Consider the following 60,948-nt stretch of genomic DNA (forward strand, 5'->3'; position numbering starts at 1 on the left):
AAAAGGAGGGACTTAACTCCAGATGGGCCTGTCTCAGCTCCAAATGGCTTTGCGTTCTGTTAAATGCTTTGCTATTGGTCTAAAACAAATGTATGCAAAGAGACTTAATTGTAGCAGGTCCAGCTCTCTTTATGATGATTTGTGTTTGACTTGATTTAAACTCAGTGCTTATATCAAAGCTATTGAATGTGTACCTTTCAATATTGTGGCATAGGGTGGTCCCGGAGAAACTCAGAGACAATAAAATGTAACTCCATAACTCGGTTTTATTAAACTCAGCACAGATCAGCATGCAGAAAAGGGATTCTAGTCTAGCTCTCGCTGTGAGCCTTAAAAAAATCATTTTTATCCTAAAAATGACAATGACTCAACTAAACTCAGGTGTGCTTAAAACTGCAGAAATTTCTGATGTGAAAACAAGTCATGTCTGATCTTTTCCATTTGTGTGATCTTACAACCTGTAACGTAAAAAATCTGAAATCAGGGTTTACTTGTAAAGGGTTAACATGAATCGTAGTCAGTGAACAGACATAGGTCAAATCCAATAGAGCCAAAAGACAAAAAAGGACATAACAAAGGCAACCAGATCCAAAAAAGGCCAAAGTAGTCAGAAAATCCAGAAACAGGGGTCAAACACAAAAAATGGCAAACAACAGCAAACAGGAACCGCTCAGTAGCTCTACTAGGAGAAGCAATACCTCACAAAGAAACTAAGTTAAAGCCCGGGCTTTTAAACTAAACTGAACTAGTCACATGACAAACAGAGCAGGTGAAACATATCAGTGTTCAGGTGATTTAGAACGGTGATTGGTGGATTGCAGAGGTTCTACAGTCATGTGATCTCCCAGAGGGTTCTGGGAAATGGAGTCCCTGGGAGAGTCTGAATCGGAGGGATGGATGACAAGTTTAGTAAATATAATCCAGTTGTGGGTTTCTTGTAGTTTCTAGGCTTAAATTCCCTTTGAATTTCTTGGAGGGCAATTAAATTCCTGATCTCAGTAATTTTGCTATTTTGTTACAAACTTCATATTATTTATTTAATATTGTTAAAGGGCACTGCCCTGCGATGGACTGGCGACCTGTCCAGGGTGTATCCTGCCTTCCGCCCAATGACAGCTGGCATAGGCTCCAGCACCCCACCGCGACCCAGAAGGATAAGCGGTTTAGATGATGTATGTATGTATGTATGTTAAAGGGCAGTTCACTTTTTTTAAAATATTTATACATAACTTAATCAATGAGTTGTAAACAAAGTCTTTCAGATTGTTTTATTTTGTGAAATGGTTGATTGTAGAGACTCTAAATTGTTTCTTTACAGTGGTGGTGATGGGAACCAGGGTTACAACACAAATATAGCCATTTTATTTACTGTCCAAAACCACCCGAGAACCTTCACATGGCTTCTGAGTTTTATCCGTAACGTTGATGATGGTAAAATACTGACAAATTTCTATGGGGATGTTTTCCTTCACAGGTCCCTGCATGTGCTTCTCCACCATAAAGGCATTTTTAAAAAACCTTTATCTCAAAACTGTCATAAAACAGTGTCAGGTATTAAGCAGTTACTCTATAAGCATTTCACATCAGACTACAGTTAATGACCTACATATGGTTACGTATTTTGTACACTATATTGCCAAAAATATTCGCTCGTCTGCCTTCGCAGGCATATGAACTTGAGTGACATCCCATTCTTAATCCAGAGGGTTTAATATGATGTCGGCCCACCCTTTGCGGCTATAACAGCTTCAACTCTTCTGGGAAGGCTTTCCACAAGGTTTAGGAGTGTTTATGGGAATTTTTTACCATTCTTCCAGAAGCACATTTGTGAGGTCAGACACTGATGTTGGACGAGAAGGCCTGGCTCGCAGTCTCCGCTCTAATGCATCCCAAAGGTGTTCTCTCGGGTTGAGGTCAGGACACTATGCAGGCCAGTCAAGTTCTTCCACACCAAACCTGCTCATCCATATCTTTATGGACCTTGCTTTGTGCACTGGTGCACAGTCATGTTGGAACAGGAAGGGGCCATCCCCAAACTGTTCCCACAAAGTTGGGAGCATGAAATTGTCCAAAATCTCTTGGTCTGCTGAAGCATTAAGAGTTCCTTTCACTGGAACTAAGGGGCCGAGCCTAACTCCTGAAAAACAACCCCACACCATAATCCCCCTCCACCAAACTTTACACTTGACACAATGTAGTCAGGCAAGTACCATTCTCCTGGCAACCGCCAAATCCAGACTCATCCATCGGATTGCCAGACAGAGAAGCGTGATTCGTCACTCCAGAGAACACATCTCCACTGCTCTAGAGTCCAGTGGTGGCGCTTTACACCACTGCATTCGACGCTTTGCATTGCGCTTGGTGATGTAAGCCTTGGATGCAGCTGCTTGGCCATGGAAACCCATTCCATGAAGCTCTCCACGCTGTTCTTGAGCTAATCTGAAGGCCACATGAAGTTTGGAGGTCTGTAGCGTTTGACTCTGCAGAAAGTTGGCGACCTCTGCGCACTATGCGCCTCAGTATTCACTGACCCCGCTCTGTCATTTTCTGTCATTGTCGGTCTACCACTTTGTGGCTGAGTTGCTGTCATTCCCAATCGCTTCCAGTTTGTTATAATAACACTGACAGTTGACTGTGGAATATTTAGTAGCAAGGAAATTTCACAACTGGACTTGTAGCACAGGTAGCATCTTATCACGGTACCACGCTGGAATTCACTGTGCTCTTGAGAGCGACCCATTCTTTCACAAATGTTTGAAGAAGCAGTCTGCATGCCTAGGTGCTTGGTTTTATACACCTGTGGCCATGGAAGTGATTGGAACACCTGAATTCAATTATTTGGATGGGTGAGTAAATACTTTTGGCAATACAGCGTATATGTATGCATATTTTCATGTCTTTTCATAATATTAATAATTTTTATATTTTTATACTTTTAATAATATTAAAACTTAAATCATCATGGTACAAGTCAATGAGCAACAACCAATCATGTGATATACTATAGCAACCATATAGCACCCCCCAAGCCACCCCTAGGAACCACCTGGGATACCATAGCAGCCACCTGGAGGACCTTAGCAAAAACCTAGTAAGCACCAGGAAACCACTTGAGATATCATCGCAACCACATGGGATAGCATATCAACACATAGTGACACCCTAGCAACCATCTAACCACAGCCTAACAAAAACCATAGTAACTGCCTGGCAACACCCTAGCAACTGTCTGTTCATTGCCTAAGCTGCACAATTACTCTGCATTTAATTCAGGAAATGTTTCTAGTTCATTTAATATTATTATATAATATTATTATATAATATAATATAAGTCATTTACTGAGGAAAAACAACATAAATACATTTTTCTGAGGTGTAAAGAATTAGTGTCTGAATTTAACAAAATGTTCCATAACTTTCTTAGATCAAGTGAAGTTTATTAGATCAGTATTGTTGCGATCTGACGCTTTTTAAACCTAACATATAATGAACAAAGCTGTTTATAAGCTAGAGCAATAAACTAATTTAAAATACGTACTATTTAAAAACCATAACATTCAATTTGCTGGGACTTAGTAGGTTGCAAACTACTCAATCTGTTATACATATCTGTTGATACAACACTTGAGGTTGTGTGTTGTCATGAATAACATTATGCCTGTGATGATCTACTATAAAGTATCTTCAGTTCGTGCCCAGGACCAAACCACAGTCTTTATGTTATTTGTGATAACCCACCCAATATGTCCATGTGGGCCCCACATGGGTTAACAATGGGCTGGCAATCGGGACCCCTTTCCTTATAGGCAATATGTGCAGTAAACCTGGGATCCAAGTGGGTTATCACATGCATTACATACAGTTACACACACTCTCATGTTCTACAGCCTAAATATATGGGGGTTTTATTTTAGTTGATGAGGATGTAATTTCTCCTGGTACCCACTAGGGGTCAGCCTTGTTCTTTGACTTGCAGTCCTCAGTACTTCAGGTTTTTAAATATAATCCAGTTGGAGTGTTTCTTGTAGTTTATAGGCTTAAATTCTCTTTGAATTTCTTGGAGGACAATTCAATTGCTAGTCACAGTTATTTTGCTATTCTGTTACAAAGTTTATATTATTTATTTGAAAGTGTTAAATGGCAATTCTACCAATTTTAGGTAATGGTTCATTGTAGAGGAATTTCTGTACAGTGGTGGTGATAGGAACCAGGGGTCACCATGACTACAACACAAATATAGCCATTTTATTTACTATCTAAACCCACCAGTGAACCTACACATGTCTTCTGAGTTTTATATGTAAAATCGATGATGGGAAAATAGTGATAAATTTGAAAACACAAGTTTTCTTCAGGGACCATTTTGCCTCACAACTCCATACATGTACCTTTTCAACTTTAGGCCCAATCCTATTTCTTATTTTTACCTCTACCCATTGTTTTTGAGTGTCACCTTGCCCCTCGGAACTGAGTTACAAGTTGTAGTGGTTGAAATGGGATCCTCAAATAAAAAGAACATTGCTTCATTAACAGCTACTAACGTTGCTCTGTAGGCGACCCTGCCAGTCTGCAGTGACAGCAGAGGAGGGTAAAGTTCAGCTCCTCACTGCGGGGCTTTAGTTACATTTAGGGAATAATATGCCTTTAAAGGGGGGAGGGGCAATTATTTATTATCACCCACCCCTAATTCTTCAGGGATATAAAACTGAAGTCAGCTATTCACCAGCTTCTTGAGGCCTGAGGTGCCAGAATGTAACTGCTGCACCTTTTAAGGTGGAATGAGAAAATTTAGCTAGCTAGCTTCCAAGACATCAGAGTACTGTTTGTAATTTTTATTCTTGTTATGAAAAGCAGCATAATACATTGAAACAACATGAAACTAAAATAAAACAGTGATTATCATCATGTTTTAATGGATAATATACTTACATTTGTGGGTTTCTTTGGCCTCTTGCGCTGCCATCTTGCTTTTTTCCCATATTACTCTGTTTGGAGTGGGCCTCTGAAAAACCTCCGTTTGTAGGGCTGTGTAGCACTAACACTTCACCCTACCCCTCCATCTCAACAAAAATCGGGTCACCCTACCCCTAGACATGAACACGCAAAATGGAGGGCTAGGTGGTAGGGGTTAAGGGGTGAAGTGGGATTGGGCCTAAAGCCAAAAGCTGTAGTGATAATTTAAAATGCCTAACATTTCAAAGGCTTAACATTCAATTTTCTGGGCTTTAGTTTGCAAACTACTCCACCTGTTGTACACGACTGCTGATACAACTTCATCACTCTCCTCTGGTAGCTTTCTAGCTAGCATGCAAAATGCTACATGGCTAACAACAACAAAAAGAAAGGCATTACAGCAAAGTTTATGGCCAGACAAAGCAACTACTCATTCACTTATGTTCAAAAAATGCTTTGCGATACAAAGTTTGCATGGCTAGACAATTAACTCACGGAGGATAACGTAGCGGAGGGTGAAGGGGTGTGTTCTGTTTGAATAACCTGCTGCTCGTTGTTCCCGTCCTCCTCTCTGCTCATCTGAGTGGTGTGTTGTGGGGCAAAGGCATGCTAAAGAGAAGTATTGGAACTGCGTCTGTCTTCAGTTTTTTACATTAATCTGAAGTGCTCACTGCTTTAGTGTGGAATTTATTGTTAATGTTATGATGGCGAGGCAGCCAGGCCCAAAGGCAGAAAAGCAGATCTATAAAAAGACATGTTGATTAGGGAAATATGACAGGATAGTACCCATGTTACGCAGGCTTCAGGCTGAGGCTCTCAGAATTTATAGTTAGTTAAAATTATTTTATACTGTTTGTACAGTGGTAGTATTAGTAGCTCTACTGAGTTATCTTTTCATTTTTATCACAGACAATAACATGGCATTCTCCTGTGTATTGAGCGTTTATAACATGAGCTTATTTCAAGGTGGATAAAACATTGAGTACAATGTGAGAAAAGGCTAACCCAGTGGCTGATAAGCATGTTACCAGTGTAAAGTATTTAAAAACCATGGATTTGGATATAATGTGAGGTTGCGCTAGACGCACTCTGTAAAGCAGCAGCTGTCTAGCCAAGTACAGTCCTTCATGTTCTTTGTTTTAAACAACATAGCCTGTAACAAACACACAAGTATGGTGCTGTGAAAAAGTATTTGCCCCCACCTGATTTTCTGTATTTTTGTATATTTGTCATACTAAGTGGTTTCAGGTCTTCATACGAAATGTAATATAAGACAAAGGCAAATAAAACACACTAAATATAAGACAAACATGAAGAAACACAAAACATTGTTTATAGATGATCATTTCATTTGTTGAAGGCTAAAAGTTTTACCCACCAAACAAATTGATAACTGGTTGTGCTGCCTTTAGCAGCAACAGCTGCGACCAATCGCTTCCTATAACTGGAGATCGGTCTTTCACATCACTGTGGAGGAATTCTGGCCCACTATTTTTCAAAATTGCTTTAATTTAGCCACATCGGAGAGCTTTCGAGCACAAACTGCCCGTTTAAGGTCCAGCATCTCAATTGGGTTTAAGTCAGGACTTTAACTAGGCCACCTTATTTGGTTTCTTTTGAGCCATTCAGAGGTCTTCTGCTATATATCGTTGTCTTGCTGCGTAACTCAATTGCTTTTGAGCTTCAGATCACAGACTGATTGTTTTCCTGCAGGATTTTCTGGTACAGAGCAGAATTCATGGTTCTGTCATTTGTGGCAAGTTGCCCAGGCCCTAAAGCAGGAAAGTATCCTGACTCATCACATCACCACCACCAAATGTGAGAAAAGACTTTATGTTCCTCTTGGTTAGCAGTGGCTTTCGGCTTGCAGCTCTCCCACTGAGACCATATTAACCCACTCTCTTTCTGCTGGTAGAATGAACACTGACCTTGTCTGAGGTGAGCAAGGCCTGCAGTTCCATACAACCTGGGTTCTTTTGTGACTTCCTGGATGAGTCGTCATTGTGCTCTTGCAGGACATTTGGTAGGCTGGCCATTTCTAGGAAGACTCACCACTGTTCCAAGTTGTCTCCTCAGCTGAACCAATAAACAAATTAAAAGACCCCAAAATTATTTTGTCCTGTGTGCTACCTATTCCACATGCTATACATTTCACAGTCACATGGACACTTTTTCATCAACAATAAAGCCACATGTCCCCCTCCTTATCACCACGGTGGCTCCCTGTAATTGGGTTTACCTCTTTTCTGTGGCTGAGACCCAGGCTATGAAGGAATATATTTGGGAAACCTTTTTAAGCCCCTGTCAACATAGTTTAAAATGTTTTAATTTATGTTTTAACAGTAAAATGTGTGCGCATTGATGTTAGGAGAGGTAGCTACATAACACTAAGCTAACATATCCTTTTATTCTCACAGTTAAAGAGGGCTGCTAGATGCTGCATTTTCATTAATGAAGTTAATCACTTGTAGGATCCTGCAAAAGGTGGCAAGTAGGAGGCAGCATCTAGCTACACTACAAACAACAGTGTAGTAAAATAAACCTTCATAACAAGCATCGTTAACAAATCCTTTGCTGGGAGTTTTGTCTGGTATTTGTAGCAGCGGGAGAGCAGTCACTATATGTGATGGAGAGGAACGCGAGTAGCTGATGTATACATACTGCTAACTCTGATTGGTACTTCGACAAATCTATGTCAAATTTAGTCCCGGTCAGTTTAAATCGAACAGAAGAAAATGGTGGAAAAAGTTACTCTTTCTCTGCCGAATCATAGTAAAAACACCACAAAAACTATAGATGATAGAAGAAAATCATGAAAATGACTTTATCAAGTTTTCATATGCCCCTTAATCCTGATTCAGCCAGATTCAGGGACACGGAAAGTGGGGAATGCTGATAACTCTCAAAATGAAGTTTCACTTCCAGTGAAGCAAGCCATCATTAGGCTGAAAAATCAAAAGAAATTCCAATCAGGGGGTGCTGAGGGTGCTGCAGCACTCCCCTTATTTTCAGATTGCAATTGTTAAAAAATAATGATAATAAAACATTCTTTACTTTATAATAATTTAAATGTAATAAAGACCCATGAGGAGTTTTTCATCATTTTCATATTTTCAAAATCTGCAGTAGCTGCACTGCTTAAGTCAGTGTCATATTTTCATTACAGTGAACCGAGAACTGACCGCATTGGGGTCGTGTCGCTACAACACACGCAGATTGAGATGCAAAGAGAGAAAGTCTATGCAGAGTTATAGGGCAGTTATATCTCCCATGCAATGTGTGTTTCAGTGGTAAATCTCACCATGTGACTGATGTGACACGATCGGTTACCACATATCAACAATATTATTGGTCCCACTCAGTCCTAAAAGTTCTCCCAGAACGAAGGAGCAGAGGGATGATGTCCGTCAGTGGTTTGATGTGTCAGTTAAACGTATATAATGTCTCTTTCCCTCATAGCAGTACCCCTCTTGTCACTGGGGTGGTACCCTCGAGGGTATATCTCAGTACCTTTAGTTAGGGAACATAATTGTACCATAATACATTGAAATTATATTTTCTAAGTTGTATTGACTCCACACACCCCGTCTCGTCTCCAGGCTTTTTATTTTATTGTTCTATTTTAAAAATTAGAAAATGAAAAGGTAATTTTCATACTTTAATTTTCATAAAATACATACTTTTCACCTGGAAAAACGTATTTAAGGTTCACAATTGGACCTTAAAACCACTGTTGTACCTTTGAGGTACATTTACATTGTTTGTACCTTGATGAATGAAAAATGTACCACTAGAGCACATACAACATACAGAGGTTTTACCATAAGATGTAAATCACTGATCAAAAACAGGGAGACCAGATTAGAGTCTGCCAAAACACATCTAAAAACCTGGACAGTTCTAGAACAACATTTTATCGACAGATGGGACAAAGATCAACCAGAATGATGGGAAGAGAAGAGTATGGCGAAGAGAAGGAACTGCTCATGATGACCAAAGCTGCTGCCTCTGCCTTCCAAGCATTATATTTTTCCTCTATGATGTGTTATGTAAACAGTGTAGATCAGCTTGTCAGGTAGCCAAAGGCTGTTCGCCTGTTACCTTATACTTTGCTGTCTGGCTGCTTTATCAGTAGACTAATGAGCGTAGTGTGGGTAGCCTAACTTCTAATATTAACATTAATTATTATCTAAAATAATGTTAATGCAATGAAAAAAGTGATTCATTCAATTTACTTGATTCAAATGTTTTCAAAATTTCCTCATGAATGATGCAAATACAGAAATTATAATAACTTTTGTTTTTCAGTTTACTTTTTATTTTTTTCTTTTTGCCACCGCAATAAATTCACTAGGTCTAACCCCATTGTGAGAGCTCTGGCTAAGCCCTTGAATAGAGGAATGATCAACATCTTTAAACTGAATAATTCTCCTTATATTTATATCTCTTATTGCACCGGTCATTTTACACTATGTAGTCAAAAGTTTATCCATTCCACTTGTGTCAGTATGATACATACACTAGCAGCGCCCTTGTAAACAACTGGGATACCATAGCGACAACCTAGAAACAACCTGGGATACCACTACTAACTACCTAGCTCTGGAAACACCATTGTAATCACCTTAACAACACTCCAGCAACCGCATGAAACACTACAGCAATCACCTTGGATTCAACTGTTTACCAACACCCTACCAACCAGCTGGAGTACCATAGCAACTGGGTAGCAAAACCTAAGCAACCACATGGAACACCATCTCAACCACCTGGCAACAATCAATCAATGAAAATAACCACTTTAATGTAAAATAACCTAAAAGCAACTGGACACAGCATAACACAGCATAAACAACCCTCTACATTTAACCATTCAATACCAAATAAACCCTAAACAGTCTACAACTGGTTTATCTATTCAACATTATCAGCTGGCTTTGTCAAGCCAACTTCTAGATTTTGATCTCTTTTTTTGTAATGTTTGCTGGTTTTATTCATGCACTTTGAAATGCCTTTGTACATTAAATATGCTACATAAACAAACATGCCTTGCATAAATAAGATCCAGTGTCACCCACCCTTTGTCCTTGCCCTCCACTGAGATGGCTTATGACAGTAGTTGTCTTTTCAATACAAAATTAACTTGTAGAAAATGACCTTTTCCTCTCAGATGAATAAATGAGTTTTTCTTAGAAAAAAATATTTTTTTTTACTGTTGTAGCAAGTACTTAAACTGTTTTAGCAAATAAAATGTTATACAAATATTGCTGTAGTCTTACTTTTCAATGGCTCTTTCTATCCATTGGCCTATTAATCATTAATTATATGGGCTACTACAATGCAAAGTTGCTGAGTTGCTGCTGAAGTGTGTAATAAAAATGTGGACCTGACCATTTAAAGGGCTAAGCAAGGGCAGGTTTATGGGGCCCAGGGTCAAGTTAATCTACCCCTGCATGGCATGTATCTAGCTTTGTGCTTGCTTAAGCTCATTTTTCAGCAGAAACAGCTGTGTGGTTTTCAACTTGTTAAATTCTTAGAACTAAACTCAGCGCAGAGAGGAACTGCAAAGGTTCGTGAAATTTTCCGGATAGATAAAGTTTGTCCCTCATCATCTGAACTGAAGCAGCCATTGACAAGTGAGTCATTTTCATTCAAATATAAACAAGATGCTCTTTATGCTGGTTTTATTCTGTTTTAATGGTGCAAATTGCTTTTGTGTATAAAATGTGCTATATACATAGATTTGCCTTGATGTGCCTATATTATGCCCAAACATGCAAGTAGTGGTCTTTGGCATACAAACTTATCCTTGTGTACCAAAACCTTTCAGAACATACACAATGCAAATACATGTTTAAGTCCTTAATGAGCAGGGATATGTTAAGGCTCACCGCTTTGCCAAAATGCATCAGCAAAAAATCCAACAGTTTAAAAAGTAACATACCCTGAGCAAAAGATTGCAAGGATTTTAGGTATTTCACCTTCAACTGTGTATAACATAAAAAAAATTCAAGGAATCAAGAGAATTATGACCAAAAGCTAGAAATAAATGTCTGACCATTGACCCTTCAGATTGCACTATATTAACTAGCTAACAAAACTAGCTTGTTTTTGTGATGGATATCACCCAATTTGCTTAGGAACACTTTTACAAACTGTTGTCAATAAACACTGTCTGTAGCTGCGTCCATAAATACATTACACAGTGGAAGTCATATGTCAGTAGCATCCAGAAACACTGCCAACTTCTCTGGGCCTGAGCTCATCTGATGCACTGGAAACACGCATTGTGGTCTGACGAGTCAACCTTTCCGATTGTTTATGGAAATAACTGACGTTGTGTTCCCCAAAACGAAAACATAAAGGACCATCCTGATTGTTAGCAGCAGAAAGTTCAAAAGCTAGGGCCTGTCATGGTGTATACATAGCCATATACATAGATTTGCCTTGATTTGCCTATATTATGCCCAACATGCGAGTAGTGATCTTATCCATACAAACTTATCCTTGTGTACCAAAACTTTTCAGAACATACACAATACAAATACATGTTTATGTTGTGTCTCTATTGGAGAGATCAACATCAGCTTCTCAGTTTTTCTCTGCACAGTTGAGTTTGTCTTGATTTGTTTGATCCAGATGTGAGAGTTCAACAGTACAGCTGCCAGATTTCATTGTATAGTGCAGCAGTGCTATAAAACTCACAATATATACCTTATATGTATAACAAGTCGGATGCAAAAGTTTGTGCGTTCCTAGTCAGATGACAATGTTTTATTAATTTAGGTGACAATAAGCTAATACATCCTCAACAGAGAACACACTTCGGCAGATTTTAATGCACAATTACTGTTTACTTGCTGAATTTAACATGAATTAAATAAAAATTATATTTGTACAAATAAGTCATATTTAATTTATTTAAAATATTTAAATATATAAAACTTACTTTTATTTGCTCATTTCTCATCAGTACTTAACAGAACTACCCTTATCTGTGTTTAATGTACAGAAATCAAGAAGCATCATGAATTCAACCCCATGGACAGAAGAATATCCTGACTATGTAGTAATTACATACATGGACTACCCTATGAATCAGACTATGGATTCACCATCTTGCGATGCCTTGTGTATTTTCTATGCAGTAACTAATGTGATCATCATTGTCCTGGGTGTTGCTGGAAAAGGTTTGGTGATCTGGATTGCAGGGTTTAAGGTGAAGAAGTCAGTCATTAGTACCTGGTACCTGAGCCTGGCTGTGTCTGACTTCATATTCTGCTCCTTCCTGCCATTCAGAGTCGTTAACATAGTCAAAGAAGAGTGGCTCTTTGGGCGTTTCATGTGCAAGTTCAGTTACTTCATCTTGTTCCTCAACATGTACAGCAGCATCTTCCTCCTCGTCATCATCAGTGTGGACCGCTGTGTGATTGTTACGTTTCCTGTCTGGGCTCAGAACATGCGCACTGTAAGAAAGGCCTCTGTGATTGTTGTGCTAGCTTGTATCATCTCAGCCGCACTTAGCACACCAACGGCTGTTTTCCGAGACACATATGAGATCGAATCAGTTTTTATATGCATTTACATTAATTTGCAAAATTATATTGCTACCGTAGTATGCCGATTCTTTTTTTTATTTGTGGTCCCGTTCCTGATCATCATTATCTGTTATATTGTCATCATACGAAAGCTGAAGTCCAACCAGACGGCGAGATCCAAAAAGCCATTTAAGATTATGACTGTACTGATTGTTACTTTCTTGATCTGCTGGCTACCATATCACACTGTTATTTTGATGGACTTATTCATGACATATGACGATTCATTGGACACCGCATATGTATTTAGTCTCATTCTTGCCAGTGCCAACAGCTGTCTGAATCTGTTTCTTTATGTGTTCATGGGAAAAGACATTAAGGAGCAATGTTATGCTCTTTGGTTGAAGATTGAGAATGCAGTCAAGGAGGAGGATGACCAGAACACAATCCAGGGAACAGCTTACACCACCTCTGGGGAAAGCCAACATTCAAGTAGCATTTAGTTTTCACTGAGTATCACAAAAAGGATACTTATCTGCTAATGGAACAAACATAGTTAATTTTGTTAATGCTTTGATTCTTGCAAAAGTGCTGTATTTCAAACCTTTTGTCTTTACTCAAATACTGAAAAGTCTTTTTCTGAACAGTAAAGTTCCACTGTGAAGAGCTTGCCAGACCTGCACATTGCATGGCAGTTGTGGTGCAGCAAAAGCTGCCCTGTTATGTGGTGGAAAACAGATTTGAACTTTATACAAATAAGTCTGAAGATTTTCAGTTAGAGAAAGTTAACATGGTCACAGATAGAACCAAAATTTCACTCATATGGAGCTCTGAGGTTACTTGCCAATGTAGATGGCATGCTAGTAACTCACTGATTTAAAGCTGGGCCAAAGAACTTTCACTAGTCTCTTGTATTAAATCCATTCATGTTGAGAATATGTGATCATTCTGTTGAATAAAAACAGAGATACTTAACCTCTATTACCTGTATGTCTACCTTTGTTACAATACACACAGTAAAAATAAACTTTACTTGACCTCAGCAACTGTGTCATTGTTTTTTTCATTATTATTATTTTGTGCTGATATGAACCAATAAGGCAGCTCTCTGCAAAAATAAAATTCACTGTCATCTTGATAGAAACATAGAACAGAAAAAGGAGTGCAGTGAAATGTTAAACATTTTTTTGGAGCATAGCAATTTGATCAGGTGGCTATGACAACAATCACTGAGTAACTCTGAGTAATGAGCTCAAAAACAAAACATTTCCAAATTATTTTTTTTATTATAGATTCAAATGTATTCAGTGACAAACCCAATTCCAAAAAAGTTGGAACAAGAAGTAAAATGCAAATTATACTTAATGCAGTTGTAAATTTATTTTAAGCTGTATTTGTACAATTCAAACAGTACAAAGTCAAGATATTTATATTATTTAATATTTAATGTTTTATTTTATGGACATCATTGTTTAGCTCATTCTGAAATTGATAAATGCAACACATTACAAAAAAGTTGGGGCAGGGACAATGTAAGACTGAAAATATTGTGAAATGTTCAAAAAACATTTTAAACATGTATGGATATAAAAGAAGCATCCAGGAAAGATCAAGTCCTTAATGAGCTGGGATATGTTAAGGCTTGCCACTTTGCCAAAATGCATCAGCAAAAAATCCAACTGTTTAAAAAATAACATTCCTCAGCAAAAGATTGCAAGGATTTTAGGCATTTCACCTTCAACTGTGTATAACATCAAAAAATTCAAGGAATCAAGAGAATAATGGCCAAAAGCTACAAATACATGTCTGTAGCCTTTGACCCTTCAGATTGCACTACATTAAAAACTAAACCCAATTTGCTTAGGAACACTTTTACAAACTGTTGTCAATAAACACCGTCTGTAGCTGTGTCCACAAATACATTATACAGTGGAAGTCATATGTCAATAGCATCCAGAAACACCGCCGACTTCTCTGGGCCTGAGCTTATCTGAAATGGACTGATGCACTGGAAACACGCATTGTGGTCTGACGAGTCAGATTGTTTATGGAAATAACTGATGTTTGTTCCCTAAAACGAAAACGTAAAGGACCATCCTGATTGTAAGCAGCAGAAAGTTCAAAAGCTAGGGCCTGTCATGGTATGAGAGGATATTCTTTGGTATCCTCCACATCTGTGTACACATTTTGAAGCAAAAAATGCTGCCTATTATGCACTCATGTTTATTTCAATATGACAAAGATTTTGACACTAATGTTTTTACCATGTTAATGACAGAGTTATGATGCGTTACACTACATTTCTGTAACATGGCTGCAGGAATTCACTTTTATTCAGCCACAAGAGCAGCAGTGAGATTGTACAGTGATGTTGGGCAATTAAGCCTGACATCCATCAAAGAAAAGGGACAACAGAGAAGATAGTAAAGTGGTAAAATTCTTGTGTGTCTGGAATTTGTTGTACAATTGTATTCTATGTTACGTGTCCAGGCTGGATCTCTCTCTCTCTCTCTCCCTCTCGTTTTCTCGCTCATTCGCTGTCTCTCTCTTCCACTGTTTGTCTCACATGTCTCCTCCCCTGCCTGGTTCCTATCTGTTTAATAGGTTGGTCGAGGCGTCAGTCGCCGTTAGAGGCTCGACGTCTACCATTTGATGACCAATCATCACGCAGAGTTCCGGCACTGGGGGAGGGACCTCAGATTTAAAAGCAGCCCGGCAAAGCTCATCGAGAGGCCTGAGTTCCCCCTGTGCTCATAGCTGTGTAGTGTGCTATTGTTCTTTGTTGGTCATACATGCAGACACATAAGCTTTGTACTGTTTTACTCATGTAGCTTTTGTATATTGCTGATTCTAGTATCTGCGATAGTTCTGTCATGCCAGTTTGGTGATTTGTCTTAACCATGTCAGCTTTGTGCCTTTATGCCTCTTAGTTAAATCACACACACATACACATTTTCTAAACTGCTTATCCTTCTGGGTTGCGGAGTGGTGCTGGAGCCTATCCCAGCAGTCACTGGGCAGAAGGCAGGACACACCTTGGACAGGTCACCAGTCCATCACAGGTAGTTAAATCATACTAGCTTTGCCTCGCTGCTTTGCATCTCTCTGGTTATATTCCTCTTTCATACGCTGCGGTGCTTTCTTGGGGTTCTGGACAGGCTAGATACATTTTTCATACCTTTTACGCCACGTAGTAGCCCAATGTATAGACACATTAGGTAAGGGGTGGGCGCCATGCTTTGTATTTACAATTTTGGTATAGGTGCGATCAGTGTAGATAGCTCTTTTGTTTTGCTGTTAGGTGAGAACCTTAACTACAGAGGTAGGATAGATTTTTTTTGTTAGTTTTTTTTTGATGATTTCTTTCATTTCAGTTCATTTCCTTTAGTGCTGTCAATCTCTAGAATCTCTTTCACTTTAGCAGCAGGTATAACTGCCATTTTATAAATATTGTTAATAGTGTAAATAATCACATTCTTGGAAGACTCACTGTGGTCCTAGTGTGGTTGTAACATTATCCTAGCATGCATTAAATGGTAAAAAATAAACAGAAACCAGTTCATGTCTTGTTCCTTCCTGGTTCGTTCGTTGTTTGGGACTCCGACACAGCCTCAGTCTTTAAGTCTAGGCTAAAAACCTTCTTGTTTAATCAAGCCTTGGGTAATTAGTTTTTCCCATGAGCTAAAGAGCACAGATCTGTGGGTTCATGGACATAGAGTATTATGGTAAACTGGGAGTGTTGGTGCTGTCGTCCCGCTGTTCTTACGTGTTCACTCAGATTTGTTGACAGAGGAGCGGAAGGGTGCCGACATCTCAGGGAGCCTCATGTTACCTTCTGGCTCTCCATTTTAGTTAGGTTGTGATAGCTCGACCTGCCGGAGTCTCTGCTGCACTCTGTTAATACTGTAAACTGTAATCATTCTTTACAGAACTAACTCGCTGTGTTTTCTTTTACTTTGCCGAGTTGAGCAACTGCCCATGATGCTGTTGGTTTAATTGCCTTGGTTGGGTGCTCACCAAATGATTCAAACTTCCCATCACTATAATTGACTGAAAGCTGAATAGACTAACACTGGTATTCACAGTAAGTGATATATCTAGAACTTCCACCCATTGTAAATCAAATCATAATGGTTGATTCCACTACAGCTAAGCAAGCTCTCCAATCAATGGGAGAGCTTACTTGGCTGTATCTATGTAGACACCATGGGGGAAAAAGTCCTACTTTGACCATTTTGAAGGCCCAGAAGGTCCTGAGGGTTCCTCACTGGTATTGGTTTTCTGGAAGCGTTGTCTTTGTTCACATACAATAGCAGGGCATTTTCTCCATCCTCACCTGGGGGACTTTCGCCATCTTTGTATTGGCCTAAAAGGTGATGATTTATAGAACGATCCCACACCACTATATCAGGAACACTTGTATGAGCGAAACTTACCGCATGTGGACACATATGATTTTTTATACAAAAATAAACTGCCTTGCTCATCTAAAGGCAAAGGGAACTTTTTCAGCCACTGTGGGTTAAATGCTAGAGCTAACAGTTTAACGTTAGATGAGATGCTTTATTGTCTTCTACACAAGGTAACCTATTTTCTACCTATTCAAACCTATTTTACCAATCAGTGACTAAAATACCTCGTCTGTTGCTAGGTTGCTAGAATATATACACTGACATCAGATCGGAGACATGCAGTAGTACTAGAGATGTTAGTTAGAATAGGGTTAAAGTGAAAACCCACTAACGACACGGTTTATATCAGACTAGATTAACTGTAGATAAGCTCAAGGTTGGCTTGAGAACAGATCTTCTTTAAATTGGAGCTGAGCTAAGCTGCTCACCAAGAACTACAACTTGTCCATTCATCCAGAGCTCCAAAACTCCAGTGCTGATTCAAATGTAGGTCTACTGTACTCCTTAACTCTTATGATGGTGGCTTCTCATTGCAGGCTCTTGCATATTCTGGCATAACTGGCAATTCTCTACTTGTATGAAATGATTGATTTGAAATGCTGTGTAGTTTCATCTGGTGTTATTTTCTTGCTCTTCACAGACAAACATCATGGTCTTCTCTCCTCACCTGATCTACCTTACCGTCCTGGTTCTGACATCTCATGTGATGTTAAGCGATGCTGCTGTCCGTGTGCAGGGCCTCCGAGCCAACAACCTGCCAGGCGATGGTGTTCTCAACCACACCGACGTGCACGTCAAGGTGTACTGCAGCGGAGTCTACGGCGGCAGGACCGACACCGTTAGGGGCTCAGCCAACCCCAGCTGGGCCTCAGAATTCAGCTTCCTCAACTGCAAGCCTGGATCATCCCTGTTGTTGCAGGTGTGGGATGAAAACCCTGTGAATGATAACCACCTGGGCAACTGTTCAGTCGGAGTGTCAGTTGGCTCTCGTAGTTTTATGTGCACACTGAAAAAAGGCACTCTGTCCTTCAGCTATTCTGCCAACTGAACATCTCTGTGAAATGTTAGAATATTGATGCCATTGTTCAGGCACAACAGGCTGTTTTTATAGGACATCTGTGAACACTGCTGATATGTAACAGTCAGCAAATCAGACTCTTTCTGAACCTGCATGTTTATTCTGCAAACTGTGAACTACTTTTTGCACTGAGACGCAATGTTTAACAAGTTTAACAATTAAAAAAGTGATTTCATGCAAATGTGCCTCTAATTCAATGCTCTGAAAGCAAATATATATATATATAATGTATTAGGAAACCTACACATTAAACCTACAGAAGCTTTTATACAAGCTTTCTACAAGATTTTGGAGTGTCTGTGGGAATTTTTGCCCATTCAGCCAGAAGAGCATTTGTGAGGTCAGACACTGATGTTGGACGAGAGGGCCTGGCTTGCAATCTTCATTCTAGTTCATCCCAAAGGTGTTCAGTGGAGTTGAGGTCAGGGCTCTGTGAGCGTCAGTCAAGTTCTTCCACACCAACCTCACCCAGCCATGTCTTTATGGACCTTGCTTTGTGCACTAGGGCTCAGTCATGCTGGAACAGAAAAGGTTCTTCCCCAAACTGGGGATGCTGAAGCATTAAGATTTCCCTTCGCTGGAACTAAGGGCTGCGATGGACTGGCGACCTGTCCAGGGTGTATCCTGCCTTTCGCCCAATGACAGCTGGGATAGGCTCCAGCACCCCACCGCGACCCAGAAGGATAAACAGTTTAGATGATGTATGTATGTATGTATGTATGGAACTAAGGGTTCCAGGCCAACCCCTGAAAAACAACCCCATAGCATCATCCCTCCTCCACCAAACTTTACAGTCAGCACAATGCAGTCAGGCAGCTAAGGGTCTCCTGGCATTCACCAAACCCAGACTCATCCATCAGACTGCCAGTCACTTCACACAGTGTCCAGAGTCCAGTGGCAGTGTGCCTCACACCACTCCATCTGATGCTTGGCACTGTGCTTGGTGATGTAAGGCCTGCATGCAGCTACCGAAACCCATGCCATGAAGCTCCTGGTGCAGTTTTTGTGCTGATGTTAATGCCAGAGGAGGTTTGGAAGCAGTTATTGAGTCAGCAGGGCGTTGGTGACTTTTATGCTCTATGCTCCTCAGCACTCTGCGACTCGCTCTGTAACTTTACATGGTCTGACACTTCGTGGCTGAGTTGCTGTGGTTCCTAAACTCTTCTACTTTCAAATAATAACACTCACAATTGATCATGAAATATCTAGGAGAGAAGAAATTTTGCGAACTGACTTGTTTCGACAGTGGTGTCCTATTACAGCACCACACTCGAATTCAGGGAGCTCTTTAGAACGACCCATTCTTCCACAAACGTTTGTAAAGGCAGACTGCATGGCTAGGTCCTTGATTTTATACACTTTTAGTAATGGGACTGAATTAAACATCTGAATGATTAAATGATTAAGTGATGAGTTATGAAATGAAATTCTATATCAAGGAAGAATGGGAAAATATGTGCTGTATGAAACTACAGCAATTGGTCTCCTCAGTTCCCAAAGACTCACAAAGTGTTTTTAAAAGCAGTGGTGATGCAACACAGTGGTAAAAATGTCCCTGTCCCAAATTTTTTAAATGTGTTGTTAGCATCAAATTCAAAATGGACATATTTGAAAAAAAAAACAAAAAACAACATTTCAACATTTGCTATGTTGTCTTTGTACTATTTTCAATTAAATACAGGGTTTCAATGATTTGCGCATCATTGCATTCTTTTTTTATTATTTCTTTTATTTAGTTATTGCATTTTGTATTTTATTTGCATTTTGCACAGTATCCCAATTTTTCTGGAAATGGAGTTGTGCGTATATTCATATTCCACGACATATAAACATGAAATATCTCATTATTTAGTCAAACTGAAAGGAAGGGATTAGAACTCAGTCATTTTCTGTCTACTGGGTTTTACTTATTTAATCAAAATAAAAATTAACTTTTGAAATGCACCAAAATATATAAAGCACCATAAGATCAGCAGGGGGCGCTGTTGCATGTTTATCTCTCATCTCACTTAATCTCCAAACACTCACACTGGCAGGAAGCTCTGTTTACTCTGTGTGGTGCACCAGTGCTGTTACCACCCATCTGTCACTTTTATATACTTTACATATACATCTAATCAGCCATGATGTCCACCTCCGACCACACGTCCAGCTCCAAAACTCCCCCACAGAGAGTTAATCCACAAAATTGTTATGGGGACACTGCCTGAGGCTTGAGACATTGTTTTATGGGACTTTTGCTACAAGATTTAGTGCTAAAGTGTGTTTTTATGTGTGTTCTATTTATGGTGGAGGGATACATGCAGGATATTGTGAGGCAGAATATTAATGTATTTTACACTATTTTACCATCATCATTACATTTATAAACTTGTAGGTTCACTGATGGTTTTGAATAGTAAATAAAATGTCTATATTTGTGTTGTAGACATGACGACCCCTGGTCCTATCACCACCACTGTAAAGAAATCAGTAATGCAGAAATGCAGTGATGATATTTAAAGTGTCCACATTAACAATAATATGTGTTAAATATCACGGCATACTTTATTATTGAAAACAGAATATTGGCAAATGGCACGAGTCTACACTAAGGATCCTGGTAACATCAAGACCGTAGTACCTCACCAAAGTGTGGGGAGTGGCCTGCGTGCAGCAGAGCAGATCACCTGCAAAGAGAGCCCTAAAATGGGGTTCAGGACGCAACCGCACCCTTGAGGCTCAACAGAAGATATTACCCATCCGTCAGGGGTGTGGTTTCTACAAGTCAGTATAACAGGCTTTGCTTCAGTGTAGCTTTCCCCTAAAAGAAGACACAAAGAGCTGGGCGCTCTTTCTGAAAACAGAAGTGGCCCTGATCTGTTTTGAGACGTGGGTCCTATGAGCATTTTTATATGTGGACCACTTTTGGGTCACATGCAGTATGCCAGAGCTGACCATATACTAGCAGTGCCATGTCTTTGCCAGAAGTGGCCCACATCTGCATGCTATGTGGGTAATTAGTATTTCACACCTTGCTCATGTAATTTGTAAGTTCCTTGGCATTGTTTTAGTACATTAAACCATGTTGAGCTTTTATCACATTAAGAGTTTTAGAATGTCCCCTGAAAACAGGCTGAGCCGAGAGACACAGCAGTGGCTCCAGACTGAGCCAGACCTCAGCAGTTCTCGAACATGTTCACTCAGTTGAACCGGTCAGATGTGCCAGTTTCTGCTACGATCTGCTGAAAACTCCAAAGAGCTGAACCCCTACATAAACACAGATATAGTAAATATTCTGAATTTAGATTTTGTCTGTGGCCTGTTAGCATGTTAGCTTTCTAGTTTTAGCGGTTTGACAAAATGATTCAAACTTCCCATCACAACTGATTGAGACCCCGTTAGACTACCACTGGAATTCGCAGTCAGTGACAACATATCTAGAACTTCCAGAAGGCCTGAAGTGAGGTTTTTTTTTCTTACAAAATTGGTTCCACCCATTATAAATCAAAAAATTATTGGCTGATTTCACTATTACTTCCTAATTATTCCTAATTAAGCTGATGTGTAAGTTCTCCAGCCAAGCTCCAATGGAATATGGAATTTGAACCAATGGGAGATCTAAGTAGACATGATGGGGAAAAAATATTCTAATTGGCCAATTTCTATTGGGCGTTTGAAGATTTTTACCCTTTTTTCCAACCAAAACTTTACAATAAAATAAGAGAGTTACTACAATACTGGCAGAATAATTCTACAGTCATGGTGATTCTATTGCATTAAAATAATTCAATAGAATTGCAGATAGGTTGGTGATGTCTGGACACACAAATCGGACCTGACCACTTGCAAATAACAGCGTTGACAGTCATCTCAAAAAATCTGATCCGAGAAACAAATCCGATTTGCCTGCAGTCTGAACATAAACAGTCGAGTCACATTATTATTACCAGCTAATACCAGAGTAACCGCCGTGTGCAGCACAGACAGCAGCTAGAGAGCCTGGGAGTGACTCAATAAGGTCCAGGTAGATTGTCACAGGCATCTGGAACCATGCTGACTGCAGTGCATCCCACAGCTGCGGGGGGGAGGATCCAGAGAGCTAACACGAAAATCGAGGCAGTCCCAAAGATGCTCAATCGGGTTCAAGTCTGGGGAATTAGGGGTAGTATTCGGAAATCTTGGTCATGCTCTTCCAATCAATGTCGGACATTTCTAGCCATGTGACATGTTGCATTATCTTGCTGGAAGATCCCATCCGCCCCAGGGAAGACGATCAGCATGTGTGGATGTACGTGATCTGCAAGGATGGATTCATACCCAAATCGGTTTGCATTCCACATGGATGAGAGGACCCAGAGAATGCCACGAAAACATTCCCCAGACCATAAGTTGCATCAGCTACGCGCCGTCAAAAGTAGGACGTGGTCATAATAACATGACTCGACTGTGTAGTATTAAATACCCAGTCGGTTGCTAAGTTGCTAGAATATAGTAACATGCACTTTTGCACTGCATTAACTTTTTTCAGTGTCTACTTTTCATGTTTACAGGTCTACATGCGAGAAGTTGACCTTGCAAGAATCTCATCAACTTTTGACTATTTTCCTTAACAGTGGCATTGAATCATAGACATGGCGAACTAGCTATTTCTCTTAGGGCATTTCCCCCATTATCCTGAATATATCCCGCCTCCAGGACCGGTTCTGGGCCAATTTGAGGGGATGGGCTCATTATCGCTGGTTTGCTTTCGGACACAAGAATTCCATCTGAACCCTCGATCGACTGTGAAATTCCATACGTCACTTTTCCATGTGCAGGTTTGCAAAACGGTAGGCACTAGCTTCATCTACTGGCTGATTTTTATTATTTTCCTTGGATACAAATGCTTGAGCAGTGAAGAAAGGTTTTTGGCCATGCGGGCCAGCTCGAGACATAAGAGGGGAAGTGATGCAATAAGTCGAAGCAGTCACGTTACAAATTAAACCAATCACGCAACCCCACATGCAGCGCTGGGGGCAGATAGCCTCCACACGTGCAGCAGACCGCACCAGAATTCGCTGGAACCCCAGACCAACGATTTTGCATTACGACTTTGTTACTTTTTCAATAAACTACTTATTTACTCATTTAAATTCATTTTCTTTATTAAGGCTTGGATTCAAGTGAATTATAACTGCAATACCAATACTTCATGCTGCTATTTAATAGCAGATGTAAATGTGTTATCAGACTTACTGAAGTCTAGTTACATTTGGTATATAATTCTTTTAAAATACAACATTTTGGTAAGAAAAGGATTTTAAAAATATATTGGTATCTTGGCACTTTTGTGAAATGAGTCATGCTATAGAAACATCTATTTTTGTGTCCCTAGCATTTACAGATATACACTTGAAAAACATGTCAGGCTTATTTCTATTATTTCTATTTTAAAATAAAACAAGTTATTTTAACAATTACACCTTCTTAAGCCTCAATTTAGCAATATTGGTTTTTAAATCAATTATACAGAATTCCAAGCACCACAGAAGTCTCCTCACACTCATGTGTAAAGAGTGAGTGCTGTATTTTGAGGTAAAAAAAACGTTTTTCTACAATTTTAACTGCAATAATCTATACATGACTATGAAATATATTATTTAAATGACATTAAGAAAACAAATGCCAAATAAACAGTATAAAATATATAATGAAAGTTGTTGCCCCAGGAGTCGTGTCACTGGTGTTACTGCATAACAAAAATCTCTTATTTTGAAATAAAAATCACACTGATGACATTACTTGACTTCCTTTTACCTATTTTCTGAGGATCTATGAAGAAAAGCATATAGTGAGTCCACTGTGTCTTTCAGTTATCAGAAATTTTCTCATTCAGCTCATAATTTCATATGAAGCTTTTAGCTGAAGTCACTGGTGTGACCTACTTTATTCTTAGGTAATTGTGAAAAAATAGAATACAAATGGATTAAATTTCATATTTTAGTGGATATTCCATGATTGACAACATGTGGTTTAATGCTCTGTAACAGACATGCATTGTTCATTAAAAATGTCCCTGCTGTTACCTTTCTGATGTGTAACACCAGTGATGATCAGTAACACCAGTGACTCCTATGGATAGTTAAAAAAAGTGGACGTTTTTGTAGAATGACCCATATATTGCTGCCTTTGAAGCGTGTCCTTTTCCACGGAACAGGTGTTCCACTTATCATACAAGTAAAATTGGAAAATTCCCACTTTTCCTGAACAGAAGAGATATCTTGTTTCATATTTACGTTTTAGTACATATTTACTCTACTCCACCCAAAGCCGTTCTCATTGGCTGAAATATATCAGACTAGGTTAACTGTTGATAAGCTCAAGGCTGGTTTGAGAACAGATCTTGCTTAAATTAGGGCTGAACTAAGCTGCTCACCAAGAACTGCAACTCATCCATTCATTCAGAACTCCAAAACTCCAGCTTTCAGATTCAAATGTAGGCCTTAACTCCTATTTTGGTGGCTTCTCATTGCAGGCTCTTGCATATATCCAGTGTTCTTCTCTGTGTTCTTCACAGACAACACCATGGCTTTCTCTTTTCGTCTGATATCCCTCGCCGCCCTGCTCCTGGCATCTCACGCGATGTTAAGCGATGCTGCTGTCCGTGTTCGGAACCTCCGAGCCAACAACCTGCCAAGCGACGCTTCTGGAAACCTCCCCGACGCGTTGGTCAAGGTGTGGTGTGGCAGCAACTACGGCGGCAGGACCGAGACCATTAAGGGCACGCATAGCCCCATCTGGGCTAAAGAGTTCAACTTCCCGAGCTGCAGGTTTGGATCTACTCTGAGGTTTGAGGTGTGGGATGAAGACCTTAAGTATGATGAACAACTGGGCATCTGTTCACTTGCAGTGTCAATCGGGTCATATAGTCGTACGTGCACCCTGAAAAAAGGCGCTCTATCCTTCAGCTACATTGCCAACTGAACATCTTTGCAAAAAAACATCTAATGTTGGACTAGTGATGCTATTGTTTAGGTAGAATAGGCTTTTTGTTCAGTAAATCTGTGAACACTCATCACATCAAACTCTTTCTGAATTTCTTTCTGTCTAAAGTCTAACAACAATTAATAAAGTGATTTTGTGCAAACTGCAAACAATTCAGTGCTCTCAAATAAAAAAATTACACACGTATCTCTTTTCAGTGAGGTACATATTATTGAAATTTTTATTGAAATACCACTGGTGTTGGTAATATGGTAATATACACCGACTTAAAGCACAGCCCCACCTTACCTGAAAAAAATGGATAAAGTGAAAAACCATGTGTTCCAGAGTCTAAAACACCAAAACCTATATTCAGTACAGGCTGAACACATCTACACTTAGGAAGCTTGTGACAGCTTACAAAACACCAAAGATAAGAGTATACAGCTGTGTATTCATTGAGGAGTGTGTGCATGAATATATAAAACTTGACGTTTAGGCTTACTGAAAGATTCTTTATTGAAATGCTACTGGTGTTAATATGGTAAAATGTGGTTAAATGGTTTGTTGCTCTACAGAGGATTTTGTTGTACGTCCAATAGACCACACAGACTTAAAGCACTGCCCCACTTTACCTGAAAAAAACATGGTTAAAGTGAAAAACGTCTTTCATCGTCCAAAACACCAATAAAAAATGATATTCAGTACAGGTTGAACACATTTACAAGAGGCTTGTGACAGCTCACAAATATCTCATTATTTAGTCAAATTGAAAGGAATGGTGGAACAAAAGACATGACTTGAGTAGAAACACAAAAGAAGCAGGTCGAAAATCTACTTAAGTACTGAGTACTGCAGTGGAACATCTACTACATTAAGCATTTTTCAGCGTAGGAACTGAAGATTGTGACTCAGTTCTTCTGTTTTTGGGATTTTTTTGGTCTAAAATAAAAAGCTGGTTTCTTAGGGTGCTCCACTAAAACTCTCACCCTAGAATCGCCCCTGAATACATACATACATACATACATACATACATACATACGTCATCTAAACCGCTTATCCTTCTGGGTCGCGGTGGGGTGCTGGAGCCTATCCCAGCAGTCATTGGGCGGAAGGCAGGATACACCCTGGACAGGTCGCCAGTCCATCACAGGGCAGCCCCTGAATACAACTTTTTTAAAAAATATTTTACATGGTGCTCCCTGGGACTTTGAATATTTTTAAACAGACACTAAAGCATATTTGTACATTTGTTATTCTGCATTCCAAGTACTTTGAGACCCAAAAACAACTTTAAACATTAATTTGTAACATTAACATTAAATGATAAATAATATACTACAATTATTTAACAATGCATTCCTACTGTAAATCAACAAAGTAAAGTTTCTGTTTTGAGATTTGATCACCAATTTTGAAGTAGGCATTCAAATTTGGATAGTAGGATTATTAATTCTGTGTTATCCAAAAGCTGTCTATCCATCTGTAACAATTTTGGGTATAATGAGTTTTGAAAATAATAACAGCTGACCTATAATGGAAAACATTTTAATTTCTCTAACAAAGATGGTATAAATCAAAATTTAGCACTAATATTTCTTCTATGTGCAAAGCCCACTCCCAACAAAGTTTGGTCTATAATGTGATTTTTTTTTCAGAACCTTTATTATAACCTAATTCTTGATGCTAAACAGCTTTTTTAATCACTTTAGAATCATCTTCAGCTCTGTTCATCATTCTGAGTCTAACTGAGCTTCACTGCACAACCCAGGAGATGAAGGCAAAGTTTCTGGCATGTTAGATAAAGGGTTGAAGAGAAAACCTAATCACATGGTTTCAGGGTCAGCACACATGCTGTCTATGGGTAATGCATACATGCATTTGTTAGTCAGATGGCTGAGTTCCAGTTGTAATCTACACGTACGCATTTTTAAATACAGGTGCTCAATTTCTCATATAAGTAAAATTTGAAAATTCACACTTCATACACAAACTGAATACAGGAGATATCTAGTTTCATATCTAAGTTTTAGTGCATATTTACTCTAATCCACCCAGAGCCATTCTCATTGGCTGAAATATATCAGACTAGGTCAACTGTAGATAAGCTCAAGGTTGGCTTGGGAACAGATCTTCTTTAAATTGGGGCTGAGCTAAGCTGCTCACCAAGAACTACAACTCGTCCATTCATCCAGAGCTCCAAAACTCCAGCCTTCAGATTCAAATATAGGCCTTAACTCCTATCTTGGTAGTTTCTCATTGAAAGCTCTTGCATATTTCTTCTTTGCTTTTTTAATACTTAGCCACTGAGCTCTCTCAGACTTCAAATGCTGTGTAGTTCCATCCAGTTTCATCTTCTTGTTCTTCACAGACGTTGTGCACTTCGACTATACCGCCAACTGAAGATCTCTGTATAAAAATATCTAAATGTTAGTAATGTTAGACTAGTGATGCCATTGTCTGGGTAGAATAGGCTTTTTGTTTAGTAAATCTGTGTATATTGCTGATATCCAACACTCATCACATCAAACTCTTTTTCAGAATCTCAGAATCTGCCTTTTTATTCTGCAAAATTGAAATGTCTAACATGTTTAACAACAATTAAAAAAGTGATTTCAGGCAAATTGCCTCTAATTCAGTGCTCTCAAAACAAAACGTTACATGTGATATTTAGGCTTACTGAAAGATTCTTACTTGAAATACTACTAGTGTTGTTAACATGGTGAAATGTGCACACTCAGACTTACCTGACCTGAAAAAAAAATGGTTAAAATAAAAAATATCTATCTTAAGTGTTCCAGGGTCCTAAACACCAATAAAAAAACTATATTCAACACATCTAGATTTAGGAGGCTTGTGACAGCTCACAGAACACAGAGGATATGAGTATACAGTTGTGTGCAAAAGTTTGGGCACCCCTGGCCAAATGACTAATAGTCCTTTTGGTGTGTTGCACACCTTTCCAGTTTTTACACCATGAAATATCTCAATATTTAGTCAAATTGAAAAGAAAAAGTTAAGGACTCATTTTCTTTCTACTGGCTTTTCAATTAGAACTAAAATTAACTTGAACTGTTCAAATTAAAAGCCCATGAAACGCACCCAGAATATGTAACGCCACAACAGACGAGATGGGGAATGCTGCAGACCGGAGCCCTAAAGGGGAGGGAACTGGGGGCGGGAGTCTGTCAATCATTTTTTTGCATCAACCAATTAAATAACTACTCTTGGCCATCAATCACATTTTCATTGGCCAACGGCAGATTAGAACGAGCTGTCCGTCAGTTTTTGCATTAGCCAATTTAAGGGTCTGTCTGCAGACATGCGCTCTCAGCCTGACCTGCACCGCCAGCCTGTTAACGACGGGCTCTACTAGTGGGCGTTGCCTGTTTATCTCATTTCCTCTGACGCATTCGGCGGGAACCCTTTGGATTCTGTAGTGCTCCAGCGCCGCGACCACACATCTGTCATTGATATAAACATATAACCAGCCATATGATGTCTTCTGTACTGAACTGTATTGTTGCAGTTTGTCCTGATATGGGAATCGGGAGGAACGGCAATCTGCCCTGGCACCCTATTAGATTAAGGTAACAGCAGCAGCTGCTCTCAGCTCACTGAAGATCTTTGTATTCAGGACAAGTCCTGCATGAATTCGCCTTTAAGTTAATATTGCACGTAAACCCGTTACTAAACTCGGCATGTTAACTAGTTAGCTAACCTAACGTTAGCGTTTAAAACTAGCTAATGCGTTCACTGAGGTTGAGGTGAACACGGTAAACACTGCTGTTAAACATCTTAACCAACGAACAGTGGTGGATATATAGCTTAAAGTCTTTGGGAAAATAATTTACACCGGTATTAAACCGAAGAGTGCGCATGTTTAGGTTGAAAACTGAAGTAAACCAAAGTAGCTAGCTTAGCTTCATTTGTTAGCTAGTGTCTATTTTCAAATTTCCCCGCGAGCCAACTGAACAAAAATTCAAAATAACGGTTTCTGGCCAGCAGTCACAACGGCAGCACCAATCTAACGTAATGTTTTATGTACTTTTAATCGTGGACGTTTACAATAATAACGTTACCTGAAGTCCAGTCGCCTGTACTACCACCCCACCGGTCAACAAGCTGGATGACCACCTTCAACAGCTGTTTTCTCTCAGCAGAAGACCGTGATGTGGTGGCACTGTCCACAGTTTTGTTCGGAATATGTCTGTTCACTTTAGCTCTGAACAGCAAGATATTTAGCCACTCTTAACCTAGATGTGAGGTGTATGTTGAAACAGCACTACTACTAAATAAAATTATCTTTTGAGTATTTTAACGTCGAATGTCTCCACTGTTGTATTAAATAAAGTCTTTCCTTCACATAAACTGAATGGAATCCCTGTCTTTGATAACCTGAGTCGTTGCACAGCTGCTTCTCTGTTTCCCTCAGGGTAGCAACGTTGGCTAACTTTACTAACTGCTCTTCATTTGTTCTGTTAGAGTTTGGGTATAACACATACTACAGTATCCGCTGTTTAAATATCTGCTGTATAAACCCTCAAAAAACTTTCACGAGTATTTTAATGCTTCACAAATATTAAAATATTGATATTTCATCGTGTATTAGAAAGACGGGCCACTCAGACATTGGAGTCCAAAAGTGCAGTTGGCTTCACAGTTCAGAGTCCAAAGTAAAAAGGCTTGTGAAAAGTGGTTGTTTGGATGGTGAACTCTAGTTACTCCAAGGCATCTTGGCTGAATGTTAATCTATGGGGGGAAATAGTTTTTTAAGCTAGTCCTGTGAAATCATCATGAATTTATAGTTTTATTCCTCTTTTAAATCATTATAGAAAAACGTGATCTTGTCCTGTCATTATATAGAGTGACTGATGTGCAAAACCAGACCTCATGACTTTGGCTGGGTGAACACTAAAGTATTACATTCAGCTCACTTTTCACCTGTGACAAATAGTAAGTGAATTAGAGTCATTGCACCTGCTTTGGTTCTGGTGATAGGCCTCACTTTGTGTGTATGAACAAGTAGCGAAAAATTTACAGCCATTTTTGAACACCTGTGTGATACAGTAAATTGTGGATGCTTGTGTTTGCAGTAAGGAATTCAAACACTTTCAGAAGATGACGATGACTCCTACTGTAGAAGGTAACACAATGGAAGTCAGCATACATCACATTCTTTATTTTAATGCACATTATTACTTTACCTGTATTCTTCTGTAAACTGAACATGTTATGTGCAAATGATTTGACAGGTAAAAAGAATGTGGTCCTAATGGGCAGAAAGACCTGGTTCTCGATACCTCCGCAGAACCGGCCTCTAAAGAACAGAATCAACGTTGTTCTCAGCAGAGAGCTCAAGTAAGAATAATGTTTTGGCTAACACAGCCTGCTCAGTGAAATGCAAGTAATTAGTGTTTGGGTAAGAAAGTTTTTGGTAGTATATACAAAGGAGAATTTGTTATAAGTTAGCTTTACAAAAGTAGTTACCATTACCTTAACAGTCAGATGAAGGACTGTCAGTTTGTTAAGGCATTCCCACAGTCAGGTATTGACCTAATCAAGGCCTTAGACCTGTCTCACTTTCACAAAGCAGGTTTTTGTTTTGTTTGTTTGCTTGTTTGTTTTTTGTCTTAAGCCTTATTCAGATTGGATTAGTTTCACCAGAGGAGGCTCCACTATGTAATTTGTAATGGATTCGACTGGCAGATTCATATGGGATAAAGTATATGTGTAATTTCCTCAGATTTCCTCAGATAGCCCAAATCAAAACATCATAGCCTGGATCGTTCACATCATCTTTAGTTTAGATTAGAATTAAATGGATCCAAACAACAAAAATAAACTTTGAGTGAATACCAGGTAGAATAGTATTTGTTGTTACATTAATGTGAAGTTGATTCAAACTGGACTACAATAACCAGCGGAGCCCTAAGTTTGAGAAATTATAGGTAAATGGTCATTCGATCCATAAGTATTACTAAGCAGACTTGTAAAAACTACAGAAATTACAGATTCTTGTTGGATTAAAGTCACATATCTCATAGTTCATCCCTCAAATTACAATATTTAGTTTAAGCTGTTTTTTCTTTTTCATGATGTTAGATCACTTTTTTACTGGGCTACATTGCTATGGCAACTTAGGCTGCATGCCTTGCCTCTTTGAGAGCACATTCAGTTCATGATTTGGGGTCATAAACAGCTCTTTGATCAATCGGGGCAGGCTTCTAGTGGAGGTAGACCCCTTTGGTACTTTTTTCTTTTTTTGAAAAATAAGATCTCATGTTTTTCATGATTGGTCATTGTGCATGGAGATTAAACATAGTTTGAGTAGCTAAACCTAACAGAGCATTTATTAGGTTTTGTGAAAGTCAGGAATGCTAAGTTGAACAGTCCCTGCACAAGATATTGTTTGCTATTTATCACAGTATTGACCTTTGCTGTACTGATATGCAAATGAGCCCTTTAATAAATGACAAATTTCCATTGTGTACATGCAAGCATCCTGAACAACCTCAGATGTTCCTGATAAGTTTCTGTGGGTGAGAACTCAGGTGTTCCAACAATGGTAAAATAATGCAGGCCAGTCTTAACCATGTCACTTCAAGATGTTTGTAATATATTTCAAAGCATATTGCAGTCACAGTACATAGTACAGTCACAGTATAGTATTTGCTCATATTGTGCAGCCATAACTACAGCATTTTTGGTTTAGGACGCCTCCAGAGGGAGCACACTATCTGGCATCTGACTTCAGCTCAGCTCTCAGCCTGCTGAACACTCCAGAGCTAGCATCTCAAGCCGACCAGATCTGGGTCATTGGTGGGAGCTCATTATACAAGGTGAGCAGCTTCAGACAGACTAAGAAAGATACATTCATCATTTCAGGAGTGCTGTCTATGGCTGTACAGCGTATTGTTTGTTAATCATTACTACAACAAACAGATGAGACTTTAACCAGTGACAAAAGTTCTGTTTTTTTTTTTCACGTTTATTTTTTCTCAAATTGTGCCGTGTCAGCACTTTAACCAGTCTTAGTTCCAGATAGATGTTTCTATTTTGATGAATCAAGGTATTATTATAATCCAATAATAGGCCTCTTACAATTATTACATAATCACTGATTTGAGCTGATTTGAACACCTTTAGAGGGCAGCCATGAGTAACTTCTGTTTATTTGATGGTTGTTAATAACAGCTTTAGAGGGCAGTGTTAAGTAATGTTGACTTATTTGAGCTGTGTCTGTCCTCAGTTGGGAGATACTAAGCACTAGTAGGTGGCGTTCATAGGTAGCAGGAGGAAATCCATACAAAATGGTGAAAGAACCCAGACTCCTAAACGTGCACGCTTAGAAAACCTTTGACCCCAGTTAGTTTTATAGGAGTTTGCATATGACAGACATGAGTTTGTCAGGCAGAATGACTGAAAAACACTCAGTAGCTGACTTGCTTCTGGTCACATGGGGGGTAAAGGTAAAGCTTACCTGCATGGTAACCCTGACCACTGCAGAGAAGTAATTTCCTACCCCAGTAAACTGACCTTTCTGGAACAGAGTGCTCTGTACCCATAAGTGTAAATAGTACTTTTTTCTGTAACTTTTATTGAGTGTTACAGTAAGAATTGTATGTTCTTTTTTATTTATTAGCCAATTAATTGATCAAGTAAATAATTCCTGACTTGTGTAGATGTTTTATTATGTGCAAGCATGAATGCTGCTGCTGAGAGTGACATGATGTGTAGCCAGAGCCGTTTTGAAGGTTGTGATATAAATCGTACTGTTGGTTTACTGTTGCTGCAACAGTGGCAAAAGCCAAAGTGTATTAATATTTGAACGCATCAGTAAGTGACTTTCTGCCATGGAGAGTGTCTGCTGATTACTTAGTTATAGATAGCTGGTTATATGAATTAATCACATCCAAGAGTGATGATGATTATGTAACCAATTGTGTTTTTTGGGTTGGGTAGTATATTCCTTTTACTAATTACTAAGATATTTGATGTTTTCCCTGACTAATTTATTTTGTAAATGTACACTTATTCCAAATTTGATGCCTGTAACATGTTCCAAAAGGACTGGGAAAGGATCATGTTTACCTCTGTGTTAATTACCCTTTCCTTCTTAACAACCGTTTATAATCATTTGCGGTGCGCAACCTGATGCAGGTTGAGTGCAATCAGTAGTGGTTTTCGTCCTTGCCGTTTACACACAGAGATTTCTCCAGAGTCCCTGAATCTTTAGATGATGTAAGGGTGGCATGATATTTAAAAGAAGTTACAAAAAACAGACTTGCACAGGTAAAATAAAAGACTGACGATATAAACCACACTAATTTAGTACGCCAACTTAAAATGCAATTAATTGTTTACCTAAGTAAACAAGTAAACACCCTAATTCATGCTACAACGGCGTTTTAGGACCACTGTTAATGAAAATAAAAATAGTAGACTTTAAGAATAAAGTCTTAATATTTTGAGAAAAAAATTGCACCAGCCTGTTATTACTATAAGAAACGGCTGAAACAGGTGTGCAGGAAACTGTGTTTATTTAGATTAAAGAGCCAGAGGAGTCTGTCTGTTTCGTTGAAGGAGAATCGCAGGCAGGGTCGTCTACACGGCTATCGGGGCTACATCTCCGCGCCATTTTAAAGAGGGCATGAAGTTTCACAGACAATGAGAATGATAATCAAAATGATTGATCCACAAGGAGGCAGTGGGACTCTGGCGTGCCAGTACAGCAACTGAGACCCCAGCGCGCTACACTACAATTAGCCCTGTCTGTCTGACTGTCTAAACTTTATGGTGTTAAAATTATGACTACTGGAAAGAATAAAAGTCAGTACTAAAACACAGTGTAATGTCCTTAAATGGAACATAGTATAATCGCAGCATTAATTTACACTAAACACCAAACAGTGCTAAAGCTAATATTTCTAACTGAACACATGCATACATGTGAGTACACTCAGCATATTGAGCTGGATGTTCCAGCAGTTTCTCTGCTCACCCTCCTCGCTTTACAGTCTGTTGCTGTGGGAACTGCGCTGCTCAAGGATGCTTTTACAAAAGCCAGTTTCTTCATCCCCACATGTCTCCCTCCCTCTTTTCTCTCTTGGTCACTGAGCATCTTTTTACCTTTTTAAGGTTGCTTTTAGTGTATTGAACTGATCGGTGGTGCTCACTGTTGAACAGCTGAGTTTGGACTGTATCAATGAAAAGTCACTGCTTATTTTTTTGGTGTGACTGCTTATGCATTCTCATTTATTAAACGTATTTTGTAAGTGTCCTGTGTTGTGCAGGCATGGCTTGTAGTTGCAGAAGAATAGAGAATGTACTTCTGATATTCATAACAAGACAGATTTCTCATGTTTAAAACAGGGAAATAAAATTCTTGTTAATTTATGAAGGGGTTTTTTGTGAAGAAAAGGGAATGCAAAGATTGTAGATGCAAGTTAAAATCACATATGACAGTGCGTTTGCTCACAAAGTCAAATTTTTCTCACTTTTCAACAGGAGGCAATGGAGAGCTCTGGACAAAAGCGCCTGTTTGTAACAAGGATTCTGAAGCAGTTTGACTGTGACACGTTCATTCCTAAGATCAACCTGGACAAGTACACGCTGCTGCCTGAGTGAGTGGTACAATAATCATGTGCTAGTACATGCTCCCTTTTAATTTTAGCCCTTTTCTAGTGGTTATTATCTAACAGTTAAAGCACACTGACAACAGAAATATGGACAGTGGACAACAGAAATACGTAAAGTGATGTGGCTTTTGAGCTCTCCTGCAGCAGTCTGCAGTTTCTCTAACATGTCACATTATTTAGAAGGAAGAATGAGCCATAAACCTCAGCAGGATCTAATGAACGCATGTGTTTGCAGAAACAACTTACAAACCCGAAGGCAAAAAAAGTTTAGCGTTTATCTTCATTAAATCAGTCAATGCTAAAAAGCACGTCAGCTGAAGAGTCCATTGAACGCAGCTTCACCATACCGCGTTTGTGTTTTACTGTTGATCTGATGCTGCTCAAACTGTTTGAATGCATCTGCGCTGGCCAGCACAGGAGAGCAAGGAAAGAGTTTATAATCCTTATTACTCATTTTCAGTACCATTCAGATTCTTTAAGTGTTATATTTTGATACTTTATTGTAGAACTGTTTAATAATTTAGATTTTTTTCAGCCAAACTTCTCAGCCTTTTTTCTCTTCCGGCTGAAACCCAAAAGTGATGAAACGTTTCGGCAGCCGAAATTTCATTCTGTTTCTAGTTTTAAGTTTTATCTAACTATACTGTTCCAGGAGGTCTTGTCATTTGCCTAGGCTTGTAAATTTCTAGTTGAAGTCTACACTCCTACCACGGAAGGCCAGTCTGAAATGGGCTCTAAAGGGTACTAATATTGCTCCCCGTGACCTCCTCAGCCACAGACTGTCCATGTTGGCCTTAAGTTGGAGCTCATTTATGCACTTGTAAACAGCCCTTTTATTAGGTTCACTATTTCTCTTTGTAGTGATTTTTACATTTACATTACAAGGGCGCAAATGGATTTGTTGGCACACGTGTCTGGCTTTGAATTCAACACTGAAAAGTTGAAATCAACAGAGGCTCTAGGCTCTCTTGTGACATAAAAGTGGCATGAGCCATCAGCATAGAGTTGTACCTAATGTCAAGTTATTGCACTCAGCAGTCATTTGGAGAGTACTTACAGGGCCAATGAAAGCACAACACACCATTATTATCTTTTACTCCAGCTCATCTGACAGACGTGCCGAGCAGGCCGAGCCCCTTGTGTATGTCCACAGACATCTGTCTGTTTTAAACCGTTTAGATGACTTAGCGATGCAAAAAGACAGCTAACCATTATGGGGGGACTCTTGGGTGAATGTGTTACACTGTAAGATTTCTTGACAGCAAAAAGCCATCAGGGATACTAATTAAAGCCTAAAACGTTGAACAGTAAACAAGGCTTTTTGATGGTCAACTTAGATGCTTGCCGGCAGTATACATTCTCCAGTTTAATTTGGTGTTCTGGCCTGAAACTAGCTTTTAATATGTTCTTATTCTTGTTATGATCTATTATGTAGCGCAGCACTGCATCCTTCAGCATTGTCAGTTTGACATATTGCTTTTATTCATCAATGCTTTTTCACTACAACACCCAGCATGTTTTATGCAAATGCATCATACAACTGTTAGGAATCCCTGTGGTGTCATCCAATCCTGACTGCAAGCCTAGCCATATATGTGTGTGTGTGTGTGTGTGTGTGTGTGTGTGTATATATATATATATATATATATATATATATATATATATATATATATATATATATATATATATATATATATATTTATAAAATCAAGTACACATTTACGCTTATATAATCCACATTGACTTACAAAAGTGCTTTGTTGTCCACTACCTTGCGCTAAGACACTGCCAGAAACGAGTCAGTGCTGAGACAATTCAAATTAGGATTGCCTGCAAGTGCAGTATATGTGGAGAAGCAAACGACAGAGCCAGAGCAATTGGGTAGCACACTGGATAAGCTATGCACGCTGGAAACCAGGGTTCGATTCCCCAGCCGGGCAGCTTTTTTAGTTGAAAATTGAAAAAGTCTGCCCCAACAAAAATCATTACAAAGCCATTATAGTTTTTCAGAATAATTCCAACATCAAGATACATCAGAATGCGATTTCCTAGTCTATAAACCAGAAATCTCACACTACAGACTTCTGCAGCAGCACTATAGGACGCAAGTTGGAATGACATATTAGTGTCTTTTTAAGAACCATAAACTGTCTGAACAGTACAATCCACCAGAGGGCAATGTAGAGACTGCATCTTGTGTTTTGGGAGTCTTTCTGGCTGGGGGATTGGGGTCATAGAGATGTTTGAGTTATTGCAATGTTCTACCCTAAACAGAAAAGGCCGTTAAATGTTAAATGTTAACATGTTAAATATACATAAGCTGTTGGATAAACATGTTAAATGCATGTTCATTCTTAGTGGTAGATATTATTGAAGTAGTGTTATGACCTTATTAGAACTTAGCCATTATAATTGGTAAGTATTTTTTTTTAATCGTGTGTGGGTAGGAAGAGGGTTAATACAGTCTCAGCTATTTTTAATTGAGAATTTTTTGTGTCTAGGTTTCCCGGAGTCCCTACCGGATTACAGGAGGAAAACGGCCTGCAGTATGTATTTGAGGTGTATGAGAGCAAAGACCATTGATAAGCACAGTGCAAGAAAGATCTTTAACAGCTGTTGAGAACTTTCTAAGAGAAGACGCCACGGTGGTCAACATTTTCTTACATGGACTGATGTGAAAAAAGGGCCCTTGGACCTGTTTGTGGTCGATATTGATTAAAAGGTTGAAGCCCAGAGCACAAGGAGTATCTTTGAAACAAACCTTTTTTGTCAATCTTTTTGAACATATTAAATACTTCTTTTCAGTTGTTTGGTGCATACTGTCTTATAACAGTAATCAGATGAACAGTACTGTGCAAAAGTCAGACCCCCCCCTTTTGTTTCTTTAACTTCCAGTCAAATTGCCATCAAGTGCAAGTTATTTTTCAGCATCAGGAAAAAAGCAGGAAATATATTAAACGGAAAAGTACACAAAAGCCTCCAACACTAAGTATATCGAATCTAACAGTGTTTAATTTGTCTGCTCTTTACTTTTGCGCACCCTACTGCCCTTCTTCCATGCTTCCGATCTTAAAACACACCAGTTACAGCTGTGTTCCCCCCAACAAAAGCTGTTCCTAAAGATCTCACTCACATTATGTTCCCCTTTAAAGAGGCATTCATGCAAGCACCTACTCAAAGTCAGCTGCCTTCAGATGTCTTTCTCAGGAGCATCTAAAATGGCTGAAGGAAATATTTCTGTTTTAGATATAAAATAAACCACTTACATAAGTACAACCCAATTTCCAAAAAAGTTGGGATGCTGTACAGAATGTAAATAAAAATAATGTCAACCATATTTCAAATGTTGAAACTGAAGTTTTATTGTTTTTTGAAAAATATATGCCCATTTTGAATTTGATGCCAATAAAGTTGGGACAGGGGCATGTTCACTACTGTGTTTCATCACCTCCTCTTTTAACAACACTCTGTAAGCATTTAGGAACTGAGGAGACACTGCTGTAGTTTTGAAAGTGAAATGTTTTCCCATTCTTGTTTGATATTGGATTTCAGCTGCTCATCAGTTCAGGGGCTCATTTGTCGTATTTTTCATTTCATAATGCAGAAAATGTTTTCAGTGGTGACAGGTCTGGACTGCAGGCAGGCCAGTTTAGCACCCAGACTCTTTTAATACAGAGCAATGCTGTTGTAATATGTGCAGAATGTGGTTTGACATTGTCTTGCTGAAATAAGCAAGGCCTTCCCTGAAAAAGATGTTGTCTGGAAGGCAGCATATGTTGCCAAAACATGTTTATATCATTCAGTATTAATGGTGCCTTCACAGATGTGCCAGTCACCCATGCCCTGTGCACGATTGCCGCAAATATCATTATGAATACTGGCTTTTGATCTGTGCACTGATAACAAGCTGAGTCGTCTTTAGCCAGGAGGACACAGTGTCCATGATGTCCAAAAAGAATTTCAATCTCTGATTCATCAAACCACGGGACACTTTTCCACTTCAGCTTAGTCCATTTTAAATGAGCTCGGGCCCAGAGAAGATGGCAGCGTTTCTGGATCCTGTTTATATGGTTTTTTCTTTGCGTTTAAGAGTTTTAACTTGCATTTGTGGATGCAGCGACAAATTGTTTTCACAGGCAGCAGTTTTTAGAAGTGTTCCTGAGCCCATGCAGTGATTTCCTCTACAGAATCATGTCTGTTTTTAATGCAGTGCCGCCTGAGGGCCCAAAGATGATGGCCAGTAAACACTGACTTTTGGTCTTGTCCCTTGCATACAGAGATTTCTCCAGATTCTCTAAATCTTTTTATGATATTATGTACCGTAGATGATGAAAAGCTGAAGTTCTTTGCTATTTTACATTGAGAAACGTTATTCTTGAATTTTTGCACTATTTGATCGTGTGGTCTTTCACAGAGTGCTGAACCCCTCCTCATCTTTACTTCTGAAAGACTCAGCCTCTCTGGGATGCTCATTTATACCCAATTATGTTACGGACCTGTTATCAATCAACCACCAGGTGTTTTTTTAGCATTACACAACTTTACCAGCCTTTTGTTGCCCCCGTCCCAACTTTTTTGGAATGTGTTTTTGGCATCAAATTCTAAATGGGCAAATATTTTTCAAAAAACTAACATTTCTCAGTTTCAACATTAGATATGTTGTCTTTGTACTATTTTCAATTAAATATAAGGTTTAAATGATCTGCACATCATTGCATTTAGGTTTATTTACATTTTGCACAGCAGCCTAACATTTCGGGAAATGGGGTTGTAAGAGGAAAGTAAAAACGTGCAAAATGGGAGTTTCCAAAAATGCAGGTAAAAAAATTATTAAAAGATACAGAGAAAATGGTACTCCTAACAACTGTGCAAGACCTGGTAGACCACCAAAACTGTCCCAAGCAGATAGACAGCACTTTCATCTTTAAGACGGAGAGGGGAAAATCAAGCTCCAAACCTTTACTGTGAGAAAAAGGAAAAGACAATAAGAACATTTTCACTAGAACACCGAAACTGGACAACCACGCAGACCTCAAATATCATTGAATATGTTTGTAATTACTTGGACCGTTACTTGAGAAACAGAAAATATGAACTTCTAAGACTGACTTTTGGAGGTGAGACTACAGATTTCTTTGAGAAAATAAAAGCAAATCACATGAAAAAAATGGAAGCTGTAATAAAGTCAAAATGTGGACAGACTAAATACTGAAAAATAGATATATACTTTGATGTATATATCTATATATATATATATATATATATATATATATATATATATATAGATATATACAACATATATGTATTGCGGCCTCTGTGTACTTATGGTAGGTGTTTGATTTCTCCTTTTCATTTGAATTTATTTTGTCTCTCTATTATAAAACAGCGATGAGCTCATCTCCATACCCCTGCGAGTCTGAGAGAACAGGGTTGTTTAGCCTGACCCACATCTCACCGGCCTGTTTCTCTCAGTTCATGAATATGCATTTCATCTTTCAGCTGGAGGACTAATTATCAGTGAAGGTTCTCATGTGTTTCAGGCTGGGTGACAACATTGGAGTATCTCTCTTAGGCACACACGTTGTCCTCTCCTGCCCCACCTGCACTAACTCATCCCTTTAAACAGCCCTATTTAACAAAAGCCAAAGGCTGCAATCAGGTCTAACCTTTTGAGGCTGATTGGTTTCAGGTCTAGCATCCCAGTGGGAGGCTGTGAATGCTTGTGCTAAGCTGGAAATTAATTTGACTGACAGGTCGATGTTTCCCCCACCTCTCACGCACACACCACCCTCCCCCTCCCCTTCAGTGGTCTTTAAGTGGCACTTAGACTTAATTTCAGACGGAATCGTTAGACTGTGATTAGCTGTCTTCCTCTTCTTCACCTCTCTAATGTTTGTTGCTGGATTGCAAAGGGCACGGCGTTAGGTAGAGTTAAATAGACAGTGCTGGATTTTATCGATCATTTAACACAGGAGCTTAAGATATACCTCTTCTATTTCTGCCTGTAACATCCGTTTTCTGAACTTTGCCCAGTAGTTCAAGTGAAAAGATAAGGACACGAGCATCCAGAGAGTAGGCTGCGCAATATGGACATAAAATGTGATGTTTGACAAAGCTGCTGGATTTCAATTACAATATGAGAAGCATTTATGGCATTTGGCAGACGCTCTTATCCAGAGCGACTTACAGTTTGATCAGTTTTACACAGGTAGGCAAAGGTAGTGTTAGGAGTCTTGCCCAAGGTCTTATTGGTATTGTGTAGGGTGCTTACCCAGGTGGGGGAATGAACCCTAGTCTACAGCGTAGAAGGCAGAGGTGTTACCCACTACACTACACCAACCACCAATAATGCACCAAGAAGCAATAGCATAAGTACTAATCTGTTTTCCTGTGTAACCCAATCAACTTCTCTTAAGTGAATAGCAAAAAAAAATAAAATAAAAACCCCACAAAACTACAAAATGAATCAAAAGCTAATTGGCTACTAATGGCGCCCCCTTGTGGAGAATTTGCGGCCTGTGGAATGTGAGTGAGTTTCATCAGGAAATATGTACTGCCACTCAATAATGTCTTCGGGGTTTGTAAACGCTAGAGGATGAAATATTGCAATATTGTTATGTTTTAAGCGCTTTTGAACTCCAATTCTATGACTTTGTAATGTCACATTCATGACGTCAGTGACAGCAAACCAGTGAGCTGCTCCGCTCACCAACCAATCAGCACTTGGCAGCAGTAATGTTAGCGTCCTACAGCTTTAAAACTCCTGCAGTACATCTGGGTCTGATCCACTTGTACCAGCACAACACATTTCCCCTTTGAGTCTTGGTTCATCTCATTGTTTCCTCCTTATGCTGTTAAGAAGTTTCTCTTTTTGAGTCTTGGTTCCTCAGTGGTTCTTCCTTATGCCCCTAAAGAGTTCTTCCTTTTGAATGTTGGTTCCTCTCAGTGGTTCTTCAAGCTCTTAAAAAGTTTTTCCTTTTGAATCTGGTTCTTCTCAATGATTCTTCCTTATGTTCTTGAAGAGTTTTTTCCTATTTGAGTATTGGTTCCTCTGCCTTAGTGGTTCTTCCCCTTGCTCTTTCCCTTTTGTTTCCCTTATTTCTTCTTAGTTGTTCTTCTGTACATTCTTAATTTTACCTTTTGAGTTTTCTTCTCAGTTGTTCTTCCTCATGCTCTTAGAAAGTTTTACTTTTGGGTCTTGGTTTCTCAACAAGCATGAGTGGAACCAATTTTCAAAAGTGGAAGCCATCATCTGCCAATGGCTTGCCAAAGGCTGCCATGTTTTTTGCTTTTTGTACCAATCCGAGTGAACCTTTGACAGGATAATACTTGGCCTTTTACCCTTGGGTAAGAGACTTTCTTGCAGATCTCCATAATAGTTAGGTCAAAGTAACTTTCTACTTAGCCCAATAAATCTGGAGCCTTGTCCTTGGTCCTGCGGTTCCAAAGAATTGAACCTGTTGCGTCAACTGCTTACCTTATCAGACTGATCAATGGCTGCCTGCATGACTTATCCCTTTGCAACTCATGGGAGAAGAAGGAAAACAACTACGTCACAGTGATGTAAGGACACCACAGGGGCCTCTAGCTTGGGGGATGTGATGACATCAGAACCATGGCGGTGGCAGGATATCTGCGCATTAGCTCAGTGTTCAGTTGACGCTCAATATATGAAGGCTACCGTCACGTTGCTGTCATCTCTCTCTCTATCTCTGTTAATACCTCGATCTCCCTGCATCTCTCGCACACCCACTCCGCTGTAAAAGGCTGCCTGTCTCTAGACCTGGGAGCTCACACACCTGTTCTCTCTTCTCTCACTCTCCCTCTCCCTCCCTTTCATCCCTCATTCACGCTCCCTTCCTCTCACTGCACGCACTGCAAACCAGCACACATACATGCTCTCATTTATTCTGGGTACTTGTTGACTCTTCACTTCTTTTGATCTGCTGCACTGGATAACACTTGGCCTTTTACAGGGGGGGTGAGACAGACCCTCAAACCAAACCTATTCAAGGACCTAAAAGGACAGAGATCTGCAAAAGGAAAGGTAAGCTTAGTCCCAGTTGAAATAGCTACAGTTATGGGCGGTTTGCTCGGACACATCCCTTGCTTTCTGCATGAAAAGGGCTAATAAATCACTTAAACTTGTAGTGAACTTGGCTACTGCTTGTATTTCCAAAATAGTAACCTTGGCTTTTTTGTGCTTAAGTCAATCGTTTATGTATAAACAAAGTCATTCAGAGTGGTTTGATGTCAAATGCTTCATTCTTGAGAAACTTGCCAACTTGTGAAGTGGTGAGGAACCAGGGGAGCACATATATACTCCATCCAAAACCATTCAGTGAATCAGTTTTTATATGTGATGTTGATGGTAAAATAGTGGTAAATCTGAAAACACAAGTTTCCTTTGGGACTGTTTTGCTTTACAGTGCTTGCATGTACCCCTACACACTAAATGGATTTAAAATAATACTTTTTAGACCAACTATACTCACAATTTCATGTAATAACTTTCTGTAGGGGAGCTTTTAGAGGCATTAAACTCTTCAGACGTCTGGTTCCTGTCACCACCACTGTGGACAGTTCAGACTTGTTTTTTTTGGAAAGGTGAATCTCGCATCAAACTACTCAATGACTTTGTTTACATTTTTGAGACCGAATTATTAGACTCCATTTTCTTGAAGAATTCATAATGAAATGTTTACACAATCTGAACAGCAAATGCTATTAAAATGCATATTATAGAAGTGTATAGATTCAGATTTCTTTACAGTGGTGATGCTAGGAGGGTTGCAATGTCTGCAACACAAATACAGCCATTTTATATGCTATCCAAAACTACCAACACAATAGGAATGTTTATTTATAATGCTGACAACAGTAAAATAGTGCTTAACTTAATAGTGCTTTGGGGACTATTTTGCACAAAAATGCTCACCTCTACACCATGAATAAATTTTAAGAAAATATGTTTTAGGCCAACATCTTATTATAAAACTATTGTAATGTCTCATGCGTAAGACATCTGGTTCCCATCACCACCATTGGGAACAATTCTGATTCGAGACTAAAAAATTCTGAAAAGCTTTCAAATGCTATAAATGGAATAGATGGAGATAAAAGTTTGTGATACAGTAATTTTGTGTTTTTTAAGTGTAGGTATCTGACAATTGGATACTAATGAAGTTCTTGTCTACTGATATTTGAATGCAGATCTGTTTTCCAAGCCTTTTTTCAGTTCGCATGTACATCTCGAGTGAAGTGTCTTCTCAAGTGTTTGACCTTGCCAGCAAATTACCACCCATATACGATACGATCTGCCTCTTTACGAAGATACCATGGCACAACAAATGCATACGCATACCTTGTTTAATGGTCACTGTGGTAACCACAGAAGCTTTAAAACAGTGGAAGTTATGCAGGTATGCAAAGGAATGTATAGGCTATATGCACCCTTCATCTCCAATCCACTAGATGTAGCTTGGTGCTAATTATAAACAGAGATGAATGTGCTCTGTAATCGCTTCCAGCATTAATGACTGACCTTGCAGGATTTTCATTTATAAAGCTTTAATCACTGTGATCAATAATCACAAAAGAATTCATTACACTTGGAGAGCTATGCACCCCTGGCAGGTGTTGAGACAGACAGAGGTGGTTAGAGTGTTTAAGCAATGAAAATAATGTAGCCTATTGCAATATCTGGCATGAATCACCAATCGGGACAGGTGCATTAAGTGGCCTGTTTGGTGTTCCACTCGAGCGCTTCCCCGGCAACAATCACAAGCCCTGATCTGTGTATGGATGCTTGTTTGTTCCGTGCTCTTCAGTGTGAGGCAGAGAGAGAGTGAGAGGGCGTGAGAGAGGGGTCATTAAGAATTCTCTCTGTTCGGGGGCCCGATTGAAGGCCAGGAGAAGAGCGCACAAAGCGCACCATGGCTATAAATGCCATCCCGGGGGGCGCGCAGCATTAGCAGCCGGAGCCTAGACGACCTGCTGGCGGAGTGCGTGTACCTAGCCAATCAACGGGGCCCTGCTACCTGGTGTATCTGACAGACCTGTTGGGATGTAGTGGTGTCAAAAAATTGGCAGATCAAAAATGAATTGGGTCTAATGAATGATTGTTAACATAGGTATAAATATATGCTTACAAGGAACTTAAAGGCATTTTTTGCTGCAAGTTTTAATGCACAAATTCTTTTTAACATTGGAAAACAATAAAATATAAAAGTATAAAAAGTGCCATAACTTTTGCACAGGTCACATTTTATGTTCTACTTTTTCCCGATACTTTTAATTCAGCAAATAAACCGTCATTGTTCATTAAAATCTGCAGACATTTGTTTCCCTGTAAAGGATATGTACATTTTTTTTTCGTTTAGCAAATCAACAAAACGTAATTCAACTGGGATGCCAAAACTTTTGCATATGACTGTGCATATCAATCAACAGCTCTTCATGTCATTGTGTTTCAAGAGTAGTATGAGCAAAACAATAATAGACCTTTGTATTTTGTAGTTGGTGATATGCCCATATAAGGTGCTCCAGATCTCGCCATTTTTGTCTATGAGAAAAATGAGTGGTGGAACGTAGAACGGCTTGATTTTTATTTCGGCGCTCATGTTAACAGGTCAGTGCTTTCACACAGGCAGAAGCAACACAGTTTTTGAGTGTAGACGAGGAGCCGATGTTTTACGAACACCGCACACGACATGGTAAAATCCACTGAAATAAGCCATGAAAATCAATGAAAGTTAAACAGAAAATGGAATGAAACCTTACAAAACACTAATTTAATTTAATTCATGAGCAAAATACTAGTTACACATTCTATGCTGAAAACAGATTTCCTGACTAAATTCTGTTTTTATTGAACAGTCACTGATTTGACTATTTATCCATTTGGATAAAGGATGACCGTATAACTGTCTTACTGCTCAACTCTGTTATATGTATGAAAGGCCAGAGTGTGCAAGCTGTATCAATCACGCTGCCACATTGCTCGCGCCATGCAGAGGTAGTATGTGTCAGTCAGGCCTAACCTCACCGAAATACCCTACACAAACCAGCCAACTTCATCAAATTTGGTGGGTAGGTTGCTTTGGCAGTACTAGCCCAGTGTTTGAGTAGCTGGTGTTGTTATATAATAGTGTTGAAGTTTGACAGTACACTTACTTTCATGCTACGTCCTTTAAATGCACAGCACTTTTAGCCTGCTCGTAGCATGCATTATGACTTATTATGATTTGCACTGCCTCAAAAAGCTGCTCGCCTATGTAGCAGTATGGCTAAAAGTGGTTATTTAAGCTGGAGAAAACATTACTCTGTGGAAAGAATTAGCTAACTAACAAAATCAAAAATACCATTTACATTACTGTTTTCTGGTTCATTTATTTTTACTGAACAAATTTAGTAGCACAAAGGAAAAATTTATAGCAGACAGATGAGTACATTTCAAAACTGCCATGTTCATTCAAAAACAAACAGAATTGTTTTAGCCACTGTGGGTAAAATCGGTAGATGAGCTAATGCTAACGCTAACAGTGCAACATTAACTAGTCTTCTACACAAGGTAAATTGTTTTCTCCTCAGTGGATGATGTGCAAACAGCTTGGCATGTCGAGGTAACAGTGAGAAAAGAGAAGCATCTTTGCTAACTTCAGCTGTCACAGTTAGCAGAGCTGCACTACTTCAGAATTCAGATGTCTGGTGCACAGAGATTGAGACTGGGGTCCTTGGACACCCATGTCTACGTTTGGTCCAAGGAATTTGTTGAGTCAAGCCAGTCATTTTGATTCACCACATCATTGGGCCTCATTCACCAAGATCTTCCTAAGTTTTTTCTTAAATTTGTTCTTGAGGAAGGTCCTAAGAAAACGTCTACGTCAGATTAATGACGCGTTTTTAAACTTCAGAATTGTTCGTACCTTTGTACTCTTGAGTGTGTAGATTCTGTTCTTACCTAAGAACAAATCCCAAATGAGAAAACACTGGTGATGTCAGAATCTTTGCGAAAACTGCTTAAGTGGGTTTTAAGAAAAAATCTCTTCTTAAGAACGGTTGGTGAATGAGGCCCATTGTTCATACACATAAAGTTGAGAAAATTTCAACTTGATTTGTCCCTTGTTGCACTGCCGCCAAGTTGCAAATGTACCGTTTGAAGGATCTATTTGTAGACAGACCTTATTTACACCAAGTTACCAGTTTAACACATACCCCTACCTTGTACCTTTACTCATTAGCCATTTTATGCCTACTAATCGCTGGCTTATTTATCCAGTAGTTTGCTGGCTAAAAGTCGAGATGTAATGAATTACAGTAACGTGCAATAAACATTTGTATGTTGTCAACTTTTTTTCTATTTTGGTTACACCAGAAATCCTCATTTCACCACTGTCCAACAGAACAATCTCTCCAAAACAGTAACTTTACAGGAGAAGGCAATAACTTTCTTAACTTTCAATGTAAGATAACGTAGGAAAGAATTAATTCCAAATGATTTTGGAGCATTTCTGTGGGTCCACTCATCATGAATTTTTCACATAATGTAAAAGGCAGCTGATGTGCTCTAATGATGCAGCTAACTAAAAATCAAAAATGGATAAGTGTATTTCTTTTTGGACAGTGAAGATATGGCATGCCACCGACTACAAAATGATGCACAACTTCAGACAAATTTTTAAAAATCATCCATAAAATGTGGAAATCAGTAGTTATTTAGACATCCCTCCATGAGCAAAGACAGACGAAACAGCCGTCCAAGAGAAAATGTCGTTTTATCAAACTGCATCCACTCATGGCAGATCAGTTTAGCATCTGTTTGTCTTGTCTCTATTTAAAAAAAAAAAGCATTAAACTCTTTATCTGCCTACACACTCCACACATTGAGAGCCTCATTAGACTGTACATGTATACATCAGTTTCTCTAATTTGTCTTTCTCTTAGATAAAGTCCGCTTCTATCTGTTTCTCACTTACTGCAACTAAAATATGACAGACTCTGGAGTTGCACTCAAAAGATGAGGGAACAAGGCCACACGCACAATAGACTACATAAAGGAATGCCGTCATTCAGTGAGCCAAAAGCGGAGGAGTTTTTCAGGCTTTTCAAAACTCTGCATGTTTTTTTTTTTCCTCTTGCTCTTAATAAATACAGTCTGACCAAGTCTGGCATAGACAAAATGGTTTGGGATAGATTAGGCCTTCACCTGCGTTCTGCCTACCTATTTTATTCAGGGCAAAGCATGGAGCTTGTTATGTATGTAACCATTTTTTTCCCCATATACAGATTTCAATTTGACAAACACAAAGAGAAGGAAAAAAAAACAACCTTGTACTGATGGAATCTAATAAAGGGGCTTATATAATGGATTAGATAACCAAGGCAGCTTTCTCGCATCTTTCTTGTCAAGTACCATTTTGACGTGCCACCTACATGGTCATCACAACAAACATCTTCATGTCAGTCTTTGCCTGTCTTTGTATAAGGGGCATGGTGTGGAGAAACTGTCAGCATATTGAACACAATAATCCAGAATTATAAACATAGCTAGCAATGAATGAAAGCCAGAAGCCTATATGCATGATTTGTTTTAGTGGCAGATGTTTTTAATCTTTTATTTGTCATTATTATTATTGGAAAACTGATGAATCCATGATGTACATTCCTGACCGTCTTAACTCATTGTGCCCCACAGACAGCTGACCAATTACAGATGATCCTTTAAACCACAGAGCCAACTCCCTCTCTGTAACAGCACATGGCCATGGAGGACTCCACAGAGGTGCGGACTGATGGCAACTCCCTCCTAAAGGCCGTCTATCTTTGCCGTTTGCGACTAACACGACTACTCTTAGAGGGCGGGGCTTATATTAATGAGAGTAATGAGCGTGGAGAGACACCTCTGATGATTGCCTGCAAGACTCATCACACTGATGCTCAGAGCGTGCCAAAACCCAAGATGGTCAGGTATGCCATGCAATTTTGCAATTTTGCCCTGTTGTCTGTAGAGACTGCCAAACTAGGGAATGCCTATTTCTTCCTATGTTGCAGTGCCAAAACCTGGCCTTTTTATTGCTCATCTTTACAACTGGGTTGCATAATGAGTCCTGTAGTTAACTACAGCCCTCCATAGTGTCCCTTCTTTTTCAAACCTGGCTTAGTTACTTAGTTAGGTTTAGTAACTGGCTAGTGAGTTGAAGCAAGCACTTTTCAGTGCAGGGTATTACAGGAAAAGTCGTTGGGATCATTTGGAAAAACTGGCTGACCTGGTGCTAAATTAACTTAGTTTAATTTAGTTCTTAATGGTTGTTCTTTTGTACCCTACAGTAGGGTTTGGTGCCTGCCTTGATCAAGGAGTAACTGCTCTGTTGTTTATACAGGTATCTTCTGGAGAATGGTGCTGACCCAAATATCCAGGACAAGTCCGGTAAGACAGCGCTGATGCATGCCTGTTTGGACCGGGCTGGAGAGGAGGTTCTAATCCAGCTGCTGTCTAGTGGAGCAGACCCAAGTTTAGAGGATCATACTGGTTCCTCTGCGCTGGTGTATGCTGTTAACGCTGGAGACAAGGATGCTCTGCGAGTATTACTGGATGCTTGTAAGGCAAGAGGCAAGGAGGTCATCATCATCACCACAGACAAACTCCCTTCTGGTAGGCAAATGACCAAGCAGTACCTGAATGTCCCTCCTCCACCAGATTTAGAGGATCGCTTGTATTGTGCCCCCACTGCCTGCATGTCACCCTCCGAGATTCAATTCTGCACTCCTCGTGTTTCCCCCCTTTCAAGCCAGTCAGAGAACGCCCTTTTGAACCTGAGGGAGAACCGAGGAATGGGTTCTACTCCAACATCAACTTCTAGTTCGAAGCCAGGGTCTCCCACACATGACCCAAGTCCACTGCGATCTACTGGTGTGGCCAAGCTTTTGCACCTCCAGAGGCTCCACTCAGAACCTTGGCTAAAGATCCCTCCATCCCTGTTGCTGCAGCAAAGCAAGGCCTCCTCCCTGACTGAGGAGCTTCTGGATATCACTCCAGAAGAGGAGCTCTCATTTGGTTTCAACAGCCATCGTCCCCTGCTTCAAAGAGCACCTCCTGTCGCTCGTCATCAAAGCATTGACGTCAAAGATGCCACTGGTCTGCTACGAGCTTTGGAAGAAGCATCCGTATCAGAAAGGGAGCAAGTAAAGGAAGCGAAATGGCTCAGCAGGAAAATGTCCTACGATGGTGTTTCACTGCTACACTCCTCCTCGCACCAGAACCTTCTTAAAGAGGCTTCGGCCACTGAACCCATTCCTGTGGACAAAGATCCAGACTGCCTGCCCAACCTGGCAGTGTCTAGCCTGCGGAATGTGGTCCGCCGGCGCAACATTGGCATGGACCACTACAGCTCGGACTCCCAGCTTCCTCAATTTGGGAGCCAGCACTCAGACGAGGTTGGCAAGGCTGGAGCCACGGGAGGAGGGGTAACAGGGGCAACAGAGAAACGTAAGCTGGTATCCAGCCGATCCTCCACCCTGTCTGGCTCCAGAGAGTCTCTAGAGAGCATTGTCCAGCGGAGGAGCCCGGCAATGATGGAGCGAAGAGGTTCTGGGGCTCTTCTGCTGGATCACATCTCTCAGACTCGGCCAGGCTACCTGCCACCACTCAACCCTCATGCTCCCATCCCAGATATCAAAGTTAACACCACCACCACCTCCACCACCACTGGCTCTGCTAGCATTATCAAGCCTGGGACTGCCACTGGAGCCATGACTGGGACCATACCCATTGTTCCTGGTTCAAGGCATTTTGTGCCTTGCGCCCCCAGCCTTCCCCGAGATCTGAAGGCCAAGAAGACTCTCTTAAGAAGACACTCCATGCAAACAGAGCAGATGAAGCGCCTGGTCAACTTTGAGGAGATCTTTGGACAGTAAATGCTTACGTGTATGGCTGACATAAGGTCCACACGCTCATAAAGTAAAGACTCTATTAATGTTTATTCTGATTAATTACACATCATAAACCATTTCAAATGACATTTGTTAAAAATTCACTTTGAAAACTGTGACTTTGCAGTAAAAATACAACATAATGTCACAACCAAAACACTGATATTTGACCATAGAGTAACAAGGTTGATGTCTATAATGATAATCTATATCCCAGATATATTTTATTTAGAAACATTGCGCCTTTTACTTCAGTTGTGTCTTGTCGATGTGTGGTCATTCTTTAGTGCCCTCAACTGTGTACCTAAATGCCGTATCCATCTTCACAATTAAAAACCAAGACATTGTAACCTGTGTTAATCTGCTGCCAATACAAGGTCAGAATGTGGTAGTCTGTTCAGGCACTGTCAACCACAGTTTGTGGATCATTACAATGCTTGTAGTAAAGCAAAACATCCAAAACATATCAAAACTAACCAAGTGTCTGTGTCTGTAAACCTTTTTTTCAACAGTGTCGTTGCTGAGATGTAAACAAAGTCAGAGTGGCTTGATGGAAAACGGTGTATAGTATAGAAAATTACCAACTGAGATTTCTTTACAGTGGTGTTGATATGCGAAAGGAAGCAAGGGTCACAGTGTCTACAAAGCAAATATAATCTTTTTATTTGTTATCCAAATTTACCAATAAACTACAAGTTTTTATATGTAGCATTCATAATGGTAAAATAGTGATAAACCAGAAAACTGTTTTCTTTAGGGACTAATTTGGTTACCAACACCCTGCATGCACCTTTCTGCCATGAATAAATAAAAAAAAATGTTTAAATCGTAAAACAATGTCTCGGATATCAGGACTACTGGAAACCATATCATGGAATACCATTTTCAATCTTATTTCGTATCTTTTAGAGGCATTATACTCAGACATGGTTCCTATTTCCATCGCTATAAATAATATTACTTAGATGATTTCTCTGGAATGGTGCGTTTCACTTCAAATCACTCTGACTGACTTTACATTGTAACAGTTAAATTATGCAGAAATTTTGAAAAAGTGGTGGAATCTAAGTGGGTCTTTTCATCTCTGACACAATTCCTTCATCTCAATATAATAGAAGGAATCTCCTCCAGAACTCTGTGCCACTTAATCTCTTTTAGTTGTACCCAGGTAGTGTTTTGAACTTTGATATCTGAGACTCTAGCAGATCGTAGTAGATCCTAGATTTGTTGAAGTTTTGCCTATAGGGCAACAGGTCCTCCACATTCAACATGTCACTTTGGCCTGTCCATACAGTCAGAGTGTACCTAAGAGAAAGAAACACAGACAGAGAGAAGACAAGTGGAAATAATTTTATCATAATGGAGTGTCAGTCTGCCGGGGTATTCAGCTCCAGTCTTATCCTGTACAGTTCGCTGACTCTCCTGCTCAAACACACCCACTAAACCCAACAATTAAAGGGATAGTGAAGTGAAAAATCAAATTTAGCTAATTATCCACTTAACCCAGATGGGGTTGATCATCCAGGCTTGGATGATCAAACTTTGGATGGTCCAAACTTTGCTTCCTTAGCTTAGAGATGGGGCTATGAGTGCAACATTGCTAACATTGCTAACACTAGAACTCAGTGGTCACCCCAACAGCCCAAATCATTTTTGTAAAAATACATCGGCAAAACTTAGTCAAACCGCATCCATGTCTTCATTAAGGTCGCACATATTTTTCAATGTGGTGTACAGCACAGTATGACTTACTGGGAACTATAAAATGAACAAACTTTGCTGCTACAGGCAGCTGTCCCAGACAACACCTGGCCTGGTATTCACAAAGCAGGACTGATCTTGGATCAGATTCCTCCATATTTATGATACGGACTCTAGATCACCACGTCTACACCTAAAGTGGTTTGTGAATACAGAACCTGTTGTCTAAAGTGGCTCAAAGTTATACTGTGTTGTAAACCACATCGGCAAGTGTGCACAGCCTTAATGAAGATCTGAATGAGTTTTAGAGAGAAGTTTTGGGGATGTACCTTCACAGAAACAATTTGGGATATTTGAGTGACTATTGAGTTCTAGTGTTAACCTTGTAGCTCCAGTTCTAACCTAAAGAAGGAAAATGTGGGTTCTAAACACTTCTTGGCTAATTGACTATATCCGGGGTAAGTGGAAAACTTTAACAGATGAGTTGAATACCCCTGCAGTATGCCATAGCCTAAAGGGCAGCAGCAACACAGATACCCTGTTAGATTAATGGACATTGAATTTGGAAACGCTTGGCAGTACTTTATGACTCAACTGTTTTTGTACATTCCTGTTATGAACACTCACATGCTTAATTTTTTACACATCAGGTTTTACTTTTACGCAGTTCTCTTATTACTATTGATAAACCTCTAGGAGCCTCTAAGTATTGTATTTTCTGACCATCAAGGTATTCATTTTTACATCACTGGGACACTCCAACCAAATTTAAAAATGTAACCACCACTAATTCTGTTGTAAATATGCCTCCTCGCATCCTACAGTTGCGCTGCAGTGGTCTCTAGAGCGAGATTTACCAGGAAAAGTCCCTTCTGATGATGTATCCTAAAGGTGGATGTAAATTTTGAAAGACTACAGGTGCTTTACTGTAGATACTTGGGGATGGACTGTTTGAATTTTTTCATCTTAATCAAGGTTCATGCTATATCACTACTGTTTGTACCACTAGCCGCTAACAGTCAGAACTGGTTGACACCACAGAGATTCCCAATGACTGTGTGATATATTTGCGAAAAACACAAAAACAATACAAAATTCTGTCAATCCAGTAAGACTGAGGGATGCTATGCTGCACTACAGAATATTACATAACATATAACATCAAACACTACATTTAGGAGAATGTGTCTAATCATTTTAAGTAACAAAGAGATAATAAAAACAGGACGGATTTGAATGAAAATGCAGTTTGACTGACATTAAAACATTATATGCGATCAAATAAAACCATTTTTAATTTCTATTCCTGTTATTATACTGTATCCCCTTCATGTCTTCTAGGCCTTCAAATGAATTGATGAAAAATCTACACAACTGTACACCCCAGATGTAATCAGTTAGCCACAAATGTGTGTTCAAATTTTGCTTAGCTACAAGGCTAATGTTGCTAACAACCACTAGTAGCCAAGTCACTCAAATCTTTTCTGTAAACACATCTGTATACTATAAATATGCATAAAAGTACTGCAGGGGAGGCAAAATTTACCACAACGCTGTTGTCTAAAGTGGCTGATCGTTTTTTGTTTATTTTTATAGTTCACAGAAAGACAGACTGTGTCCTAAACCACATCGGCAAGTCTGCGCAACCTTAATGAAGACCTGGATGTGGTTTAAGTGGATTGGGAGTAGTTATAAGGATGTATTTACAGAAAAGACTTACTTAAAGTCACTTACGTGTTAATTAGCAACATTAGCCTCATAGCCCCAGCATTAAACTAAAGAAGCTAAATTTGGACACCATACATGACTTGGCTGATCAACTACTTCTGGGCTAAGTGGACAATTGTGTAAACATGATTTTTTTTACTTTTCTTTAAGAAGATACAAAACACACTCTAAAGAGCAATTTCATTCTTATATTTAGTCTCTAAAATATTGGCATCCATATTAATAGCAGCAGTTCATTTGAGCCAGGCTCAAGAGAGACAGGACATGTTAATGTGTACCTAAAGGTACTGAACACTTCTCTTCCCATCCACAAAGTGGCAGGATTTATGCAGTGATATGGTTTGATTTAGATTCACTCCAAAGCCAGTCACTTTGCACATTCAGAAATCCTCTAAACGTGTAATTTTAGCATGGTTTAGCTAGAACCAGCTCTGTGCTGTGTGGCACATCTGGCCTGCTAACTATCATTAGCTTTGCCAAAACACTACAGTCTGAAACACCACAGAACAGGTTCGATTTGTGATCTGTCACTCAACTTTCACTCTCTCAGATATGAGTTTTTATCATCTACACTTGTTTCAGCAGAGCAACAGTTAGAATCAAACCTGTACTGCGGTGTGTGGCACAGGTTCAATTTGGCTTTTCTGTCCCTTCAGAAGTGCCAGCTGCTCAACTTCACTTCAGATTTAAAACACTGTCATCTAAACTTGTGTCAGTGCTTTAGTTATTCAGAACTTGTTCTGAGATGAGCAGCACCGTTATCATGCCAAGCTAATGCTAATCAGCTCCTCTCTCTTATATCACTGTTTAACATTTAGCAAGTTAGATGGCTTGACTTTTACCATACTACAGTGCATGAATTTGTTGAGGGTTTCTCTGAGCTGTGCTTCTCCACAGTAATTTACTCTGAGAGCTGGGTGTGCTGTTCTCCGACTTGCCTAGCGGTGAAGGACGGCATTAAGTTGCGCAGTCACTGCTAGAGCGCAGCTCAAGAGGGAAAGCAGGGTGCTGAAGTGCACTAGGTCTGGAGAAGGGGGATTTGATCCAGCCTAACGCTTCTATGCACTTCTATGCACCTTTCAGCTCAATTGAGTGCTTCTATTCCAGTCACAAACAAATGCAAGAGGAGGAGCAGGCACCAAATTACACCTCTAGCGCTCTAAAGGCATTCTGATGAACTGCTTTTGTTACATTACACGAAACCAATCAAGCAGGCAATCAACAGCTCGCTGCTAACAGCCACTTAGGAAGCAAACAGACGGTGGCACACAGAACCAAACCTTAATAGTCTCCGGTACGCTGAATACTGATGTACGACTGCTGCAACTATTGAAGCAAATTCGGAGTCTCACCTATCAGACTGCTGCAAGAGCCACTGTAACTGTGGGAAGGACTGGGGCAGAAGAGCAGCTCGCACCGGGAATGTCACTGGTTGCCTCAGTGGCCTACAAACCGCCTCCATCTGCTGAACCATCTCCCAGCTGTAACCTGTGACAACAGTTAAATGGATACATATGCAGCTTGATTCGACATTATTCATTTTTCAGTTTCCTGAAAAAACAGAAAACACATTCAACACCTTCAAAGTTCAGTCTAGGAAGTTGGTTACACTTTCAGCTTCTCATAATCCAAGCAATCCTATGTATATTAAATGATGCTGAGGTCTGGGGTGACCAGTCCATTGTTCTGAGAACACCAGCAGCTCCTTTGTTTGAGGTGTCTGTTTTATTTTCTCAGTGAGGCTTCTTGTACAGCTACACATCCTTTCAGACCCATAGCGCTGAGTTGTCTTCTTACAGTGGAAGGATGGACCAAAACACCTGTGGATGAGATCTGAAGCAAGAGTAGAGCTTGATTTTCTTCTTTCTCTCAAACATGAAAGCTTTTAGTGCTGTTTATCTGATGACCATCACACAAAGTCCAGTCTTGGCGTGTTTTACAGTACTGTTAGCCGATGCATGGCATTGCACATAGTGATCTTAGGTGTTTGTGCACTTGCCTGGCCATGGAAACCCATTTCATGAAGCTCTTAACACACAGTTCTTGTGCCGATGTTGCTTCCAGAGGCAGTTTTGAACTCTGCCTTGCTCTGAGTTTGCATGGTCTATCGCTTCGTGGCTGAGCTGTTGTTGCTTCTAGACGCTTCCATTTCACAATAATATCACTTACAGTTGACCGGGGCAGCTCTAGCAGGGCAGAAATTGCATGCACTGACTTGTGGCAAAGGTGGCATCCTATGACAGTGCCACATTCAAAGTCACTGAGCTCCAGTACGACCCATTCTATTGCCAGTGTTTGTCCATGGAGACTGCAAGGCTTTTGTGCTTGATTTTATACACCTGTTGGCAAGGGGTGTGGCTGTAACACCTGGATTCAATTATGGGGGGGGTCCACATACTTATGGCTATATAGTGTAGCTATGTTCAACAATTATGTCTGAAAATGTCTGGCAAATAGCAGAACAATACAAGCTAAAGACAAGTTAAAGAAGTTAATCAGAAAACGAGATTGAGGTTGTCCTCGCTGTAAAACTGGTGTGCAGAAGACTCAGCTAGATCCACACTCTTGCCTCATGATTACCATGTACAGTGCCCATACTAGATAAAGTCTGAACAGTCATATGAACGGTAATCTATCTACCCAGCTATTTTTTATTGGATTATTATAACACTCTCTTCATGCCCAAGGTTCTAAAAGCCTGATATCAAAAGCAAGACTATATCCAGTAGACCTTGTAATACTGTGTAAAGACACCAAGAAAAGATTTCCTGCAAAGTACCAAAGCACATTTTACCTGGGTTGTCTGTATCTGGAGACCATCCAGTGGTCCAACCCAGGGACAGCACGTCCCCCTCCGCTCTCAAAGCCACTGCCTGAAGAAAGGCCTGGGTGTCTAAGGGAGTCGCATGGCCCCCAGGCCCTGGAAGAATGTCTGCATTGATCCACACGGGTCCTTCCAGCTGAACCCGGGCGTCTTCTAGAAGAGCCATAGAGGGCTCCACTGCTGCTAGGCTTGAGAGAGCAAAGAAAGAGTAAGGTCCAGTTCCAAATTCAGCAATCACATGCTATTCCTAGAAACTTCAGTTTCAGCAAGTCTGCAAAACTGGAGCGTAGGGGAAGAGTAGCCTCTGATTTTTGCACAGTACTGCACATACTGTTAACGCCACCTGGAAAGATTATTTTATTAATGTGGATGGGGTACATGCAAATGAAACAAAAATGCCAGTACAAGATACACTATATGGACAAAAGTATAGAGACACATTACACCGCACATTACATCTACAAGAGCTTTAATGACATCCCATTCTAAATCCATAGGCATTAATATGGAGCTGGTCCCCTTTGCAGCTATAACAGCTTCCACTCTTCTGGGAAGCTTTCTACAAGATGTTGGAGAGTGTCTGTGAGAATCTTTGCCCATTCATCCAGGAGAGCATTTGTGAGGTCAGACACAGATGTTGGACGAGAGGGCCTAGTTTACAATCTCTGTTCTAGTTCATCCCAAAAGTGTTCGATGGGGTTGAGGTCAGGGCTCTGTGCAGGCCAGTCAAGTTCATCCACGCCAAACTCACCCAGCCATGCCTTTATAGACCTTATTATTCTCCTGACTGTGATTGGTTCTAGTCATCAGTTGTTCTGAGACCACCTCCTGACTGTGACTGGTTCTAATCATCATGTAATCTATTCTGAGACCTCCCCTGGAGGTGATTGGTTCTAGTCATCAGTTGTTCTGAGACCTCCTCCTGACTGTAATTGGTTCTAAACATCATGTAATCTATTCTGAGACCTCCCCTGACTGTGATTGGTTCTAATCATCATATTGTTCGTTCTGAGACCTCCCTCTGACTGTGATTGGTTCTAATCACCATATTGTTTGTTCTGAGACCTCCCTCCCTGGTTCTAGTCATCAGTTGTTCTGAGACCTTCTCCTGACTGTGATTGGTTCTAGTCATCATTTTTTCAGAGACCTTCTCCTGACTGTGATTGGTTCTAATCACCATGTAATCTGTTCTGAGACCTCCCCTGACTGTGACTGGTTCTAATCATCAGTTGTTCTGAGACCTCCTCCTGACTGTGATTGGTTCTAATCACATTGTTGGTTCCGAGAACTCCCTCTGACTGTGATTAGCTCTAGTCATCAGTTGTTCCGAGACCTCCTCCTAACTGTGATTGGTTTTTATCATTGTGTAATCTATTCTAAGATTTCCCCCTGACTGTGATTGGTTCTAGTCACTGTGTCATTTGTTCTGAGACCTCCCCCTGACTGTAACTGGCTCTAGTCATCATTTGTTCGGAGACCTCCTCCTGACTGTGACTGGTTCTAATCTCTGTGTAATCTGTTCTGAGACCTCCTCCTGACTGTGATTGGTTCTAGTCACTGTGTCATTTATTCTGAGACCTTCCACTGACTTAGATTGGCTCTAATTACCATGTTGTTTGTTCACTCCTCCCAATGACTATAACTGGTTTTAACTAACACAAGCTGTGTCTCCAGATCCACCTGTATTCACTGACCTTTTGAAGTCCAGTTTGATGCCCTTGTCTGAGTTCACCACCGCACTCAGCCAGTCTTGCAGTGTAATGTCACTGTCTGTATCAGGAGGATGTGCCATTATAGGTTCCTTTGGGTCATGACCCCTGAGAAGAACATCAGCTTCAATCATCTGGGCAGGACCTTGAACACAAACGATGAACCAACAGACAAATACAATTCAATAAGATCAAAACTATTAAAAGTATACGCCAATAAACAAAATACTTGTTTTAAACCTTGAAGTGCTTCGTTAATCTTGTCCTTGCTGTTGGCTGCATGATACCAGTTGATATCTGCAGCATCCCTCTCCTGTATTGTGCCTTTCTTCAGAAAGTAGTCCAGAGTGTGGTCCCTCATTGACCCTGCAACAGGACAAAGATAAGTATGGTCAAACGTTTCAATGGACATGTATTTTTTTGACACAGTCATATGCAAACGTTTAAGGACACCTGGTCAAATTACACGTGAAAATAAGTATTGATTGCACAATTTTGCACATTTCAATGCACAGATATTGTTTATTTGCTGACTTTAACACACTGGGGAAAATGAAATTTGAACAAAATGTTTTTGAGGTAATTTTTAGTTTGAATTTAATTAGTATTTGAGATTAAATGGAAAATAGCATGTCCTTTTTTATTAGCTTTAGAAGATAACTTCTGATATTTGAATATAACATGAATATGAAATTTACAGTGTAATCTGATATACATTAATTATAACCCTATGAAAATGAAAATAAAAATGAAAAGATATTTATTTAACATTTCTTCCCCCACTTTTATCCATTTCTACTTTGGCTAAATGGTTATTCATTTGAAAGCAGCTTTGCCTGGATTCGAAAAAAAACTTTGGTCATTTGGTCAATGTTATGGTAAGGACAACCGCTCCGTAGTCTGATGTGAATTTATATACTGATATGGTTCTAATAGCAGCACCCGAATCAGCCATAACATTAAAGTTGTTTCTACACTCATTGTCCATTTAATCAGCTCCACTTACTATATAGGTGCACTTTGTAGTTCTACAATTACAGACTGTAGTCCATCTGTTTCTCTGCATACTTTCACCCTGTTCTTCAGTGGTCAGGACCCCCACAGGACAACCACATAGCAGGTATTATTTGGGTGGTAAATCATTCTCAGCATTTACATTCATGGCATTTGGCAGACACTCTTATCTAGAGCAACTTACAATTTGATCATTTTACACAGGTAGGCGAAGGTAGTGTTAGGAGTCTTGCCCAAGGACTCTTATTGGTATAGTGTAGGCTGCTTACCCAGGTGGGGATTAAACCCCAGTCTACAGTGTAGAAGGCAGAGATGTTACTCACTACACTATACCAACCACGCACTGCAGTGACATTGATGTGGTAGTGGTGTGTTAGTGTGTGTTGCACTGGTGCGAGTGTATCAGACACAGCAGTGCTGCTGGAGTTTTTAAAGACCTCAGTGTCGCTGCTGGACTGAGAAGCAACAGCGTAATGTGACCACTGATGAAGGACTAGAGGATGACCGACACAAACTGCAGCAATAGATGAGCTACTGTCTCTGACTTTACATCTACAAGGTGGACCAACAGGGTATGAGTGTCTAATAGAGTGGACAGTGAGTGGACACAGAGTTCAAAAACTCCAGCAGCACTGCTGTGTCTGTTCCACTCGTACCAGCACAACACACACTAACACACCACCACCACCACATCAATGTCACTGCAGTGCTGAGAATGATCCACCACCCAAATAATACCTGCTCTGTGGTGGTCCTGTTGGGGTCCCGACTACTGAAGAACAGGGTAATAAAGTACACAGAGAAACAGATGGACTACAGTCTGTAACTGTAGAACTACAAGGTGCTCCTATGTGGTCAGTGGAGCTGATAAATAGTGAGTGTAGAAACGAGGAGGTGGTTTAATGTTATGGCTGATTAGTGTATGTACTTACTGCAGGCAGTATCTCTCCTGTAATACACATAAATGAAGTTATTATAGGCTGTATCTCCACAAGAGACGCTTCTTTTTCCTCATGAACTCGTCAGAAAGCTTTACAGAGCCAGCAGAGTAACTCAGCTGAGCTCAGAGTTACTGAGCGTCCTCAGACCGACCTGCTGCGCTGGACGGTGAGTCAGACATGAGAGTGCAGACGGTCCAGGTCAGAGTTACGACGAGAATCACGGCACAGACACAGGAAAGGCAAACACTGCGTTTGTTTACTCTCATGAGCTTTAATAAATCCAGAAACAGAAGTGAGAGAAACCTTCAACTCTCTTTTCCGCACGGACAACATTCCGCACGCACTTCCGTAGCCTGGCATGCTGGGATATGTAGTCTTTCCGCTCTCGTTGGCGCTCTCGGTTAAAACCGAAGGGAAAAAACAGCGATTTTTCAAAATGTCTCCAAAATTGAATGGTTGAGATGTAAACAAAGACATTCAGAGTGGTTTGGTGTGAAATCTCTGTTCTAGAAAAAAAACTGTGCACAGTGGTGG

At 39.9% G+C, this 60,948-nt stretch overlaps 4 protein-coding genes and 1 long non-coding RNA gene across 6 annotated transcripts in view; 4 read left to right on the top strand and 1 right to left on the bottom strand.

Moving 5' to 3' along the window:
- The window catches only part of LOC118827250, an 8,160-nt gene extending 1,107 nt beyond the window's left edge, over positions 1-7,053 (top strand). Inside the window, exons 2-3 of the long non-coding RNA XR_005008853.1 lie at positions 6,667-6,771; positions 6,869-7,053. This is a non-coding gene — a long non-coding RNA (uncharacterized LOC118827250). The remainder of the gene's footprint in view (positions 1-6,666; positions 6,772-6,868) is intronic.
- A 4,993-nt stretch (positions 7,054-12,046) lies between these two features.
- LOC118827251 (chemokine-like receptor 1) lies at positions 12,047-12,994 on the top strand. Its single transcript, XM_036598540.1, has one exon. It carries the CDS (start codon positions 12,047-12,049, stop codon positions 12,992-12,994), a length of 948 nt encoding a protein of 315 aa, XP_036454433.1.
- A 15,261-nt stretch (positions 12,995-28,255) lies between these two features.
- On the top strand, positions 28,256-37,375 carry dhfr (dihydrofolate reductase). Its single transcript, XM_036599052.1, has 6 exons — positions 28,256-28,516; positions 30,023-30,072; positions 30,182-30,287; positions 31,642-31,768; positions 34,437-34,552; positions 37,069-37,375. Exons 1-6 carry the CDS (start codon positions 28,422-28,424, stop codon positions 37,148-37,150), a joined length of 576 nt encoding a protein of 191 aa, XP_036454945.1. The 5' UTR covers positions 28,256-28,421; the 3' UTR covers positions 37,151-37,375.
- A 4,955-nt stretch (positions 37,376-42,330) lies between these two features.
- Positions 42,331-50,543, top strand: ankrd34bb (ankyrin repeat domain 34Bb). The gene is made up of 3 exons (XM_036598821.1): positions 42,331-42,614; positions 48,264-48,535; positions 48,949-50,543. The coding sequence occupies exons 2-3, from the start codon at positions 48,327-48,329 to the stop codon at positions 50,480-50,482; spliced, it is 1,743 nt and encodes a 580-aa protein (XP_036454714.1). The 5' UTR covers positions 42,331-42,614; positions 48,264-48,326; the 3' UTR covers positions 50,483-50,543.
- Positions 50,522-60,744, bottom strand: fam151b (family with sequence similarity 151 member B). Of its 2 annotated transcripts, none has more exons than XM_036598822.1 (6): positions 60,566-60,744; positions 58,700-58,825; positions 58,445-58,604; positions 56,721-56,938; positions 55,279-55,414; positions 50,522-51,802 (listed from the first exon to the last, which is right to left on the bottom strand). In XM_036598822.1, the coding sequence occupies exons 1-6, from the start codon at positions 60,678-60,680 to the stop codon at positions 51,652-51,654; spliced, it is 906 nt and encodes a 301-aa protein (XP_036454715.1). In that variant the 5' UTR covers positions 60,681-60,744; the 3' UTR covers positions 50,522-51,651. The 2 variants fall into 2 exon arrangements, with proteins under 2 accessions (XP_036454715.1, XP_036454717.1); XM_036598824.1 differs by having other exon boundaries at positions 60,406-60,596.
- Between the last annotated feature and the right edge of the window lie 204 nt (positions 60,745-60,948).

Source organism: Colossoma macropomum, unplaced genomic scaffold (assembly GCF_904425465.1).
Source record: "Colossoma macropomum unplaced genomic scaffold, Colossoma_macropomum, whole genome shotgun sequence".
NCBI classification, from domain to species: domain Eukaryota; kingdom Metazoa; phylum Chordata; class Actinopteri; order Characiformes; family Serrasalmidae; genus Colossoma; species Colossoma macropomum.

Bases quoted from the DNA above. Each gene is read 5' to 3' on its own strand.
- ankrd34bb (XM_036598821.1), top strand. From the start codon at position 48,327: ATGGCCATGGAGGACTCCACAGAGGTGCGGACTGATGGCAACTCCCTC. The intron at 48,536-48,948 runs GTATGCCATGCA...TTGTTTATACAG, and splicing joins CCAAAACCCAAGATGGTCAG to GTATCTTCTGGAGAATGGTG.
- LOC118827251 (XM_036598540.1), top strand. From the start codon at position 12,047: ATGAATCAGACTATGGATTCACCATCTTGCGATGCCTTGTGTATTTTC.
- dhfr (XM_036599052.1), top strand. From the start codon at position 28,422: ATGATGTCTTCTGTACTGAACTGTATTGTTGCAGTTTGTCCTGATATG. The intron at 31,769-34,436 runs GTGAGCAGCTTC...ACTTTTCAACAG, and splicing joins GTGGGAGCTCATTATACAAG to GAGGCAATGGAGAGCTCTGG. The intron at 34,553-37,068 runs GTGAGTGGTACA...TTTTGTGTCTAG, and splicing joins AAGTACACGCTGCTGCCTGA to GTTTCCCGGAGTCCCTACCG.
- fam151b (XM_036598822.1), bottom strand. From the start codon at position 60,680: ATGAGAGTAAACAAACGCAGTGTTTGCCTTTCCTGTGTCTGTGCCGTG. The intron at 56,939-58,444 runs GTCAGTGAATAC...TGCTCTCTCAAG, and splicing joins ATCAAACTGGACTTCAAAAG to CCTAGCAGCAGTGGAGCCCT. The intron at 51,803-55,278 runs GTGAGACTCCGA...TCTTTCTCTTAG, and splicing joins CTCTTGCAGCAGTCTGATAG to GTACACTCTGACTGTATGGA.